General features: G+C 41.8%; 2 protein-coding genes across 2 annotated transcripts in view; one reads left to right on the forward strand and one right to left on the reverse strand.

The window, feature by feature from the left end:
• RFPL4A (ret finger protein like 4A) overlaps positions 1–2,157 on the reverse strand; it is a 6,851-nt gene extending 4,694 nt beyond the window's left edge. The window contains exon 1 of the mRNA XM_004283270.3: positions 1–2,157. This exon is cut by the window's left edge and continues 392 nt beyond it. The gene's annotated coding sequence lies outside the window, so the exon portion shown is untranslated.
• A 32,607-nt stretch (positions 2,158–34,764) lies between these two features.
• Positions 34,765–60,679, forward strand: NLRP9 (NLR family pyrin domain containing 9). The gene is made up of 9 exons (XM_004283331.3): positions 34,765–35,044; positions 37,598–39,161; positions 42,285–42,446; positions 51,833–52,000; positions 53,955–54,125; positions 56,468–56,638; positions 58,426–58,596; positions 59,004–59,174; positions 60,276–60,679. Exons 1-9 carry the CDS (start codon positions 34,765–34,767, stop codon positions 60,406–60,408), a joined length of 2,991 nt encoding a protein of 996 aa, XP_004283379.2. The 3' UTR covers positions 60,409–60,679.
• The last annotated feature ends 269 nt before the right edge of the window (positions 60,680–60,948 follow it).

Consider the following 60,948-nt stretch of genomic DNA (forward strand, 5'->3'; position numbering starts at 1 on the left):
TTATTACTATGTAATGAAGACATAAGACATAAATATAAATGACTCATAGCCCCAAAGTTCTGATTTTTGAAATGCTGTTTGGAATGAAGGACATGATTCATCCTTGGGGTATAATTTAGGTGGTGAGAGCGTTTATACTACACCTGAGCTGTCAGATATGGTGTCCACCAGCCATGTATGGCTACTGAGGTGGGCCTCATCCATATTGAAAGGTGTTATAAGTGTCAGATGCACACTCAGTTTGGAAGACATGATTAGAAAAAGACAACATAAACGATCTCCTTGAGAACTTTCAAAAGTTGATTGTAAGGAAGATAAAAATCACATGATCATCTCAATAGATGCAGAAAAAGCATTTCACAAAATTCAACATCCGTTCCTGATAAAAACCCTCATCAACAGGCTATAGAGGGAACATAACTCACATAATAAAGCTCATTTACAACCAATCTACAACCAACATAATACTCAGTGGTGAAAAGCTGAAAGCCTTTCCTCTAAATTCAGGAACAAGACAAGGATGCCCGCTCTTACCACTCTATTTATCATAGTATTGGTACTCATAGCCATAGCAACTAGACAGGAAAAAGAAATAAAAGGCATTCAAATTGGCAGGAATGTAGTTAAACTGTCACAATTTGCAGATGACATGATACTCTGTATAAAGAAACAAAGTCTCTACATCAAAACTAATATGAATTCAGCAAGGTTGTAGGATACAAGATTAATATACAGGAATCTGTTGTGTGTTTATACACTAATAATGAACTATCAGGAAGAGGAAGTAAAAAAACAATCTCATTTAAAATCCATCAAAAAAATACCTGGGGGAAAATAGTATTAATGAACTTATATACAAAATAGAAATAGACCCACAGACATAGAAAACAAACTTATGGTTATCAAAGGGGAAAGGGGGGGAGGGATAAAATAGGAATTTGGGATTAACATATACGCACTACTATATATAAAAGAGATAACCAACAAGGACCTACTGCATAGCACAGGGAACTATACTCAATATTCTGTAATAACCTATAAGGGAAAAGAATCTGAAAAAAATAGATATATATGTATGTATAACTGCATCACTTTGCCGCACACCTGAAACTAACACAACACTGTAAATCAACTATACTTCAATTTAAAAAAAAAAGAAAGAAAAAAAGAATTATTAACAGCAAAACAAAACACCTGGGAATAATCTTAACCAAGGAGGTGACAGACCTATACTCTGAAAACTATAAAACACTGATGAAGGAAATTGAAGGTGATTCAAAGGAATGGCAAGATATCCAAAGCTCTTGGACTGCAAGAATTAATATTATTAAAATGGCCATATTACTAAATGCAACCTACAGATTTAATGAAATCTTTATAAAATACCCTTGATACTTTTCACAGAACTAGAACATATAATTCTAAAATTTTATGGAACCATAAAAGACCTGAAATTGCAAAAGCAATCTTGAGAAAAAAGATAAAGCTGCGGACATAACCCTCCCAGACTTCAGACTATACTACAAAGCTACAGTAATAAAAACACCATGGTACTGGCACAAAAACAGATACAGAGATCAATGGAGCAAAATAGCCCAGAAAAAGACCTACACACCCCTGGCCAGTTAATCTACTACAAAGGAGGAAGGAATATACAATAGAGAAAAGACAGTCTCTTCAACAAGTGGTGCTGGGAAAACTAGACAGCTGCATGTAAAACAATGAGATTAGAACATTCCCTCACACCATACACAAAAATAAATTCAAAATGCTTTAAAGACTTGAATATAAGACCTGAAACCATAAAACTCCTAGAATTGAACACAGGCAGAACATTCTTTGACATAAATTGTAGCAACATTTTCTTGGATCAGTTTCCCAAGGCAAAAGAAATAAAAGCAAAAATAAAGAAATGGGACCTAATTAAACTTAAAAGCTTTTGTACAGCAAAGGAAACCATCAACAAAATGAAAAGACAACATAAGGAATGGGAGAAACTGTTTGTAACTGATGCAACTGACAAGGGGTTAATATCTAAAATATACAAGTTATATAACTCAATATCAAAAACCAAAAAAACCCAATCAAAAATGGGCAGATGATCTGAATAGATACTTTCCAAAGAAGACATACAGATGGCCATCCAGAACATGAAAAGATGCTTAACAGTGCTAATCAGAGAAATGAAAATCAAAACTGCAACAAGATATCACCTTAACACCAGTCAGAATGGCCATAACCAAAAAGTCTACAAATAACAAATGTTGGAGGGGATGTGGAGAAAAGACAATACTTGTACACTGTTAGTGGGAATGTAAATTGGTGCAGCCACTGTGGAGAACAGTATGGAGGTTCCTTAAAAAACTAAAAATAGAGCTACCGTATGATGCAGCGACCCCCCCCCCCCGGGCATATATCCAGAAAAAATGAAAACTCTAATTTGAAAAGATACATGCACACCAATGTTAATAGCAGCATTATTTAAAATAGCCAAGACATGGGTGCAACCTAAGTGCCCATCAACAGATGACTGGATTAAGAAGATGTGAATATATCTAATATAATGGAATCCACTCAACCATAAAAAAGAGTAAAATACTTCCATTTGCATTAATGTCAATGGACCTAGAGATTATTATGCATAGTGAAATACGTCAGACAGAGAAAGACATATACTGTATAGCACTTATATGTGGAATGTAAAAAATAATACAAATGAATGTTTATGCAAAATAGAAACAGGCTTGCAGATATAGAAAACAATTGTGTGGTAACCAAAGGGGAGAGGGCAGGGTGGAGGGCAGTGCTATGCGATTAACAGATAGAAATTACTATACGTAAAACTTATAAAACAACAAGGATATATTGTATACAGGGATATACACCCATTATCTTGTAATAACCTATAATGGAGGATAATCTGCAAAAATACTGAATCACTATGCTGTACCTCAAAGTAACACAATATTGAAAATCAACTATTCTTCAATAAAAAATAATTGTAATGAGGATGTTAGTGTCAATGCAAGTAAATAAAGATTAGTTTGTCTTTTAAAATAAGAAAGCTGATGTTGCAATGATTACATTTTGCCTTTTAAAATTGATTAGTTTGTTTCTCCTTTGTTTATGTGGATACTAGGAAATGAATTTATAATCACATCTGTGGGTCACCTTGTATTTCTCCTGGACAGCGCTGGTCTAGACCCACACACCCTCCAACTCCCCACCTGTCCAACCTGCATGTGGCAAAAACTCACAGCAGAACTTGAGAGGTGGAATAAGTCTGTGGCTGAAACTTCATTCATCTCTCACAGAGTCTGCCAAGCCCTGATTAGACTCAGGATAATGAAGATGTTATTATTTGTCCAACCCGAGTATTGAACATCTAAGTTCTGCCTATTCTCCCATCAGAGGTCCTTGTGCCTCCAGGTGCACATGCTGTGCTTGGGTTGAGTTGGCCTCAGATAACACTTGCTGAATTAATAAATCACTCCATTCCTGATACCTTGCTTTCTTTTTTTTTTTTTTTGTGGTACGCGGGCCTCTCACTGCTGTGGCCCCTCCCGTTGCGGAGCACAGGCTCCGGACGCGCAGGCCCAGCAGCCACGGCTCACGGGCCACGGGCCCAGCCGCTCAGCGGCATGCGGGATCCTCCCGGGCCGGGGCACGAACCCGCGTCCCCTGCATCGGCAGGCGGACTCCCAACCACTGCTCCACCAGGGAAGCCCACCTTGCTTTTTTATATTTGCCTTTTGTAGAAAATTGAGAAGTAAAAACAAAATCCCATAAGACAGGCTCACCTCTGCTCAACGAGGTCCAGCTGCTTCCCCTGACTGCTCAGTTCTGGAGTGAGATCCACCGAAAGGGGCTTTTTCTTAGAGGCGGCCCCTCCCATCTCACTCCCGTCCTGCCTCTCTTCATTACTCCAATCAGGTTGTGATTTAATTCTGGCATTAGTGAGATTTTTTTTCCCCTCCAGTCTTAAAGAGATTAACACACACACGAGATAATTGTATCTTGAAAGTGTTATTTTTAAACTAATATGAACCAAATTTTGCCATATTATCATTCTAGTTTAGATCTCGAGTATTCTGTCTGTTGATGATAAGAATTGGAATTAGGGTTGAAGTTAATAGAACATTGCCATCATGATTAATCCTAAAACAAATGGACTAGTTTTAATTTTTTTTTTTAATTTTTATTGGAGTATAGCTGCTTTACAATGGTGCGTTAGCTTCTGCTGTACTGCAAAGTGAATCAGCTTTACGTATACATATATCCCCTCCTTGATCTTTGGAGTAAAATCTCCCATTTTGATTAAGAGAATTAATTAAACTACTTAGGAATCGTCCCTAAAATCGAACTCCCTAGACCACAGTCATTTCTTCGAAAGAGTGTTTTCTGCATTAGTGTGAAGATGCTTGCTTAGAAGGTTGGTAAACAAGCCTCAAAACTGTTCCCTGACAATTAGAATAGAACCTTCATGGCTGACTATGTTAGTTACAAAAAAAAGGGATAGTTGCAAGTTACTATATAATATTACTATTTTTGTTACTTCACAATATATATGAACTGAGATACATTTCTTTTTAAAAATATTCAGGGGACTTCACCGGCGGTCCAGTGGTTAGGACTCTGTGCTTCCACTTCAGGGGGAACAGGTTCGATCCCTGGTCGGGGAACTAAGATCCTGCATGCTGCGTGGCTCGGCCAAAAAAAAAAAAAAAAATTCAGGGCTTCGCTGGTGGCGCAGTGGTTAAGAATCCGCCTGCCGATGCAGGGGACACGGGTTCGAGCCCTGGTCCGGGAAGATCCCACATGCCGCAGAGCAACAAAGCCTGTGCACCACAACTACTGAGCCCGCGTGCCACAACTACTGAAGCCCGCGCCCCTAGAGCCTGTGCTCCGCAATAAGAGAAGCCACTGCAATGAGAAGCCTGCGCACCGCAATGAAGAGTAGCCCCCGCTCGCCGCAACCAGAGAAAGCCTGTGCACAGCAACGAAGACCCAAAGCAGCCAAAAAACTAAATTAAATAAATAAATTTATTTTAAAAAATTCAAAAACTGTTCCCTGAGATTTTGTGTGACTCATTAGTGATGACGGTTTAAGCAGTAGAATGTAAAATTGGGAGACTGTGGGATGGGTATCAGGGTGGAAGGGTTTAGATTAGATTGAGGTGATTACGTTACCATGGCTTTCATTTCATTTCCACACTAGTCATTTGATGGCATTTTCCGGATCCTCTCATTATTTCACGTCCAAAGCAGCGGCACTCTCCCTAACCAGGGCTGTCCCATCCCCTCCGGGCTCTCACTTGCTGTTCCATCACCGTTCTCCCTTCCCCGTGCCCAAGCCTGAAGGTTCATTTTTGCAGACAGGAGGATGAACCTCTGTGTCTGTTCTTGATTTGCTTACAAGGTACCTAGCAATCTCCATTTTTTCTTAGATTCATAAATATAAAGCAAAAGTCCTTGTAATTCTAATTGATGGCTATGTGGTTGATTTGGGAAATGGTGATTGGGCAGTACAGAGGGGAAAAATAAGTTCAATATTTCAAAAATAATTCTGTCACATACTTTGTATTGCTCCCTGTCTTCTGTCAAAATGTTTCCTAATTAATTAGTTACTATGATGAAGCAGGATCTGTGTTCACGTGAGTCATTAATTTAATCCTAGTTGGGAAGTTTAGGAAGATTTGTGTGTGAAAGTTTTAATGTCTGCAGAAAGAGCAGTAATAAACCAACTAAAATGAAAAAGGGCTATTTGGGCCATGTGGTCTGTCCATTTGTGAAAGGACTTACTTTTTCTCCACCATGGATATGACCTTGGAGGTGGCATGGCCAATGCTCACCTCATCATTTCTGATGACCCGAGGAGCTTGTGATGTGAACATATCAAGCAGATTCAGAAAAAGCATGATGAGAGGTTCAGCTTTGAATGATGTGCCCTTGGCTTCCCTTCATTTACCTTTGGCCCCATCACAGGGAGTTGGATACGGAACCAGCCATGATTGGCTCTCAGTGGCAACGTGGACCCAGGACTTGAATGGGGGTAGTCCTCAAAGGAAAGGTGAAACTTGAATATGAAAGGTTTTCTGGATGCCACCACCTCCAGCTACTCTTGACTATCAGGTCAGGGGACGGTCTGCTTGTCCTAAAGTGACCTTGAAGCCAATAGGAGCCTCAGAAGGGAACCCTCTGATACAAGAACCAATGAATTCACCAAACCTCCCTCATGACTCAGCTCAGTGGAAGATGCTGGGTTGTGTCTGACAATCTAAGAAGGGTTGCCAATTACAAAAACATCTAGATCACATTTCACAAGCCCAAGTTGGCATGGAGGAAATTCTAATATCACAGGAGATATTGTGGATTGGATTATGTGCCATAACATGCATTGTAGTCATCCCAGCAGGGCCACCACTGACTCTATTACCTATTAGAAGAGGCACAGAGAAGAGAGAGTGCATCCAGGGAGCCTGGCCTGGGAATCTGGTGGGCTCTGGTCTGGAATCTTGATTTTAGTGCATTACACATGCAGCCATGCTCACGTAATGCACATTAACTGTGGACCTTTCTTAAAGGCCCATCACAAACTTAATATAGAGTTAACATGTGCTTTGAATTAGGAATTATTTCCTGTTGTAAAGGTCAGCCAGTGAGGGAAGCTTATGCTGCAGCGCTCAGGTCCGGAGTCTGTAACTGGACCTAAGCTCACAGCAATAGCCACCAATGCCCTTTGACCACCCTGTGCCTGGGGGCCTGGGCACTGGAGTAAATAATTCATGTAGTGGCTGCCCACACTCACTGTGGATTACAACCACCTGGATGCGATTGTGGAAGAGAACCAACAAAATTTAAGGAAGATAGTTGCTCCACGCTCTTCCTCACACCTGCTGGGATTTTATAACTGTATTCCACACAATGCGGTGGAAGCAGCAGGGTGCGTACCTCATCATAGATGAGCACAGAAATCAGGGCTGGTTCGTAGACCTTTTAAGAGAAGTCGTGAGACCTAGAGATTGTCATACAGAGTGAAGGAAGTCAGAGGGAGAAAGACAAATACTGTATAACATTGCTTACACGTGGAATCTAGAAAAATGGTACAAATGAACTTGTTTGCAAAGCAGAAACAGAGACACAGTTGTAGAAAACAAACTTATGGTTACCAAGGGGGGAAGGGGAGTTGGGATGAATTGGGAGGTGGGCACTGACATATATACACTACTATGTATAAAATAGATAACTAATGAGAACCTACTGTATAGCACAGGGAACTCTACTCAGTACTCTGTGGTGACCTAAATGGGAAGGGAATCTAAAAAAGATGGGATATATGTATATGTATATATAACTGACTTGCTTTGCTGTACAGCAGAAACTAACACAACACTGTAAAGCAACTATACTCCAATAAAAATTAATTTTAAAAATTGAATTTAAAAAAAAGAGAGAGAGAGGCTTCCCTGGTGGTGCAGTGGTTGAGAGTCCGCCTGCCGATGCAGGGATACAGGTTCGTGCCCCGGTCCGGGAAGATCCCACATGCTGCAGAGCGGCTGGGCCCGTGAGCCATGGCCACTGAGCCTGCGTGTCCGGAGCCTGTGCTCCGCAACGGGAGAGGCCACAACAGTGAGAGGCCCGCGTACTGCAAAAAAAAAAAAAGGAGGATGAGAAAGTCCTGCTAAGAGAGCTCATCATGTGCCTAGAGCAATGGACAAAGGGGCTGGAACAAGGCCCTGGATAGAGGGACACAGGGAAATTTGGGGAGGATGCAAGTCCTTTGCTTCCAGCGTAGAATCACTGAAACCCTCCTCTGATGGTGTCTTGGTCTTGGCCATCAGTACCACCTGGAGTTCCTTTCAGTATTGTCCTTAGCGCTCAGGCTGCTATAACAAAATATCACCCACTGGGAGGCTTATACACAACAGAAACTTATCGCTCACAGTTCTGGAGGTTGCAAGTCCAAGTTCAAGGCTGCAGCATGGTCCACTTTTGGTGAGAGCATTCTTCCTGTTTCGTGGCCAGCACCTAGTCCCTGCTGTTGGCAGAGGTCATGGAGAGTATGCGACCACTGGTTGACACAAGATCTTGACCTGGGCAATCAGAGGCTCCTCACGCAGTCCCCCGTCCTTGGAATATACATTCTACCCACATTTCCCATTGCTGGAGCTGTTTCCAAGGGCACAGCCTTGAGAGAGTAAGGTGTTGAAACCATCTTCACTGAATAGAAGACTGAACCCTCACCTCCTTTACCATCATCTTTAGGAGTTATGATTTCAATATATGAACGCCAGAGGGACACAGACCTTTAGGTCATAGCATGGAGTAAGGAACATTCCACTGTATTTCCAAGTATAAAATGCAAAAGTGTGTACCACAGAGAGTATTGTTTTAATTCCTAACTCCAATTTTAAAAAGTCATGCATTTTTAACTTTGTCAAGAGTAACAGGATTTCGCAGACCTGAAAAATTAACTGTGTTTCAACTTACTACACATTATTTTTTCTTCCCCCTGTTGACTAAGGTGAAGGAAGGACAGAGGGGCATTTTCCATAAAGAGATAAAAATAGTAGGAACACTTTCATATACAAACACAGCAAACACACAGAAGAATGACACAGAAGATCTGGACAGAAATTACAACTGAAATCTACTGAAGTAGATTATCAGAAAGTAAAAATGTATGTCATTATAGGGCAGTGTATTTCTCCGTGTGTATTTCTGTTTCTGTGTGTACGGTATATGTCTATCACTGGATCTTAACTCATGTTTCAGGACTTTTAAGTCCCAACCCAAACTCTGCACATCCATGTGTCCTTTTATATTCACACTAAAACTAATCTGTTAGGTCTGAGAAAATCAGTGGACCCTTTTATACATGGTTGAGGGTCTCAGTGGCTTTGAATGGCTTGGCACAAGTTCCAAAGTGACCCCATCCCTCTTTCCCTCATCATTAGAGGCTCCAGGGCACAAGGACTTTCAGGGAACTGCATGACTCTGGTACCACTCTGAAACATACACAATATATTTTCAACTTCTACCTGCCCAGCCAGGGCATGAATGGGGCACCCCAGGACAAGGCAGGGTGAGCACCTGTCCTGCCCAATTGTGCTAACAGCACAGCCCTGAGTTCCTCTCCTGTTGGAGAGCCCTTCTGTCCTGCTTTCTGCCCTGAGATTGAACACAAGGAAGCAGTCGCCTGCCTGGACTTGGCTCCAGCGCTCTGTGCAGGGAACTGTCAATCAGGATGGGCCATAGTTAGAGGGACAGGGTGCCTGGATCCGATCTCCCCACAGAGATGCCGTTATCATGTCATCTGTAGTAGAGGTGACACTGTCTGCGTGGGGAGTCTGGGGCACCTCCAGTGAGGAGAAAACCGTATCCTCAGTGCTCATCACCGTCACCCACGTCTGGGGATCAGTGACAACTCCTGGCAATTACTGAGAAGATCTACATGAGCAGCTGAGCAGAGGGCAAGGAAAATTTTCCACATTCCCTGTGGGAGAATCCAAGTTTAGAATGAAAGTCATAAATGCGGAGGAGAGGACACTCAAAATGCACCAGGGGCTCCCTTCGCTATGTTTCCCGTTGGGCATTTTCCTCCATGATCTCACTCTTCCAAACTGTTGCAAAGTTTGTTCACAGTGGTCATCAGCATATGATCTGGAGGCTGATCTTTTCCATGGGTTTAAGTTTCACAACTCTTGCTATTTATTGTCTCAGATCAGTTTAAAATGAAAAATATCCTATTTAAAAAGTGTTTCCAAAAATAAACTTAAAATGGATTAAAGACCTAAACGGAAGGCCAGACAGTATAAAACTCTTAGAGGAAAACATGGGCAGAACACTCTATGACATACATCACAGCAAGGTCCTTTTTGACCCACCTCCTAGAGAAATGGAAATAAAACCAAAAATAAACAAATGGGACCTAATGAAACTTCAAAGCTTTTGCACAGCAAAGGAAACTATAAACAAGACGAAAAGACAACCCTCAGAATGGGAGAAAATATTTGCAAATGAAGCAACCGACAAAGGATTAATCTCCAAAATTTACAAGCAGCTCATACAGCTCAATAACAAAAAAACAAACAACCCAATCCAAAAATGGGCAGAAGACCTAAATAGACCTTTCTCCAAAGAAGATATACAGATTGCCAACAAACACAGGAAAGGATGCTCAACATCACTAATCATCAGAGGAATGTAAATCAAAACTACAATGAGATATCACCTCACACCGGTCAGAATGGCCATCATCAAAAAAATCTACAAACAATAAATGCTGGAGAGGGTGTGGAGAAAAGGGAACACTCTTGCACTGTTGGTGGGAATGTAAACTGATACAGCCACTATGGAGAACAGTATGGAGGTTCCTTAAAAAACTAAAAATAGAACTACCATATGATCCAGCAAACCCACTACTGGGCATATACCCTGAGAAAACCATAATTCAAAAAGAGTCATGTACCACAATGGTCACTGCAGCACTATTTACAATAGCCAGGACATGGAAGCAACCTAAGTGTCCATCAACAGATGAATGGATAAAGAAGGTGTGGCACATATACACGATAGAATACTACTCAGCCATAAAAAGAAATGAAATTGAGTTATTTGTAGCAAGGTGGATGGATCTAGAGTCTGTCATACAGAGTGAAGTAAGTCAGAAAGAGAAAAACAAATACTATATGCTAACACATATATATGGAATGTAAAAAAAAAATGGTTCTGAAGAACTTAGGGGCAGGACAGGAATAAAGACGCAGACCTAGAGAATGGACTTGAGGACACGGGGAGGGGGAAGGGGAAGTTGGGACGAAGTGAGAGAGTGGCATGGACATAATATACACTACCAAACGTAAAATAGATAGCTAGTGGGAAGCAGCCACATAGCACAGGGAGATCAGCTCGATGCTCTGTGACCACCTAGAGGGGTGGAATAGGGAGGGTGGGACGGACACACAAGAGGGAGGGGATATGGGGATATATGTATACGTATAGCTGATTCACTTTGTTATAAAGTAGAAAGTAACACACCATTGTAAAGCAATTATACTCCAATAAAGATGTTAAAAAATTAAAATTAAATAAATAAAAATAAGAACAGTGTTTCCCTCCTCAGAATCTGCAGGTTTTCCTCATGTCCATGTCACGGCGCTAAGAGACTGTAATTTGCTCTAAGTCAGCCATGAAGTCCTCTTCTTCAGTATCTCACTGGACTACCAGCCTGTCCCTGTGTTTTTGGCAATTAGTGTTGGAAAGAAGCATCTCTGGACATATAGACATGAATTCGGAAAAAGCATTGATTAGTAAATATAGAGAGATAACACTGGAATTTTTGAATTTGAGCATTAGAATTATTAATTGACAGTTGGAAATTTCAAATGAATATTGGATCTTGGAAACCAGTTTCATCAGCTGGGAAATAGGCCTGATGTCATTTGAAAGACCATGGGGCAGAAAGGGACACAATAAACTATTCCCATTGGCTCCTTCTGCAGTGAATTGATGCACTGGGGGCAGCAGACGGGTCCACATTTCAAGTACCTGGGTTTTTCAAGATAAGCCAAACACATAGGATAGCTACTGCTTCTTTAAAGTATAAGACATAGCCCCTGACTGGGAAAAATGTGAGTGACAATGGTTTTATTGTGTTGAATGATTATTTGTCAGGGGGCTCTGTCCCCTCATGTTTAAACATAGGGATACGGTGGACCTACTGTGCGCCATCCCTAGCATTAAGTAATGAAGATACAAATGGAATTACTCACATCCCTGGTTCTGATGTTTGAAATGCTGGTTAGTTGAAAGACATGATTCATCAAGTCTTTTAGCTGAGCTGGTGAAAGGGTCCAGATCTTGACTGTCCAGTGTGGAAGCCTCCAGTCCCATGTGGCTACTGATCTCCTGCAATGGGCTCATCTGAACTGAGAGGTGCTGTGAGTGTAACATACACACTGGATTTCAAAGATGTATTAAGATGGAGAGAATATAAACTATCTTAAGATCTTTTCAGAACTGATTATGGCTTGAAATGACAATATTTAAGCTATTAAAATCATTTAGAGTTTCTTTTTACTTTCCTTAATGTGCAGCAAGAGACATGTAATTTAATGGGTCATGTTCTATCTCTCCAGGACATTGCTGGTCTACACTCAGAAATACATCAACCACCCCAGCTGGACCCACCTGTGGCAGAAACTTTGCAGAACCTGAGAGTTTGAATAAGTCAAAGGGGGGTATTCACCATCTCATGCAGACTGTCAAGCCATGATGACTAAAGAAAATGAAGACACTGTCATTTCTCTAGCCTGTGTATAAAAAAATCAAAGCCAGTCCATAGCTCCCAGGGCATAGTATACTAAGTGCACACACTTAGCTTGGCATTGAGTTGACCTCAGACAACACTTGCTGAATTAATAAAGGACTACGTTCTACAGACCTTCCTGTCTCAAATCTGCCTTTTGTAGCATTCTGAGATAGAAAAAAGAAATTCCGTAAACTGGACCCACCTCAAGTCCACTGGGCTCTCCTGTGGCCTCCATGAGCTACTGACGGCTCAGCTCTGGAGTGAGATTCCCCTGCAGGGGCGTTTACTGGAGATGGTCTCTCCTCCCTCCTTATTCACATTCCCACCTCTCCTCCTTAATTACATCAGATATTGATTTAATTTTTGAATGAGTGAAATTTTATTGAGGACATAGGGAGTTTACCACAAACAAAAGAGAACAATTTATCCTTCCTTTTATTTTTATTAGTATTGTTCATTTTCTAGGTCTAAGGTGAAGCGTCTCCTACCTAGAGTGCCACCTTGGCAAACTGAAATTTAAGTAACATTCACGTCCCTGTAAATACTCCAACTGACTATAACCGCAGTGTATCCGTCAACCAATTCCCCAGTGCCAAGCCAGCTCTGGACACTAATTTCCTGTTTCTTTTCACCCCAAACAAAGCTTAACTGTGTGGCCCCAGCCAGTCAGATATTTTCCTTTTTTTACTTCCTTGTTTTTTTACTCTTTCTTCTATAAAACCTCCCTCTCCTTCTGCCCTATTTTGCAGTTCTCTGACCGTTTCACTAAGTGTTAAAGTTTACCATCTAAAGTGCTTCCTTTAATTATTTTTAACAATATGGATGAAATATTGTGTATTATCATTCTATATTAGATATGGAATATTATGAATGTTGGTGAAGATTATAATTTTGGACAGAAAAAGATTTTTAACCTGAAATTTTTGCAATCAATATTAATCTTCATGAAACAGATGGAGCTAATTTCCAATACTTTCTGCTCACTTATGTAGAATCTCTTTATGTTGAGATCACGAAATTAATTAAACCTGCTCAGAAATATTTCCTAATATCATACTCAGTGGTTCACAATCACTTCTGGCTTTTTCTTTACGGCTGGCAAGACTTGTAACAGAGAATAACAACCCTGAATCCATAATGGATCTCTTCCTTTAGCTCTAACCCTCCTGCTCTGTGCCTGTGCTTAGTCCTGCGGGCTCTGCATCTTTGTAACAGAATGTTGCCTAGAGCCTGAAATATACATAAATGCCCTTTCTCACAGCTCTGCTTCCCAGGCTTGACCTTTAAAGGTATAACACTTCTCATTCATACAGAGATAAAAAGTTGCAGAACAGGGAGTAACATTTATCTTGCTGGAGGTTTACAGGAACGTATGACCTGACCTACATGGACAGCTGCAGAGCAAAGGATGGTAACATCCCCTCCCGGGTCTTAGCTGGCACCAGGAAGTTTGCACCAAGCAGCCACACCCCATCCCCTTTTATTATAAAAGAAGTCTGAATGCCTTTTTTTTTTTTAAGTTTCCAGTTCTTTTTAAAAAATATTTTATTTATTTATTTACTTGGCTGTGCCGGTCTTAATTGTGGCATGCAGGATCTTCGTTGCAGCATGTGGGATTTTTTTTTTTTTTTTTTAGTTATGGCAATCTGTAGATTGCCTTGGGTAGTATGGTCATGTGACAATACTGATTCTTCCAATCCAAGAACACGGTTTATCTTTCCACCTGTTTGTGTCATCTTCAGTTTCTTTCATGGTGTCTTAAAGTTTTCAGAATACAGGTCTTTTACCTTCTTAGGTAGGTTTCCCCTAGCTATTTTATTCTTTTTGATGGGATTCTTCCCTGAAGTTTCAATATGACTTCCACTCTTTTTGTTTCCTTAACTTGGTCCTGTTACTTATCTTAGCTTTTACTGAATGCGCGGAAGAAATAAATGTTGAAGAATCCACCTGATGGTGTGGTGGAGTAAATGATAGGAGTGCAGGACCACATAGCCCAGAGATGAACATGTTGGCTCTAATAAAAAGCCTAAACAACTGGGTCATTTGTTAAGACCACCATAATGAGAATAATTTTCCCCACAGTCCTGGTCCTGTGCTTATCTTGGTTAATAGTAATTATTTCAATTCTATAGATGTTGGAATTTTGCTACGGTAACAGTTGATGCTCTCAGGCCCTCAGCCTCCTTCTTTTCCTGCCTTCCACTCTGCTAGTCTCATCGCATTTTCTTCTTCCAAGTGGAACAGTTTAGGAGGTACTTTTCATTAGTTGCAGATATTCATTATCCCTTTTATTTCTATGTCCCTCAGATATGGTGATCTCTCTGTAAGCTTTCCTCTAAGGACTCATGGGTGCTTAAATTTTTAAGAACTCTCAAGATACAATACTGTGAGAATCTGGCGTCAACAAAGAGGAACTTCAGTGTTTCTGTTTCCAGTAAAATTGTGTGTGGAACGAAGAGAGACCCTGCCTGTCCCAGCCCCATGAAAATGCTGCAGAACTATGGCCTGTCCTTAGATGCATCAAAGGGGCACACTCTGTAGAGATGGGAAAGTGCAGGACACAGGAGTGAATGATGTCACAGCAGAAACTGTCACGGCCTTTGGATGGCCTGACGTCAGGACTGAAATGAAATGCCACCAAAAATAATTTTGGGGCTGAAGTAGAGTGGATCCTTTGGACTCAGTGACAAGAAAATGCTGCAGGATTTTTTTTTTAAATAAGAATTTTTTTTTTTTTTTTTTTTGCGGTATGCGGGCCTCTCACTGCTGTGGCTTCTCCCGTTGTGGAGCACAGGCTCTGGACGCGCAGGCTCAGCGGCCATGGCTCATGGGCCCAGCCGCTCCGTGGCATGTGGGATCTTCCCGGACTGGGGCACGAACCCATGTCCTCTGCATCAGCAGGCGGACTCTCAACCACTGCGCCACCAGGGAAGCCCAAGAATTTTTTAAAATTAATTTTATTGGAGTATAGTTGCTTTACATTGTTGTGTTAGTTTCTGCTGTACTGCAAAGTGAATCAGTAGTACATGTACATATATCCCCTCTTTTCTAGATTTCTTTCCCATTTAGGTCACCACAGAGCACTGGATAGTTGCCAGACAACGATGCTGTACTTCCATCCGTCATTTTCCATTTACTATTTCCTCTTAGATCTCTCTATTTTTGAATCCTTACTCTGCCACTCTAGCTGTCAGTCTTGAGGAAATGACAAGAATGAAACCGAGGGTTGGCCCGGAATTTTGCTCCACTGAGAACAATCTTCAGAATTTAGGGTGGCACCTCCTTCTCAGTATTTCTGTTTCTCCACTTCATTCCTTTCTGGTCATTTCCTTCCCCCTCTCAGGCCACAGTGGGGTTAGCATAGCTGCAGAAGCACATTTAGTGGGATGGGAGCCCCCACGAGTGCAGGCCCATGAGGGAGGAAGCCGGCAAAGCAGCAGTACTGTTGTGTGTTTCAGTCACCACCAATCCAGGGATGAAAGTGGTACCTAGGGAGGGTATCCTTGTGAAAGAACAAATAAGCATTACATGAAGGTACTGAGGGGATGTAGAATGGATGGAGATGAGACAGGCAGTGTGGTTATGAGACTGGGATCCTTAACCATGTGAGGAAAAGACTGAGCCAATAATATATATACATTGAGGCGGGTGCTGTCCAGGTTTTCCACTGTTGCAGGAATATTTGTAAGCATAGAAGAGGGAAAGGCTAGAACGAATCCTAGGGGTTGGTTTTGATTTAGAACATTTGTGAATAACTCATAGATCATTATAGAAGTATACATGTGTATATGTGTATGTGTATTTTCACGTGTGTTTGCCCATGTGTATGCAACCTAAATATTAAAACATCTTTTTGCTGAAAGGCCTCAGAATCAATGGTATATTGGTAGCAATCTGCAAAGATAATAGCAGATCTTGGTTTCTAAAAACTGATTTCCATTTGAAGGAATCAGTATTCTTTAGAGGAAACAAAACAACAGCATAAAGATTTACAAGATATGCGGAATTATACTATTGTAAGATTCTTACATATTTTGTGAAATGGTCAAAAGAAGTTCTAACTAGAATCTAATAATTTGGGAACCACAGCCAATGGAAAATAGTTATACCCTAATGGTATCAAAGTTTAATGGTGTATTAAAAATACCAGGGCTCCCCTGGTGGTGCAGTGGTTAAGAATCCGCCTGCCAATGCAGAGGACACAGGTTTGAGCCCTGGTCCGGGAAGATCCCACATGCCTACGAACAACTAAGGCCGTGCGCCGCCACAACTACTGAGCTTGTGCTCTAGAGCCCGCATGCCACAACTACTGAAGCCTGCGTGCCTAGAGCCTGTGCTCTGCAACTAGAGAAGCCACTGCAATGAGAAGCCTGCACACCACAACGAAGAGTAGCCCCCACTCGCCACAACTAGAGAAAGCAGTGCACAGCAACGAAGACCCAACACAGGCAAAAGTAAAAACAAATAAATAAATTTATTTTTAAAAATACCAAACTGTCCTAAAAGGAGGCAGAAGAAAAAAAAAAAACAAAGAGGAAAAAACAGGACAATGGAAATCTAAGACAAACATTTTTGTTTTTCGATGATGGAAAGTGAACATTTAAGTGACAAATATAAAGACGGCAGTTTCATACACACACTACTATATATGATAGATAACCAGCAAGGTCCTACTGTATAGCACAGGGAACTCTATTCTGTGATAACCTATATGAGAAAAGAATCTGAAGAAGAATGAATAGATGCATATGTAAAACGGAATCACTTTGCTGTACACCTGAAACTAACACAAGATTGTAAATCAGCTATACTCCAATATAATTCAAAAAATATCAAGAGGGGAGTTTCTCCTCCTGCTTTCATATTACTTCATGCTTCCAATCAACCAAAATCACCATCAACGTCAACCGCGTACAGAAAATCCAGGTTCAAAGGTGAAGCAACCCATCGAAGAACATTGATTTTCTGTGTTAGCTTATTGGAAAATAAAAGTGAAATAAAGATACAAAATCATATAAAAAGCACATTCTCCATTTTACAGTTTTTTCATCTGTAAAATAAAATCTACACACACCCTGGAGTAATATTTATCTGGACCAGTTTTGGTGTATGTGCCAATGTATTTCAGGTTTTAGCCACATAGAGATAAAATTTGCAGAAACTCTTCAAATATTCCTGAATAAAGGAGATTTCTTTCAGACACTGCAATGATCAAGAGGGAAACGGTTTTTTTCAGTAATTGGCTGTATCTTTTTCCAGGTGATAATTTGATGGCTTAACTTTCAGATATCCCAGTGTAGCACCGTTATTAGATTGACTAAGTTCATTGGATTTTATGTAAAAATTTGGTACTGAGGACAAACATCAAAATATTCCAACGTTCAGGGCTTCCCTGGTGGCACAGTGGTTGAGAGTCCGCCTGCCGATGCAAGGGACATGGGTTCGTGCCCCGGTCCGGGAAGATCCCACATGCCGCGGAGCGGCTGGGCCCATAAGCCATGGCCGCTGAGCCTGCGCGTCCAGAGCCTGTGCTCCGCAACAGGAGAAGCCACAGCAGTGAGAGGCCCAAGTACCACAAAAAACAAACAAACAAAAAAACAAAACAAAACAAAAAGAAATATAGAGATACTAGAATTCTTTAAATTTGACATTGAATCAATTTTTATTTAGAAATTTCAATTGATAATTTAATATTTGAAACAAACTCCATCAGTTGGCAAATGGGCCTGATGCAACTTTTCTCTTAAGACTATAGAGAAGAAAGGGCACATAAATCTTCCCTTCATGTTCCTTTTGCAGCAAATGGATGCACTGAGGGCACCAGACAAGTCCACATTTCAGGTACATGGGTTTTTCAAGATAAGGCAGGCAGCTAGGACAGCTACTGCTTATTTAAATTGTGCAACCACGGCCCCCGCTTGGGAAAAATGTGCATGATAATGAGTTTAATGTGTTGAATGATTATTAACCATGTAGATCTGTCCCCACACATTTAAACACAGAGAGAGACTGTGCACCTACTCTGTGCCATCCCTAGCACTAGGTAACAAAGGTCCAAACAGAAATACTCATGTCCTTGGTTCTGATATTGGAAATGCTGGTTCTATGAAGGACATGATTCATCATCAGACTTCTAGCTGAGCTGGTGAAAGGGTGTAGGTGCGGGCTGTCCACTGTGGAAGCCTCCAGTCCCTGGTGGCTATTGAGCTCCTGAAATGGGCTCATCTGAACTGAGAGATGTTGTGGGTGTAACATACATACTGGATTTCAAAAATGTAGTAAGACAGAGAGGATGTAATCTATCTTGTCAAGAGCTATTCAGAGTCGATTACAGCTTGAAATGACAATATTTAGGATATTAAAATAAGCTAGAGGTTTTTTTCCCCTTCATTTTCTTTACTGTGACTGCAGGAAGATTTATAATTATATCTGGGGGTCATGTTCTATTTCTGTTGGACATTGCAGGTCTAGACTCAGAAATTCTTCATCCCAGCTGGACTTGTAACAGGGAAGAAAAACTGACTACATATTGGATCTGTTTCTTTTACTTTAACCTTTGCTTCTCATTTGCTTTTGTTCACTGAAAGGATACTATCTATACATAATAGCCTGCCTCGGGGAACCCTGCCCTCTGCCTAAACAAAGTGCCTTTGTTCAAGGAAACATCCGGACCCTGTTCCACCTATGGATGGTTGCAAGAAAGAAGAAATTAAAAAAAAAAAAAGAAAAAAAAAGAAAGAAGAAATTAACACATCCTCTCCCGGAGGCTGGCCATTCCAGGAGATATTTGCAAACCTTATGGTCTTTTTACTTTACTTCCTCATCTCCTCCCCCTCTCTGTACTATGAAAGAAACTGGCACCCAAACCCCTGTAAGATGGTTATTTTGAGACACTGGTCCGCCATCTTCTCGGTCTGCCAGCTTTCCAAATAAAGTCGTATTCCCCGCCTCAACACCTCGTCTCGTATTTATTGGCCTGTCCTGCGGTTAGCAGAGCGAGCTTGGACTCGGTAACAGACCCACCTGTGGTAAAAGCTTGGCAGAACCTGAGAGGTTCAACAAGTCCATGGGGGAGAACTCACCATTCATGCAGCCTGTGAAGCTGTAATGAATACAGAAAATGAAAACACTGTCATTGCTCCAGCCGCGTCCTATAGATCCAAGTCAGCCTACTGCTCTCAGGGCAGATACTCAGTGCAGGGTCCCTAAGTGCACGCACTATGCCTGGCATTGAGTCGGCCTCAGACTACACTTGCTGAATTAACAAATTACTTCATCATGGGACCTTGCTCTCTCAAAAAGTAAACTCACTTAGAAAACAAAGGACTCGTTTTCTCTGACAATGAAGTTGCAGACTGGAATAACCTCCGAAGCACACTCATCACACCCCATTCACACCCGAGGCATCCACCACTGATTACACGGCCCATCAGAGGAGTTCCCAGGAAGAGAGGCATACGGAGCAAGCACTGGTCACCCTCCAGTGAGCTTGGGAGGTCTGGCCTGACGTCCAGACTTCAGCACATTAGACATGTAGCTGAGCTCTGAGGGTTAGGGTCTGCATCAGGCATTAGTTCCCTGAGTTCAGGTCAGGGAGGGAGGTACGTGCGGTAGCCCTCAGGCTCAGAGTCTCCACAGGACTTAAATCTACACACACTGGCCTTCGTTCATGGCAGCACTATTTACAATACCCAGGACATTGAAGCAACCTAAATGTCCATAAACAGATGAATGGGTAAGAGATGTGGTACATGTATACAATGGAATATGACTCAGCCATAAAAAAAGAACAAAGTAATGCCATTTGCAGCAACATGGATGGACCTAGAGAGTATAATATTAAGTGAAGTAAGTCAGACAGAGAAAGACAAATATCGTATGATATCATTTATATGCTTATCCCTTATATATCTAAAAAAATGGTACAAATGAACTTATTTACAAAACAGAAATAGACTCACAGATGTAGCAATCAAACTTACGGTTACCAAAGGGGAAAGGTAGGGGGAGAGATAAATTGGGAGATTGGGATTGACATATACACACTACTATATATAAAACAGATAATTAATAAGGAGCTACTGTATAACACAGGGAACTCTACTCAATACTCTGTAATGACCTATATGGGAAAAGAATCTAAGAAAGAGTGGATTTATGTATATGTATAACTGATTCACTTTGCTGTACAGCAGAAACTAACACAACATTGTACATCAACCATACTCCAATAAAAATTAATTAAATAAAATCTACACACAACCACATGCACCTTTACCACCCTTTACCTGGGGGGCTCGAGCTCTGGGAAATATTCCTTGTCCACATTCACAGAAATAGAGTCACCTGGGGGGCTCTTGAATACTGCAGATTTCTGGGATTTTTCTGACTTGGACATTGGAAACCTTTCCTTTATTGACATTATCACTGGATTCCATATCTTCACATTTACCCACATTCTGAGTTCTAAGCCACTGTGCCTGTCTTTGTTTCTTCAAATCAACTCATGGTAATGAACTCTCCCTAAATGTGTCTTCTCTGAGAACTGAGGTACTCCAATTTCTCTAAAATCTCCTGGAGACCAAAAATAACTTTTGTCCTCCAAAAATGAATATAGGGGACTTCCCTGGTGGTGCAGTGGTTAAGACGTCACCTTCCAATGCAGGGGGTGTGGGTTCAATCCCTGGTTGGGGACCTAAGATCTCACATGCCTCTTGGCCAAAAAAACAAAACATAAAACAGAAGCAGTATTGTAACGCATTCAATAAAGACTTTAAAAATGGTCCACCTTAAAAATCTTAAACAAACAAAAAAACCCAGAAAAGCACATAGGAGTCAATTATGGGTCCTTGGGGCTAGTGAGATTTGTTTTGTGTTCACACATTTTAAAACGTTCGAATGGAAAAATATGGATCCTCTTAAAATGTCAATAGATAACCAACAAGGACCTACTGTATAGCACAGGGAACTCCGATCAATATTCTAAATGGGAAAATAATTTGAAAAAGAATAGATACATGTATATGTATAACTGAATCACACTGCTGCACACCTGAAACTAACACACATTGTAAATCAACTATAGTCCAATATAAAATAGAAATTAAGAAAAGAAAAATATGGATCCGCTTAGAGACCATAAATCAGAATTTTAATAATCCAAAACTAATTTTTAATGTGTTAATTGATGAGCATTAAATATTGGAATTGACCTCTTCTTTTAGATGTTGGTTAACTTTCATAACCTAGATCTTGTTCCTAAACTTGCAAGTGACCTCCAATATTTTTGTTTAATTTTCTTCTAATCATTATCTTACCTGTTACTGAACTCAGGAAAGAAAGAAACATGGTGAAAGGATCCAACTGATTGTTTGGTTGCGTTAATATTAGGAACACAAGATCTCAGGTAGCTCAGTGTACACTTGTATGCTTTAATGACAATGATAAACAAATGGGTAATTTTTTAACTTGGAGGAACGTATTATGGTCACTTGAACAAGGACATAGCAGTTGTGTTATATCTACATTAGTTTACTAAATCGAAGTGCAGCGTGTTTGTTATATAGGAGAGTGTCTTCATTGCAGAGAAGATCACACTAGAGAATTTAGGGATAGTATGAAGCTCGTCAGGCAATTGCTCTCAGGTGGTTCAGAAAAAAATCTAGTGATAATGAGATAAAATATAGAGAAATTGGTTGACAGATCACATGCAGTAAAGTGTTAACGGTTGGGGTAAGTGATAAAAGTATTAGTATTTGTAATTAATTCAAAACAATAATTTAAAAAATATCTTTCTTTCAGAGCAATCCCTATCAAAAGTCCAATGGCATTTTTCACAGAAGTAGAACAAATAAACCTAAAATTTGTAAGGAACCAGAAAAGACCTCAAATAGCCAAAGCAATCTTGAGAAATAAGAGTTAGCTGGAGGCATTGCCCTCCCTGATTTCAAACTATCTTAGAAAGCTATAGTAATTAAAACGGTATCATGTCAACAAAAAGACAGAAACATAGATCAGTGGAATAGAGGAGACAGCCCAGAAGTAAACCCACACAAATATGTCAATAAATGTATGGTACATGAGCCAAGAATGTATAACAGGAAAAGGACAGTACCTTCAATAAATCGTGCTGGATAAACTGGACGGCCACATGCAAAAGAATGAGACTCCACCTCTATTACACAACACACAAAAACTAATTTAAAATGGATTAAAGACTTGATTGTAAGACTTGAAACTAAAACTCCTAGAAGAAAACATAGGTGGCAATCTCCTTGACATGATTCAAAAATCATTGCCAAGACCTGACACCAAAAGCAAAAGCAACAAAAGCAAAATTCAACAGGTGGGACCACATCAAACTAAAAACTTCTGCAAAGTGAAGGAAATCCACAACAAAATTAAAAGGCATCCTAATGAATGGGAGAAAATAGTTGCTAATCATGTATCTGATAATGGGCTAATAGCCAAAACATACAGAGAACTCATACAACTCCATAGCAACAACAATAACAACAACAAACAATCCAATATAAAAATGGGAGGAGAAACAGAATAGACCTTTTTACAAAGAAGACTACCAACTGGCCAACAGGCACATAAATATCAACTCACACTTCTTAGAATGGTTATCATCAAGAAGAAAAAAATAATAAGTGTTGGTGAGGATGTGAAGAAAATGGAACCCTGACACACTGTTGGTGTGAATGTAAATGAGTGCAGCCACTATGGAAAACAATATGGCGTTTCTTCACAAAATTAAAAATAGAACTGCCATATGATACAGCAATTTCTGCATCTGGTTATATATGTAAAGGAAACGAAACCAGGAGCTTGAAGGGCTATCTGCACTCCCATGTTTATTGCAGCATTATTAATGATAGTCAAAGTATGGAAACAACCTAAGTGTGTGTCAACAGACAAATGGATACAGAAGTTGTGGGATACACGATGGAATATTATTCAGCCATGAGACTGAAGGGAATCCTGCCATTTGGGACAAAATAGACAAACCTGGAGAACATTCAGCTAAGTGAAATGAATCAGATGAATCAAGACAAGTACAGTATAATATCACTCATCTGTGGAATATAAAAAAGCCAAAGTCATAAAAACAGCGAGTAAAATGGTGGTTACCAGAGGCTGGTAGGTAGGAAACTGGAGATATGTTTTTTAAGGGTATAAACTGGGAAGGAGTAGATAAATCGGTCCTGGAGAGCTAATGAACAGCATAGTGATTATATTCAACAATACTGTATTATAAATTTCAAATTTTCTAAAGAGTTGACCTTAATTCTTCCCACTGTACATAAAAAGATACATATGTGGTGTGATAAAGATGTTAGCTAATGCTACAGCGATAAACATACTGTGTGATATATAAATGTAGCAAATCAACACACTGTACACCTGAAACCTGCACATTATGTTTCAATTAGAAATGTAAAAACAGAGATCATTGTTTCACGTGAAAAGTTGGTATTCAGTGAATGTCTACTGAACAGTGTAATCATGACGATTGTTGAAGCTGATAGTATATATTTTTTTAGATCCTCAACAATCATTGTCAACAATCATCTTCACTACCATCACCATCATCATCACCATCTCCATTTTACGGAGGAGGGAAATAACAGAGAAGTTAAGATAGTTGCCAATAGCCACACAGAGAGCCTGGATGAATGAGCGTTGAAACTCAAGTACTTAACAAATTTTAACCTTCAGCTATCAGGAAATCCCCCCAAAAGGAAATCAAGACACAGTTCTCTAATGTGTGAGCTGTGGTCCAGCCAAGGATGGTTTAGACAGTCAGCATGAAGATGTCAGGTCAGAATTTTGGTGGAGGGCGTCTGGGTTAACGAATAATGAAGACCTTGGAGAGAAAAGAACCAATTAGTCTCTCAGCTCAGTCTCATTAAGCAACACTAAGCCACACCTGCCCACTGATCCAGCCTAGCCCTCGCCAAATCCCACTGCCACTGCTGCTGCCTAGGAGGCAGTTCAGCAGAAGGGTTAAAATTTGGGCTAAGTAGGGATGTTCTCAACTCTGGCCTCCACCATCTTTGAAAAGGGGTGGGGTGATAATACCACCTACTTCAGAGGGCTGAAGACAATCAGATATTGCATGAAATGCCCTTACCTGGAGGGCTCTTACATCATTAGCATCCAATGAATGTTTGGGGTGGTGGAGACAATTAGGAGAGTCAATGGTGGGTGATGGTGATTAGAGTGAAGATGGGGCAGAGTCCACACGAGTTTCAATGATGACAGTAATGGGGTATTAAGAGACACCTGCCGTGGAACATTACTCAGCCTTTGAAGAAAATCCTGCCATATGCGACAGCACGGATGGACCTGGAAGATAGTATCCTCAGTGAAATAAACCAGCCACAGAAGGACAAATACTGCATGACTCCACTCATATGAAGTATCTAAAATAGCCAAATTCATAGAACCAGAATAGAATGGTGGTTTCCAATGGCTGGAGGGAGGGGGAAGACAGGGGTTATCGTTCAATGGGTATAAACTTTTGATTATGCAAGGTGATTAAGTTCTAGAGTTCTGCTGCACAATCATGACTATAGTGAATACTACTGTATTGAACACAAACATGTAAGAGTATAGGTCTCATGTTAAGTGTTCTTATCACAATAAAAAAAGGCATTTTCAAATTCTAACTTCTGCCCTTTCCATCCAGAGCTAGTTATTGGGGAATATTCATTGATTTCCTGATCTATGAATGCTTCATTTTAGGTGCTGCTATGAAAGGTGAGAAGATGCATAAGATAGTCTCCCTCGGGAAGCGAACAGTATCGGAGAAGTCAGATATTCAGATGACAAGCAGAAGGTTCCCGTTACCAGTCTCCAAATTATCCCTCAACGGTAGTGGGAGAACATTGTTCATAGAAGCCCAGTGATGATATTATATAGGGAGAGCTATGAATAGCATTGTGGCTACCCAGGAGTCAGCACCTCCTGAAGGAATTATTCACTGATGCATGAAGGAAGATCATTCCCACCTGAGGTGGAAAACAAGCCCAAACAGGTTCACATCACCTTCGGAGACTAGTCAATCAAGAGTTACGCCAGCCAATGGGAAGGGAGAGATTCTATGGCCAATCAAGGGGCAGGCACAGCCTTTAAGTCTCAGTTTCTACAGCTGTTCTTTGATGGGGACCAACCAGGAGGACCAGGGACCAGACTGGGTGAGGAAGTCTTATCACTGATCTTTCTTTTTCTTCATTTCCCCCTCTCAGAGCTTACTACAGGTCTGGGGTGCTTAAAGAACAAGAGAGCGGGGTATGAGAAATGGTCAAGTCTTCCCCTTTGTTTTGGCAAGGAGGTACTACAGTGAAAAGCATTTAAATTCACAGAGAGGTTGTGTATCCAGCACCTTCCCTCATTAAATCTCCATGGTTCTCAACTTTTAGGAGAACGGGACTCTTCCAGGCTGAACTGGGGCTCCCTATTTTTCTAAAATTGAATCGGAGGGGACTTCCCTGGTGGTCCAGTGGTAAAGACTTTGCCTTCCAATGCAGGGGGTGAGAGTTCAATCCCTGGTCGGGGAGCTAAGATCCCACATGCCTTGCAGCCAAAAAACCAAAACAAAAAACAGAAGCAATATTGTAACAAATTCAATAAAGACTTTAAAAATGGTCCACCTCAAAAAAAAAAAAAAAAAAGAGGGCTTCCCTGGTGGCGCAGTGGTTGAGAGTCCGCCTGCCGATGCAGGGGACGCGGGTTTGTGCCCCGTCCGGGAGGATCCCGCTTGCCGCGGAGCGGCTGGGCCCGTGAGCCAAGGCCGCTGAGCCTGCGCGTCCGGAGCCTGTGCTCCACAACGGGAGAGGCCACAGCAGCGAGAGGCCCCAGCAGCGAGAGGCCCGCGTACCGCAAAAAAAAAAAAAAAAAAGGAAATTGAATCAGAGACATAGAAAATTCGAGGGCCTTGGATATTGGAGAACTAAAGAGAAATAATGAAAAAACCAAAAGTCGAAGAGCTGTTTTTGACTTGGCTGGTCTATTGGTTATGATTGTGAGATTCATGTAACCTGGGGAGACAAATGAAAAACAAGTTTTGGAGCCGGGGCCGAGGGGCCGGAAAGCCGGAGCCCGTGCCTCCGAAGAATAGTGGCCGCCACGGTGAGGCGTGAGGAGGGGAGGGGAAGGGAGGCAGTTTCGGGGCCGGGGCTGGGAGCTCCGGCTGGACTGCGGGCGCCGCGCGCCACCTGCGTTCCCGGCGGGGGGCGGGGACTGGGGTGTCTCAGCCGGGGGTTACTGAGGCGGGCGCTGGCGACCTCGGGGCCAGGGAGAGCCTTCTGGCTGGAAGGCAGGGCGGGTCTGGCGTGCCGGGAAATACCGAGCAGATGCAATCGCCGTGTGCGCCAGCCACGTGCCGGCAGCCCAAGGTGGAGGTAAGTCCGGCCCGCGAGCCCCTGCTCGGTCCCCGAGCTAGTTGATGGTGTCGCCCTATTATCGTCCCCATTTGAAAGCTGGTGAAACGGGCTCCGGGACTTTCACGAGGAAGTGGCAGAACTGGGACTTGAACAAGACCCTGCAACACCGAAAACTGAGCGTTTCTGCGGTACCATTGGCCCCCAGAGCCAGCCCACAGATCTGGGCCACACTGGCTGCGTCAGGTCACCTGGGGACCTTTACAAGTACAGGGTCCTGAGCTCTATCCCCGGATAGAGGATTGTTGAGTGATTGAGGCAGTGGGTTTGGGGAGCCACTTATTAACTGATAGTGTTAAGGATAAGGTAAGAGCTTACAAGTGCCAGGCCCTGAGCTGAGGCTTACGTAGATTCCCATTTAATTCTAAAGAAGTCGGTGCTCTCATTGTCCCCATTTTACAGATAAACAATCTGAAACTCAGGGCATCTGACTTTTCCAGGGTCACTCATCCCGGTGTTGAGCCCAGGTGCTCTGTGTCCTGAGACTACACACAGAGCCACGTTGTTCCTGCCTTGTAATAGTCGCTGCCATTTTCTGAGGACCCCGCCCCCCCCCCCCAGCCGGGTCCTTCACACACATTCCTGCATGTGGCTCTGGAGGAGTTGGTACCTTAAAGGAGAAAGCAGGCGAGTCCGTAAAATAGGACAATATTAATAGGAAAATGACATGAGCTAAGTCTTTATATATATATATATATATAAATTTTATTTATTTATTTTTGGCTGCGTTGGGTCTTCGTTGCTCGGGGCTTTCTCTAGTTGCAGGGAGCAGGGGCTACTCTTCGCTGCGGTGTGCGGACTTCTCACTGCAGTGGCTTCCCTTGTTGTGGAGCACGGGCTGTAGGTGCGCGGGCTTCAGTAGTTTTAGCACACAGGCTCAGTAGTTGTGGCTCACGGACTCTAGAGCGCAGGCTCAGCGGTTGTGGTGCACGGGCTTGGCTGCTCCGCGGCATGTGGGATATGTGGGATCTTCCCGGACCAGGGCTTGAGCGCGTGTCCCCTGCATTGGCGGGTGGATTCTTAACCACTGCGCCACTAGAGAAGCCTGACGTGAGCTAAGTCTTGAAGGATGTTGGGGTTAGACAGTATTGGAGTAGGAGAGAGGATGTTCAGTGGGTTAATGGGTATGGAGTTCTGGGGGGAGGGATAATGAAAATGTTATACAGCTCTATGAATATCCTAAAAAGTGCTGACTGTGCACTTGAAAAGAGTGACCTGTGTGGTGTATGAATTCAGAGTAAAGAAGGAGGGGAGGGCTTCCCTGGTGGCGCAGTGGTTGAGGGTCCGCCTGCCGATGCGGGGGATGCGGGTTCGTGCCCCGGTTCGAGAAGATCCCACATGCCGCGGAGCGGCTGGGCCCGTGGGCCATGGCCGCTGAGCCTGCGCGTCTGGAGCCTGTGCTCCGCAGCGGGGGAGGCCACGGCAGTGAGAGGCCCGCGTACCGCAAAAAAATAAAATTAAAAAAAAAAAAAAAAAAAAAGAAGGAGGGGAGCCGATCCAGGAGTAGATGGTGTGGCTGCAGTATGTGATGTGGAGAGCAATGAGGGGAGAGAAAACTAGAGAAGTCATTTGTAGCCAGAGCTGGGGATGCCAAGCTGGGGGTAGACTGAATTGGCTGGCAGTGGCAGCAGAGGTGGGGTATTGTGTGCGTGTTTTGGGAGGATGGCCAGAACCCTCCTTTAGCAGAGGGAGTGGGAGGCATTTGGAAGCCCTGTCAAGTGTCACATTCATTCAGATGTGTATCGGGCACCTGCTGTGCTAGCCACAGCCCAGGCCCTGGACATATCATGGCAGATGTGACAGTTGTGGTCCTGACCTCCCTCCTGCCTAGTTGTGATGCCAGCAGCTGTTTGCAGGGGCCCTGGGTGAAGAGAGCCCCCTTTCTATCTCCATGTGTCCTTGAGAAGAGGGTGAGTCAGTGGCTGTCTCTACCCACCAGCCCGAGGAACTGTGCCTTGAAGGGAACTTTGCACATCCATCTGTCCAAAGCCAGGTTGCCTTCTTGATGCACTTCACACAGGACAAACCACATTCCTTAGGGCTTCCCAACCCCCCCCCCACTGCCTGTGGTCCTTTGTCCCAGCTGCAGGGCTTTGGTCCCGCATCGTGCCATGTGGCTCTCCAGGCAGGAAAGCATATGTACCATCTGCGGTGTCCCAGGCGTGGAGTCTCATGGCTCTGACCTCTGCTCCTTGACCAACAGCTTGGCCTGAGTTGGATGCTGTGTTGGCCAGTTGCTCTTGCCCAGGGTCTTCAGGCCCGAGCATCAGTCAGTGGATTATGGGGTGTTTTAGGGCTTTCTGGGAGAGGCCTCAGCCAGTAACTGTCTTCATCCCCTGTGGTAGCTGCAGCTGGCACAGCTGTGCTCCCCATGAATCCCCAGCTCTGAGCACAGCTGACCCACCTGGCACTTGGTAGGTGTCTGGGTATTGAGTAGGTAGCTGAGAAGGTTGGCTGCACCTTTGATCTCTAGATCATTCAGCACCAAGCGGGATCTGGTCTGGAAGCAGAGGCAGCTGTTGAGCTACTCTGGACCTGCCACTGTCAGGTGTCCACTTTTTACATGCCTTGCCTACCAACCCCACAGCTGGGTCCTGTAGCAGGAGGGAAGGGATGATTAAGCAGCCAACATTTCAAAAGGCTTCAGGGATCACCGTCTTCAGGTGAAGCTTTCAGCTAGAGAGGGAATGAGGAAACAATGTTTAGAGAAAATGTTTAGAACACATGAGAGGTTTTCTTTCATTATAAAATATCCATAAAACAAAATTTACTTTTTTTTTTTTTTTTGGCCACACCGTGCAGCATGCAGGATGTTGGTTCCCTGACCGGGGATCGAACCCGTGCCCCCTGCGGTGGAAGTGCGGAGTCCTAACCACTGGACCGCCAGGGAATTCCAAAATTTACTCTTTTAACCATTTTTTACACATTTGAAAGTAGTTTATTTTAATGATCAGATTTACAGGCAAGAATAGAGGACTGTTTTCTATAATTTGCCTGATTGTTTTTTAAATAAAAAGTGCAGCTTTTTTCAGTTATACATATGTTTATTCTTTTTCAGATTCTTTTTTTTAAATTTATTTATTTTATTTATTTTATTTTTGGCTGTGTTGGGTCTTTGTTGCTGCGTGCAGGCTTTCTCTAGTTGCGGTGGGCGGGGGCTACTCTTTGCTGTGGTGCACAGGCTTCTCATTATGGTGGCTTCTCTTCTTGCAGAGCACGGGTTCTAGGCACCTGGGCTTCAGTAGTTGTGGCACACGGGCTCAGTAGTTGTGGCTCACGGACTCTAGAGCACAGGCTCAGTAGTTGTGATGCACGGGCTTCGTTGCTCCTCGGCATGTGGCATCTTCCCAGACCAGGGCTCAAACCCATGTCCCCTGCATTGGCAGGCGGATTCTTAACCACTGCGCCACCAGGGAAGCCCCTTTTTCAGATTCTTTTCTCTTATAGGTTATTACAGAATATTGAGTAGAGTTCCCTGTGTTATACAGTAGGTCCTTGTTGGTTATCTATTTATACATAGTTGTGTGTGTATCTTAATCCCAAGTGCCTAATACACTCCTCCCACCCCCTGCACCACGTTCCCCCTTTGGTAGCCATAAGTTTGTTTTCGAAATCTGTGAGTCTGTTTCTGTTTTGTAAATAAGTTTATATCATTTAAAAAATTAGATTCTACCTATGAGTGATATCATATATTTGTCTTTCTCTTTTTGTCTTACTTCACTTAGCATGATAATCTCTGGGTCCATCCATGTTGCTGCAAATGGCATTATTTCATTCCTTTTGTGTTTTTTTTTTGAATTTAATTTTATTTATTTGTTTTTTATACAGCAGGTTCTTATTAGTTATCTATTTTATACATATTAGTGTGTATTTGTCAATCCCAATCTCCCAACTCACCCCCCCCCAACTTTCTCCCCTTGGTGTCCATACGTTTGTTCTCTACATCTGTGTCTCTATTTCTGCCTTGCAAACCGGTTCATCTGTACCATTTTTCTAGATTCCACATATATGTGTTAATATACAATATTTGTTTTTCTCTTTCTGACTTACTTCACTCTGTAGGACAGTCTCTAGGTCCATCCACATCTCTACAAATGACCCAATTTCATTACTTTTTATGGCTGAGGAATATTCCATTGTATGTATGTACCGCATCTTCTTTATCCATTCCTCTGTCGATGGACACTTAGGTTGCTTCCATGCCAGTTTCATGGCATTAAGTATTCACACTGTTGTGCAACCATCACCACTATCCATCTCCAGAACTTTTTCATCCCCCAAATGAAACTGTATATGCGCTAAACAACTCCTGTCCTCCCTGCCCCAGCATCTCTATTCCCTAGTCTACTTTCTCTCTCTATGAATTTGACCATTTTAGGTATCTCACATAAGTGGACTCATACAGTGTTTGTCTTTTTGTGTCTTCTTTCACTTAGCATACTATTTTCAAAGCTCATTCTTCTTGTAGCATGTGTCAGAATTTCATTCCTTTTATGGGTGAATAATAATCCACTGCATGTCCATACTACATGTTGTTTATCCATTCATCCATTGAACATTATGTAGTAAACATGATGATCCATACGTTATGACCTGTAGTTACAAAACTAGAGAAATACACGCTTGATTACACAAAACTACACGTGAACGCTTGTTCAAAATGATAAAACCTAGAGAGATGTGTGCTTATTGTCACTAGGGTGCATGTGAAAGTTCGTTCATAGAAGCATCACTTAGGTTATAAAACAGGTCCCCGACCAAGGATCGAACCCATGGCCCCCGTGGTGGAAGCATGGAGTCCTAACCACTGGACTGCCGGGGAATTCCAACTGTAGCATTATTAAGCTGTGGGAATATCATCAGTGTAATACGATACACCAATATAAATGAACCACTTAGAGCTACATGTAACAACGTAGGAGAATGTTACAAATAAAATGCCAACCAAAAGAGGCCAGATAGAAACTACTTTAGCATTCCATTTACCGAGAATAAGCATATGCTATCAAGCTATATTGATAAAAATGCATATCTAAGTTTTAAAATCATAGAGCAAAACTTACAAATTAATGTGAGAATAGTTGTACTCTTTCAGGAGGAGGGTACAGATAATTGGCGAGGAGAACATGGGACATGATTTCCTACTTGACCTGGTTGTGGTTACATTGGATTTGCTTTAAGTTTAATAAACTATAAGTTTGTTTTATACAATTTTTTTACTTATGGTGTTTTACAACTTACAAAGTTAAACAGAAGCTACTCTATTATTTTTGTTCCTTTGTTCTCCACTATTTGTTGTATTCCATATGAACCTTCTTTTAAAAAATCATTTTATTGTATCTGAATTTTAAGTCATAATTTGGAAATTCTTCCTACATCTGGTTACAAGAGAATTCACACGTGATTCTCTTAATACCTGCAATTTTTCAATTTTTACGTTTAGATCCTGGATCCTTTTGCGCTGTGTTCTTGCATAGTAGATGAGGTTTACATTTAAGTTGAGGTCTTTCTAACTGGCGAATAAGTTCCTGAGCTATTTATCAAAAAGTCCATCTTTGCATTCGTGGTTTGAAATACCTGCTTTATCAGTTACTAATGTCCATATGTGACTTGGTTTATTTCTTTGTATTCTTTTCCACTGGTCTATTCATTTGTGAGGACCACTATGCTTTAAGTATAGATACATTAAGAGTACGTTTTAATAGCTGGCAGGGTAACCCCTTTCTACTTCGCAGTTTTTCAGTTTTCCTCGTTGTTATGAGTGTTTTAAAGTTTTTCTCATATGGATTTGTACATTTCCTGTTGAATTTACTCATAGGCATTTTCTTTGTTGATACTATAAAGGGTTTTTCCTTTAACATTAAATCCTCTAAGTGGGTATTGTTTGTCTATATTAAGACTAATAATTTTTGTATTTAATTTCATGTCCTGATACCTTAGTGAATTAAAAACATTTTTACTGAGATATAATTGGCAATATAACATTGTATTAGTTTTAGGTTATACAACCTAATAATTATATATATACATACTATGAAAACTGATCTTAGCAGGTATGTCCCTAGTGTGTTACCACCTTTTTGATTAATTTTTTATTTTCTCTGACTATATCCTCTGCTGAGTCAGAAGATTTTTGCATGGTAAACTGTGAATATCTTCATGTCTGAAATGGTTTACTTTTCTCTTGCATTTGAATGGAAGATATCACCCAGCAGAGATGTCGAGGTCAGCAACTCTCCACTCTAAATTGTTTGCAGATTCTTTCTTTGTGCTGCTAACTTCTATTCAGGGTTGTCAGAAAGGATTCTCACAAAAGGATTCTTATCCTCTTGTAGACAAAAAACAATATTCAGTGCATTTTTGGGAACGTGAGTGATTATTCAATATTAAATCATTACATAATTTGAATATCACTCCTTCTTGTTGGTAAACTGCTTACATTTCTAGGAGTCTAGACCTACACTGTCTAAAATAGTAGCCACTAGTCACATGTGGTAACTGAGTACTGCAATGTGTCCAGTGAGACTGAGGAACTGAATTTTTAATTTTCATTAATGCAAAATTTGACTTTAAAACTGATACTCAATTCAGTTTTTAGAAGGTTTATGTATGTATTAAATAACGAGTATGAGAGTTTACTTTTTCCAATGCGTATTTTATAAAATCTAAATGGAGATCAAGTATTTCCAACGACAATTTACCTTCTGAAATAAGATATTCTGTAAGTATAAAATACACAGTGGATTTTGAAGACAATATTAAAAAAAGTGAAATATTTCATTGATTTTTTAAAAAAATGTTTACATGTTGAATTGGTGTTTTAGATAGACTAAGTTAAATAATATAATATTAAAATGAATTTCCCCTGTTTGCTTAAATTCTTTAATGTGGTTACTCAAAAATTTAAAATTACCAACATGGCTCACATTATATTGGACAGTACTCCTCTAGACTCAGGACTTTCCTTATTTTTGAAATTATGAAAGTTAAATATCATGTGATCTTTTATCTTTCATTTTCCTTAACACTCGGCAAGGTCTTTTATTCTGAAGATGCAAGTCTTCAAATCTGGAAAGCTTTCTTCCATGAATTATTCCTTCCCTCTATTCCCTCTGGGTTTTTTTTTGTTTGTTTGTTTGTTTGGAACGTCAATGAGATGGATGTTGGAATTTCTGGAACTATGAACATTTTTCATCACTTCTCTTTGCACTGAGGCTGAGTTGGCCAATGCTCTTTGAAACGTACTTCCGTGACCCATTGTTGAGATGGCTGTTCAGAGTTCTTTCTGTCTAGGACCACAGTGTGTAAGCTGGTGTGCCCTTGGATTTGTCTTTTCCTGCCCTCATTTTGAAATTTTGAATTTATTTTTCCAGGCACAGCTCTCTGCTTTCCATCTTTCAGGGATTCATCAAAACTTTCATGTACCAAAGACGTATCTTTAGGCTTTTGATTTCTTTTTTTTTTAAAGTCTTCAAAAGTTAGTCAGGCTAGACCAGAAACTGTTTTCCTTCAAGGAATGTTCAGTATAACATGGGCTTTTGAACTTTAGATAGACTGCCCCATGAGAACACAAGGTCAATAGTCAATGCTTCTCAGAAGTACCCGCAATACACAGTAGGGACACAAGGTCAGAAATACCCTAATTTTTCCTTGCCTGGCCACACTGATAAACCTCAAAGCTTTAGTATGATTTTAGGTAGTTAGAATGCTCCCTGACATTTGATTTAGTATAAACCACATTTTTAGTTGCTAGCACTGAATTCACATACATGATTTCGGAATGTTGAAAAAGGATGGGGTACCTTCCCCAAGTGAAGCTGGGAAGATAGGTTTTAAACAAGAAATGCATGATATCCATCATTTTAAGCCCCTTTACACTGCTGAGATTTAACTCCATAACGACATCATTCTTCCCCAGGTATCACTTAGTCCTTGTTTTTGAGGATCCTCCCCCCACTGCACCCCACTGGAGAAGTCCAAGCTCCACAATCTTGTGACGAGATGGCTGAATCTTTTTTTTCTGACTTTGGTTTGCTGTGGTACCTGGAGGAGCTCAAAAAGGAAGAGTTCTGGAAATTTAAGGAGCTGCTCAAGCAAGAATCTCTGAAATTCAAACTCAAGCCAATCCCGTGGACCGAGCTAAAGAAGGCTTCACGAGAAAATCTGTCACAGCTGTTGAGCAAGCATTACCCAGGAAAACTGGCATGGGATGTGACCCTGAGTCTCTTTCTACTGATCAACCGGGGAGATCTCTGGACGAAGGCTCGGGACGAGATCAGACGTAAGTGTCATGAAGGGGATGCAGCGCAGGGACCCTTGGGGGAAGGTTGGTTTACTGGGAGCTCCTAATAATGAAGGTCACATTGTTATTGTGTTAGTGACCATGCCTCCATCAGTTGAGAATGTGTGTAGGTCAGTAGGACACTTGGAAATAGTAGAAGAATTGCAAGCCAACTCTGGTCATTCATGGGCCAGTGATGGACTGTGGATGAGTAGTGTTCTGAGACAAATCGTTCATCCCCATTTTTCTGTTCCAAGGTGAGTCAATGCTATTCCAGGAGATGACCTGGGACTTAGTGTCTGCACAACCAGGACTGCTGAGATGGAATTCCATGATGGTTATTGTCCATCCTTTTTTTAAAAATTTATGCAAACATTTTTTTATTGGAGTATAGTTGATTTACAATGTTGTGTTAGTTTCTCCTGTACAGCAAAGTGAATCAGTAATATATACACATATCCCCTCTTTTTTAGATTGCTTCCCCATGTAGGTCACATCCTTCTGACCAGACCTGCACAAGAGACTGGGCAGAGTCCTAAGATGAGGAAATCATTATAGAGAACATATGCCCCTGGTGCTATAGGAAGAACTTTTTATGCATAATGTCTTTTCATTCTTACCACGACTCTGAGGTTTACAAGTGAAAAAGATGCAGGTCAAACGGTGTCTCCTCATGTTAGATGACTTTTCCAAAAGGGACAGAGCTGACCCAAACCAGTTATTTTTGGCTCACTGATTGCTTGATATCCTCCTCTGGGTGGATACACCGTTTTGTCTCCCCTCAGAAAATAAGATGAGTTGAGTTGTAAATCCTGGCAAATAAAAGTGACAAAATAGGAGACAAATCACCCATTAAAGTTTTTCTCTCTTTAAATATGTTCTTAGTCATTTTTGAGTGTTTCACCTCAAACTGGAGTTCATGACCATAGAAGCTCTCCTGGCATTTCTCTATATTTTATATTTCTGCTCTCCAGATTCTCTCTCTCATGTGTTTTCATGGCTTTATTATGATTTTTTAAAATTGAAGTATAGTTGATTTATAATGTTGTGTTAGTTTCAGGTGTACAGCAAAGTGATTCAGTCATTCATATATATATATATATATATATATATATACGTACATACACATATATATATATTCTTTTTCGTATTCTTTTCTCTTATAGGTTATTACAAAATATTGAGTATAGTTTCCAGTACTATACAGTAGGTCCTTGCTGGGTATTTATTTTATACATAGCAGTGTGTATATGTTAACCCCAAACTCCTAATTTATCCCTCCCCCTCCCTGAAATCACCGACTTTTATAAACAAATCTTCCTCTGTCCCAGAGAGAGAAAGGCTCCCTAATTTCCAAGACTCTTTTCCTAGTCACACATACTTAAACAAAACTAGCAATGCCCTTTGCTCAGAAGACATGCAGAAAGGCCTCACCTACCGTAGTTCATATTTCTTCAATGCAGGGTATGGTCCTTGTCTATGTTTGTAATTTGTTTATCTCCCCTAGTGCATAGCCTTGAACATGGAAGGTACATAATAAGGGCAGGTTGAAAGAATGACAGTTCAAGGGTGCATTTCTGAAATTAAATTGCAATCAGCATGGTCTTAACAGAAATAGTCTAGACTTCATGATTTCAAGTCAGACAACTGAGACAAACACCTGACCCAAATATCTGTTCATTAACCAAATTAGCCAAGTAACATAAACTCTCAACACTTTTCTGTAAAGTAGGCATAGAATGAATCTTAATGGGTTGTTGAAGAGATGGAAGATGAAGTACCAGTGACAACTTTCTCAGCCCCGATTCCTGGGTGGCCCTCAGTAAATAAATAGTAGTGCTTATGAATTCTTGACTGGGGGGGCTAACACCCCTCTTCTAGTTTGAAACGTAATCCCCAAGTATTCACACTTTCTGTAGCCTGTAGCTCTGAGATGGGCTTCCAATCTTGATCAGGTGTTTCCACGGACATGAATTCAGATAGATTTTGGTCTTAAAAAAACTGAGTTCAGGAGCCTGGTCCCATGTGGGCATATACATCAGTCTTTGCATGTGTGTCTGAGTAAATCTGTAGAGGTCAATCTGAGTCCCAAGGATGGAGTGTATTTTTTTTTTAATAAGGGCTTTGAGTTACTGTTTATTTTCATGGCCAAGCATGTGCATACATGCATATGTTTATTTTATTTTATTTTTAAAATTTATTTACATGTATTTAATTTTTGGCTGCGTTGGGTCTCCGTTGCTGCGTGCGGGCTTTTCTCTAGTCGCGGCGAGCGAGGGCTACTCTTCATCGCGGTGCACGGGCTTCTCATTGTGGTGGCTTCTCTTGTTGTGGAGCACGGGTTCTAGGCACGTGGGCTTCAGTAGTTGTGGCACGCGGGCTCAGTAGTTGTGGCGCATGGGCTTAGTTGCTGTGTGGCATGTGGGATCTTCCCGGACCAGGGATTGAACCCGTGTCCCCTGCAATGGCAGGTGGATTCTTAACCACTGTGCCACCAGGGAAGCCCTGGAGTGCATTTTTTAATTGTCTTCTATTCTGTCCCCGTTAACTCAGATAAGCTAAACCCATATAGAAACCACATGAAGAAAAAATTCCGAGACATATGGGAAAAGGAGACCTGCCTTGAAGTTCCTGAGGATTTCTACAAAGAAACCACAAAGGATGAATATGAACAACTGAATGCTGTCTACCTTACTGCAGACAAGCCTGGAAATCCCTCACCCACTGTGATCTTGCAAGGTCCTGAAGGAGTTGGAAAAACAACGCTTTTGAGAAAAGTGATGCTGGAATGGGCGGAGGGAAACCTGTGGAGGGACAGGTTCTCATTTGTCTTCTTCCTCAAAGGCAGTGAAATGAACAGTATTACAGACACGAGCCTAGTGGAGCTCATCTCCAGGGACTGGCCTGAGTCTTCAGAGCCCATCGAAGACATTTTTTCCCAGCCAGAGAGAATCCTGTTCATCCTGGATGGCTTGGAGGAACTGAAATTTGACCTGACGCTTGACGCTGACCTGTGCGGCGACTGGGAGAAGCAACGGCCAACGCAGATTGTCCTGAGCAGTTTGCTGCACAAACAGATGCTCCCAGAATCCTCTCTGCTTATTGCCCTAGGAAAGATGGGTATGAAAAAAAATTATTTCTTGTTGTGTCAGACAAAATGCATATGTCTCCCAGGATTCTCTGAACGCCAAAGGAAGCTGTATTTCTCCCATTACTTCCGTGAGAAGAATAAATCCTCCAGAGCCTTCAGTTTTGTGAGAGAGAAGAGACCGCTGTTTGTCTTGTGCAAAAGCCCGTTTGTTTGCTGGTTGGTTTGCACTTGCTTGAAGTGGCAGCTGGAGAAAGGCGAAGACCTGGAGATTGCCTCTGAAAGCATCACTTGTTTGTATGTGTCTTTCTTGACAAATGTATTCAAAGCAGCAAGTGGGAACTGTCCACCTAAGCAGAACAGAACCCGACTACAAAGCCTGTGTACCTTGGCTGCAGAGGGAATGTGGACTCGCACGTTTCTGTTTTGCCCTGGGGATCTCAGGAGGAATGGGGTGTCTGAATCCGACACCTCGATGTGGGTGGACGTGAGACTTCTTCAGAGGAGCGGCAACTGCTTGACCTTCATCCACACGTGTGTCCAAGAATTTTGTGCCGCCCTGTTCTATCTGTTCAAACGACCCAAGGACCGGCCTCACCCAGTCATTGGAAAGGTGACCCAGTTTGTCACAGCGGCCATGAGCGAAGCCTGCTCCCATTTGTCCTGGATGGGGCTGTTCCTGTTTGCATTTTCAACTGAAAAAATAACAAACATGCTGGAGACATCTTTTGGTTTTCCACTGTCCACAGACATAAAGCAGGAAGTAACTCAAAGCCTTGAAACTTTAAGTCACTGTGACCCCGGTAAGATGGTGGTGAGTTTCCAGGAATTGTTCAATTGTTTGTTTGAGACCCAGGACCAAGAATTTGTAATCCAAGTGATGAATTTCTTCAAAGAAATTGACATTTATATTGGTACCATTGAAGAACTGACAGTATCTGCGTTCTGTCTGAAACATTGCCAGAGTTTGCAGAAATTTCACCTGTGTATAGAAAATGTCTTTACAGATGAATCTGGATCCATCTCCAAGTGAGTCCATCTATTGATTCTCTCCCTCTAACCTACACACACACCATATTTATATTTAGCTTGCTCCAACCCCCAAGGGGTATTTCATAAATCACTGTATTTTTGTACTTAAAAACATGGCTTTTGTAGTCAGAAAGACGTTGATTTGAGTTCTCGTACTGCCATTTGCTAGCCGTGTGGCCATGAACTGTGTTTCTTAAGTATTTCTGTCTGTATAATCAGGGGTAAATGTCTTCATAGGGCCAATGTCAAGTTGAAAGGTAAGCAGTTTTTATTGTTGCCAGGACTATGCTGCTTCTTTCCCCTTCCCGTAGCATTTTAGCATATCCTGGTGAATCCACTGGGAAGGGATGCTCGGAAGCTTATGCCTAGTTTCCTCTGGATTTTGCCCATGTGTCTTTTCTCTTTGCTGATTTTAGCTTGTATTCTTTCATCAGGCTCAGGCTACCAGCTCACACTTCAGCTCTCAAATACATACCCCCTTTCATGGTCTTTTTTTTTTTTAATTAAAGTATAATTCCCTGGCGGTCCAGTGGTTAAGACTCCGCACTTCCACTGCAGGGGCATGGGTTGGATCCCTGGTTGGCGAACTAAGATCCCACATGCTGCATGGCCTGGCCAAAGAGACAAAAAGTATAATTAACATACAACATTATTAGTTTCAGGTGTACTACATAATTTTCAATATTTGTATATACTGTGGAATGATCACCATAGTAACTCTAGTTAACATCTGTCACCATACATAGTTACAGAATTTTTTTTCCAGTGATGAAGACTTTTATATACACCCCAATGTTCCTAGCAGCCTTGTTTATAATAGCCAAGTTATGGAAGAAACCTAAGTGTCCATCAACAGATGAATGGATAACAAGATGTGATATTTATAGATATTGTCAGATATTTGGAATATTACTCAGCCATAAAAAAGAATGAAATCTTGTCATTTGTGACAACATGGATGGATCTGGAGGGTATTAAGCTTAGTGAAATAAATCAGAGAAAGACAAATGCTGCACCTTTTCACTTACATGTGGAATCGATTCAAGACAAAACAAATGAGCAAACATAAGAAAGCAGAAACAGTATAGATACAGAGAACAAACAGTTCCCACAGGGGAGAGGAGGATGGAGAGGGGGAGGGACAAAATAGGTAAAAGGGACAAAGAGGTATGAATTAGCCATTATGAAATAAAGAAGTCACACGGATGTAATCTACAATGCAGGGAAGAAGTCGATATTTCATCCTAACATAGTATAGTGTGTAACCTATAAAAATAGCAAAGCACTATGTTGTACACCTGACGTCCGTATCATATTGTAAATCGATTGTTGTTCAACAAACTGAAAAGAGTCATGCAGAACAGCAAGACAGAGAGATCTACTCTCTCAGAAGCTTTCAAATATGCAGTTTGGTATTATTAACTGTGGTCTTTACATCCCTGCGACTTATTTATTTTACATCTACCTGTACAGTCATGTTTTTGGACACAGTTCCTCGTTTGCTGATGGGTCACCAAATATCAACCTTTGTCCACATAACAGTTGAGTGTTGTCACCCCAAAGAGGAGGAAACAGAGGCAGAATAATGTTGAATGCTTGCCCAGTGTCACATAACCCACAAGTGTTTCAGATGGGGCTTGATCCTGGTCGCCCTGGCCTCACGGCTCACTTCTTTGACCGCCATGCATGTTGACTCAGTGCATCTGACTGCTTCTCTCCCTGTTCAGGTTTGACTGTGACTGTCAGCTTTGAGAGCCTCTGGGAATGGTGTTCTCCTGTGTTGAAAATGTATTTTTTCTGGTTTTTTACCTGCATTCTTTTTAAAATTTATTTTATTTTATTTTTATTTATTTAATTTTATTTTTTTGCCGTACGCGGGCCTCCCACTGCTGTGGCCTCTCCCGTTGCGGAGCACAGGCTCCGGACGTGCAGGCTCAGCGGCCATGGCTCATGGGCCCAGCCGCTCCGCGGCATGTGGGATCCTCCCGGACCGGGGCACGAATCCATGTCCCCTGCATCAGCAGGCGGACTCTCAACCACTGTGCCACCAGGGAAGCCCTGCATTCTTTTTTTTAAAAAAAATTTATTTTGTATTGGAGTATAGTTGATTAACAATGGTGTGTTAGTTTCAGGTGTACAGCAAAGCGATTCAATTATACATATACATGTATCTATTCTTTTTCAAATTCTTTTCCCATTTAGGTTATTACAGAATATTGAGCAGAGTTCCCTGTGCTATGCAGTAGGTTCTTATTTGTTGTCTATTTTATATACAGTAGTGTGTGTATGTCAGTCCCAAACTCCTACTTTATCCCCTCCCCACCTTTCCCCTTTGGTGACCATCAGTTTGTTTTATAAGCCTGTTGAGTCTGTTTCTGTTTGTTTTTCTGTTTCTGTTTTGTAATAAGTTCATATGTATCATTTTTTAAAGATTCTGCATATAGATGATATCATATGATATTTATCTTTCTTTGACTTACTTCACTTAGTATGATTATCTCTAGGTCCGTCCATGTGGCTGCAAATGGTATTATTTCATTCTTTTTTATGGCTGAGTAATATTCCATTGTATATATGGACCATATCTTTTTTTTTTAATATGAACAGCTTTTTAAAAAATATTTATTTATTTATTTAGGCTGTGCCAGGTCTTAGTTGTGGCACGTGGGATCTTCATTGTGGCATGTTTAGTTGTGGCATGCAGGATCTTTAGTTGCGGCCTGTGGGCTTCTTAGTTGCAGCATGTGGAGTCTTAGTTGCAGCATCAAACTCTTAGTTGTGGCATGCATGTGGGATCTAGTTCCTCGACCAGGGATCAAACCTGAGCGCCCTGCATTGGAGGTGCAGATTCTTACCCACTGGGCCACCAGGGAAGTCCCTGGACCACATCTTCTTTATCCGTTCATCTGTCAGTGGACATCTAGGTTGCTTCCACATCCTGGCTATTGTAAACATTGCTGCAATGAACACTGGGGTGCCTGTGTCCTTTTGAACCATGGTTTTCTCCAGATACATGCCCAGCAGTGGGATTGCTGGATCCCATGCTAGCTCTGTTCTTAGTTTTTTAAGGAACTAGTTGAATTGAGCTGCTGGAGAATCACGGTGTTTGTCTTCCTGTAGTACCATCGAGAAGCTCTCCCTCTGGCGGGATCTCTGCTCCGCATTTACTGCCAGCGAGAGCTTCCAGATGTTAGATTTGGACAACTGTCAGTTCGACGAGGCCTCCCTGGCGATTCTCTGCAGGACGCTGGCTCAGCCTGTCTGTAAACTCCAGAAGTTCGTGTAAGTCGGATCTTCACCTATTCTTTAAGTCAATAACAGGGCGTCATTCTTTCTACTCTGTCTTCTTTTGAAAACCCAAGCTACAATCCAGTGTTTCAAAAGAAAATGCTGAGTGCTTTCCTTGATTCAAATGTTTTACTCAGTGAGACACAAACTGTGGACAAACAGGGAGACTTTAAAACTGAATGTGGTCAAGAAGCTCAGTTCCCAGTCGCTACAGCTCAGGTTACAAAGCCTGGATGAGAAAGGACATTTTTTTTTCTGCTGTGAGTGGTCCCTAGAACTATACCTTCCTTCCCATGGCATCAGCTCACTTGTGCACAGCCAGTTAGCTGGGGAGTTGCAAGTTCATGCTGACTTGGAGAAATCTTAAGTTTGTTTAAGAAGCAGAATCGACATTTTGAGGAAATCGGTTTTACCATTGTGTTACAAGACTGCGTGTGTTTTGGTGTAGGGATGTGTTTGAACTGTGGCCTCCGTTTCCATTTCTCTGTAACAAATGTTTTAACTATAGTGACGTGTACAATAAAACTTGCTTGGGGAACCTAAGAGGGAACAGTCCTGGTGGGTGGTGATGTTTGCTGGGATGATGATGGACTCAGAATAGATGTTTCCCAGGTAACACAGGAGGAGGGTGCTGAGGACAGGTGGGAAAAGAGCCTGAGGTTCATAAAAGAGAAGAATAAGAAGAATAGCACAGAGAATAGGTAACGTGTATAGAACACTTCTTTGGCACAGAGATGGTTGCTTAATATTAACTTTCTCCTTTGTCTTTGAACCCTCATAACAATCTTGTCATCACCCTTTTACAAAACATGTACCAGAAGCACAGAGAAGCTCACAGTCCTTCTCTGATGTCCTGGTCCAAAGCGGGTTGGAAAAGAATGTCCAGACACAAGGCAGAATGTAAAGAAGACAGAATTTATTAGAGGGAAGTGTCACTACCAGAACAGCGGGCGGACTTCCCAGTAGTCTGGGAGAGTCGGGCCCGTACGTGTGCTATTGATCAGTTTTTATAGCCAGAAAACAAAGGAATGGTTGGAAGTGAAAATTTCGTTTACTGACTGGTCGAGGCACATATAGCTTCCTTCTATAGGGTGGGAGTGGGGCAGGCCAGATGCCTTTCCTTATTTGGGACAGGTCCTGTTGCCCAGGTGGGCGTCACCCAGGTGGGCTCAGGAATTTCATAACCATGGCAACAGGGTGGGGAGGGCGATTAAGAGTCCAGTAGGGGGTGTAACGCTGGAACTTTTTCAGACAGCGTCATGCTTTGTCCTTGAAGCACCATTGTCCTTGGAGCACCACATCTGATACTTTTTTTTTTTTTAGGGTAAAAAGAATGCTTTTTATTAAAGGTAGGTAGTCACGGAAAGGAGGCGTTTCTCTAGTGGAGAGACTGCATTTATGTACAGAAATACTTTTTTTTCTATGTAAATTTTTTAAATTTAATTTTTTATTTTATATTTGAGTATAGTTGATTCACAGTGTTTTGTTAGTTTCAGGTGTACAGCAAAGTCATTCAGTTATACATACATTCTTTTTCAGATTCTTTTCCCACATAGATTATTACAGAATACTGAGTAGATTTCCCTGTGCTATACAGTAGGTCCTTGTTGGTTATCTATTTTATATATAGTAGTGTGCATATGTTAATCCCAAACTCCTAATTTATCCCTCCCTCCACCCCCTTTCCCCTTTGGTAGTAACCATAAGTTTGTTTTCGAAATCTGTGGGTCTGTTTCTGTTTTGTAAATAAGTTCATTTGTATCATTTTTTAAAGATTCCACATATATTTGTCTTTCTCTGTCTGACTTACTCAGTATGACTATCTCTAGGTCCATCCATGTTGCTGCAAAAGGCATTATTTTGTTCTTTTTTATTGCTGAGTAATATTCCATTGTATATATGTAACATCTTCTTCATCCATTCCTCTTTCAATTGACATTTTGGTTGCTTCCATGACCTGGCTATTGTAAATAGTGCTGCAATGAACATTGGGGTGCATGTATCTTTTTGAATTATGGTTTTCTCTGGGTGTATGCCCAGTAGTGGGATTGCTGGGTCATATGGTAGTTCTATTTTTAGTTTTTTAAGGAACCTCCATACTGTTCTCCATAATGGCTGCACCAATTTACATTCCCACCAACAGTGCAGGAGGGTTCCTTTTTCTCCACACCCTCTCCAGCATTTATTGTTTGTAGATTTTTTGATGATGGCCATTCTGACTGGTGTAAGGTGATACCTCATTGTAGTTTTTTTTTTTATAAATTTATTTATTTATGTATTTACCTTTGGCTGTGTTGGGTCTTCGTTTCCGTGTGAGGGCCCTCCCCAGCTGTGGCGAGCGGGGGCCACTCTTCATCGCGGTGCGCTGGCCTCTCACCATCGCGGCCTCTCTCGTTGTGGAGCACAGGCTCCAGACGCGCAGGCTCAGCGGTTGTGGCTCACAGGCCCAGTTGCTCCACGGCATGCGGGATCCTCCCAGACAAGGGCTCGAACCCGCGTCCCCTGCACCGGCAGGCAGACTCTCAAACCACTGCTCCACCAGGGAAGCCTCCTCATTGTAGTTTTGATTTGCATTTCTCTAATACTTAGTGATGTTGAGCATCTTTTCATGTGTTTCTTGGCCATCTGTATGCCTTCTTTGGAGAAATGTCTATTTAGATCTTCCGCCCATTTTTTGATTGGGTGGTTTGTTTTTCTGATATTGAGCTGTACAGCTATTTGTATATTTTGCAGATTAATCCTTTGTTGGTTGCTTCGTTTACAAATATTTTCTCCCATTCTGAGGGTTGTCTTTTTGTTTATGGTTTCCTTTTCTGGGCAAAAGCTTTCAAGTTTAATTAGATCCCATTTGTTTATTTTTGTTTTCATTACTCTAGGAGGTGGAGAGATTTTTTTAAAATAATAAATTATGCCTTGAAGTCTTTTTCATGATTTCCCATCATTCGGAAAATATTCAGAATCTGAGCTTTTCCCTTCCTTCTCTCTGGTTTATCCTTCACCTGCTTCCCCATCGTATGCTGTGGTCCACGGAACTTAACTTTCTTTCAAACCCCTGACCGAGCTCATTCCTGACTCAGAATGTTTGTTCCAGCTGCTCTCCTTTCCGGTCAGTCTTTCCCTAGACTTTCACCAGGCAAGCTCTTCCAGATGCCTTCTCTGACCACCCTTCCCCCCAGTTAAGCAGCCTGGACCCCCAGCCCAGCCACTCTAGAACCTCATCCTATGTTTGATTTCAGTATCAGTTATGAAATTGCCACTCTTTTGTTGTAATTGCCTCCAAGCAGAAGGTAAGCTCTGGGTTCTGGGTCCTGGACTGTCATATTCGTGTCTATATACACCCAGCACCCTGGTATCTAGTTGGAACTTAAGTATTTGTCCAGTGAAGAGAATGAACAGGTAGTTTGGTGTGATTGCAGAGATTAAGGATTGCTCTTTGAAGTGAGAAGGTCTTGAGTTAGTAAGTAGCTCTTTCACCTGGAGCACCCTTGAAATGCCTTGCCTTTCTTTTGCTACCTACTTCCCACCTTGTACCATCTATCTCCTGTGTAGATACCATGTGGTATCAGGTTGTTACTGACAAGTGTGTGCCTCTTTTAGACACATTTGCCAATTTCTTAGCTTATTCTTGCTTCTGTGACTCATTGTTTCCAGCTGAATTCATTGTTCATCCTATGTCACTATACCAAGAGCTTTTCCAAGAGTCTCTACCGGAAGCAAATTTGAGTCAAAAGTTTGAGTAAACTTGAGTCTAAAACCATCTCCCTTGCAAGTGTATCCTTTAATGATGAGAATACATGTTGAATATTAAACCTTTTTCCCCTTGTTTCTTTGAATTCTATTGATTTTTTCTTAAATTCAGCCTTTTTTTGAACATCTTTATTGGAGTATAATTGCTTTACAATGTTGTGTTAGTTTCCGCTCTATAACAAAGTGCATCAGCTATATGTATACATATATCCCCATATCGCTCCCTCTTGCATCTCCCTCCCACCCTCTCTATCCTACCCCTCTAGGTGGTCACAAAGCACCAAGCTGATCTCCCTGTGCAGTGCAGCCGCTTCCCACTATCAGCTCTTTTAAAAAAAGATTTTTTTTGGGGGTGGGGGCACACCATGTGGCTTGTGGGATTTTAGTTCCCCAACCAGGGATAGAACCCAGGCCCTACCTCAGTGAAAGCACAGAGTCCTAACCACTGGACCGCCAGGGAATTTCCTTAAATTCAGCTTTGCAGATGTAGATTTTTTCCCAGTTTTTATCAAGGTGTAATTGACATAGAACATTGTATTCATTTTAGGGGTAATTGACATAGAACATTGTATTCATAGTAGGTGTAATTGACATAGAACATTGTATTCATTTTAGGTGTAATTGACATAGAACATTGTATACATTTTAGGGGTAATTGACATAGAACATTGTATTCATTTTAGGGGTAATTGACATAGAACGTTGTATTCATTTTAGGGGTACAATGTGATGATTTGATACATGAACATATTGCAGTGATCACCACAACAAGTTTATTTAGTTAACATGTATTGCCCTACATGTGTAGTTACAATTTTTTTTTCTTGGGATGAGAACTTTTTTTTTTTTTTTTTTTTTGCTGTGCGCGGGCCTCTCAATGTTGTGGCCTCTCCCGTTGCGTAGCACAGGCTCCGGACGCACAAGCTCAGCGGCCATGGCTCACGGGCCCAGCCGCTCCGCGGCATGTAAGATCTTCCCGGACTGGGGCACAGAACCCGTGTCCCCTGCATCGGCAGGCGGACTCTCAACCACTGCGCCACCAGGGAAGCCCGGGATGAGAACTTTTAAGATCTACTCTCTTAGGAACTTTCAAATATATAATACAGTGTTGTTAACAATAGTCACCATTAGACCCCCAGGACTTATTTATCTTATAACTGGAAGTTTATAACTTTTGACCACTTTCTACCATTTCATCCTCCCAACCCACAATCTCTGGCAACCACCCAATATTTATGTTTAGTGTCTTTCTAAGATCCCATATAGAAGTGAGATCATATAGTGTCTTTCTCTGAATTATTTCACTCGCAGATGTAGAGATTGATCATTTCCATTGTTCAGTTATAGATCATCTTCTAAAAAAAATCCTCGGTTTGGTAGTGCTTAGGTTTCTTGTTTATCCCTAATAGTCTCCAAATTTCAATATTATGGATCCCTGTGGGAATTCTGTTTAACCTAATTTCTGGCTCTCACTGGGGCCCTTTCAATCTTAGAACTGACAAATGATTAATAAAGAAAATAATTTGGGGGAAGGCTTGTGCTTAAGTTTAGGAAAACGATCAGGATTGCTTATCTCTGCTACAGTAGGGAGGTAAAACTTGAAACCATTCCTTTTAACATCAACAAGATAAACTTCAGATTTTTATAGAGTTAGGACACAAAATGTGAAGAAAAGATTAGCAAGCTTATAAAATATTTTTATATCAATGATTATTCATTGTGTCAGGTTTTTACACTAACCATTGTTTGATTCACTTACTCCATCAAGATAAGAGCTCTTTAAATCTCATGCAAAGAGATTAAATGTCACTTAGCTCTCACGATAGCACTCACCATGTCCGGCAACTATTACAGGTATTTCACAGTATTAACTCATTATATGCCTTTAATTACTTAATGAGGTGGTCAGTCTCAGTACCTCCTGGTACACACTAGAAAACCACAACCTGGGAGGATTCAGAAACATGCCCAAGGTCACACAGATGGCAAGAGGTGGAGCCAGGAGTTGAACCCATCAGCCTGGCTCCAAGGATGCATGGTTCTCAGTTCACCAACATTATAAGTTGCTGATGGTTGAGATTCTGCTCTTCTTGCTTTTTTTTTTTTTTAATTTTTATTGGCATATAGTTGATTTACAGTGTTGTATTAGTTTCAGGTGTACAGCAAAGTTAATCAGTTATGTATATACATATATCCACTTTTTTTAAAGATTCTTTTCCCATATAGGCCATTGCAGAGCATTGAGTAGAGTTCCCTGGGCCAGACAGTAGGTCCTTATTAGTTATCTGTTTTATATACAGTAGTGTGTGTGTGTGTCAGTCCCAATCTTCCCATTTATCCCTCCCCTTCTTACCCCCCTTTTTGCGCTGTTAACTTTTTCCTTAACTCTAAGGAAAGCAAAAAAACCCCAACAAACTGCGTTACTGTCAACACTTCCATTTTAGTCTGTCTCCTTTCCAAGAGGTTGCTGATCTGCACGGATGATGTAGATGGTGACAGTTATTGATTAGATGTTCACCCTTGTGATTGTTTTCCCACCGTCTGTCTGCTGACTCAACGCTTACTGCCGGCCTGGTGTCGGAGTCCACTGCAGCTGCCCGGCCTGTGAATCACGGTGTGTTCAGTGGCAAGGTGGCTCAGAGGACCTGCTGACGCCCCCATTTCTCACAGGTGTCACCGGCACATCAAGGGCCTTCCCTGTCTTTCCATGGTAGCACTTCTCCTTGTTCACTGGGCCAGCCTGTCTTATCCTGACAGTACTAACCCCCTCCCTCAAATCCCTACAAGTCCCACCCTGCTGTCCTGGGCTGCATCCATCTCTGGGCAGGAAGTGCCTTGGGTATTGTTCATACGTTTAGGGCATCACTCTGCCAGGAATTCCCTCAAGTCTTCCAGGCTGTTGTGTCCCTCACACCTATCTTTTATTTCTGGCCAATGCATAATTCACATTTTAGTGCTTGAACATGGCAGAATATTTACTTTGTTATTTCTCAAAGTCGATTAGGAGGGGAGAAGTCAGGGTACAGTTAAGTCATGACACTGAGAGCCATGCTGTGTGGCATGTATTTATAAATCATATATAAATTTTTAAAAAGTATATATATATTATACATTTAATATATGTCATTAAAAAATCAAAACCTAGGACTTCCCTGGCAGTCCAGGGGTTAAGACTTCTTCCAGTGCAGGGGGTGCGGGTGCAGGGTCCATCTCTGGTCAGGGAGCTAAGATCCCACATGCCTCATGGCCAAAAAAACAAAACATAAAAAAGAAGGAATACTGTAACAAATGTGGGATAGGGAGGGTGGGAGGGAGGGAGATGCAAGAGGGAAGAGATATGGGAACATATGTTTATATATAACTGATTCACTTTGTTATAAAGCAGAAACTAACACACAATTGTAAAGCAATTATACTTCAATAAAGATGTTAAAATAATAATAATAAACAACCTACTAAACAAATGGGTGAAAAAATATATAAGTAAATCAATAAAGTAAGTGCAAATAAAAGATAATGAAAAAAAAATGATCCACATCCAAAAAAAATCTTAAAAACAAAACCTAAAAAATCAAAGCCTGGTCATGTTCCAGGAACTATAATAAATCATGATTTCTTAACCATCATGACCCTCTCTACTTGTTTCATGAAGAATCTCCACCATTAAGTTAATTTGCCCAACCTTGCAAAATATCCAGGGGAAAAGCAAATATTCTAATGTGGTTTTCTCTATCTCAGGAGCCTGAGTCTTGAACCATGACCTATTGGGTTGGTTACAAATTTCGTTTGGGTGTTCCCGTAACATCTTACAGAAAACCTGAACGAACTTTTTGGCTGACCCAATATATTGTCTCCTTTGTATTTATTTTATTTTTTATTTTAACTTTTAAAAATTGTCTCCTTTAAAAAGAAATCCGTTTTTTTTAAACTCAGAAATTTTATTTCAGTACGAATTTCAATAGTAGATCATATGTTCAATATAAATTCAACCCAAGTTGTTACTTTCTATTTTTAGCTACTAGTAATTCTATTTATTTATTTTTTAAAATTTGTATTGGAGTATATTTGCTTTACAATGTTGTGTTAGTTTGTACCACACAGTAAAGTGAATCAGCTATATGTATACATATATCCCCTCTTTTTTGGATTTCCTTCCCATTTAGATCACCACAGAGCACTGGGTAGAGTTCCCTGTGCTATACAGCAGGTTTTTATTAGTTATCTATTTTATACATATTAGTGTATATATGTCAATCCCAATCTCCCAGTTCATCCCACCCCCACTTCCCCCCTTAGTAACCATGTTTGTTCTCTACATATCTGTCTCTATTTCTGCTTTGCAAATAGGTTAATCTGTACCATTTTTCTAGATTCCACATATAAGCGATATCATACAATATTTGTTTTTCTCTCTCTGACTGACTTCACTCTGTATGACAGTCTCTAGGTCTGTCCACATCTCTGCAACTGGCACTATTTTGTTCCTTTTCTTTTAAAAAATTTATTTATTTATTTATGGCTGCGTTGGGTCTCCGTTGTTGCGCATGGGCTGTCTCTAGTTGTGGCGAGCGGGGGCTACTCTTCTTTGCGGTGCGTGGGCTTCTCATTGTGGTGGCTTCTCTTGTTGTGGAGCACAGGCTCTAGGCAAGTGGGCTTCAGTAGTTGTGGTGCACAGGCTCAGTAGTTGTGTTGCCCTGGCTTAGTTGCTCCACGGCATGTGGGATCTTCCCGGACCAGGGCTCGAACTCATGTCTCCTGCATTGGCAGGTGGATTCTTAACCACTGCGCCACCAGGGAAGTCCCCTATTTTGTTCCTTTTCCTTTTTTTTTTTTTTTTTTGCGTTATGCGGGCCTCTCACTGTTGTGGCCTCTCCCGTTGTGGAGCACAGGCTCCGGACGCGCAGGCTCAGCAGCCATGGCTCATGGGCCCAGCCGCTCTGTGGCATGTGGGATCTTTCTGGACCGGGGCACGAACCCGTGTTCCCCTGCATCGGCAGGCGGACTCTCAACCACTGCACCACCAGGGAAGCCCTTTTGTTCCTTTTTATGGCTGAGGAATATCCCATTGTATATATGTGCCACATCTTCTTTATCCATTCCTCTGTTGATGGACATCTTATAGAAAACCCAAGCAAACTTTGTGGCCGACCCAATATATTGCCTCCTTTTTATTTATTTTAGCTTTTAAAAATTGTCTCCTTTTAAAAACAACCTCAGTTTCTAAACAGGAGTGGAGCCTTTCCTTGGGGAAGAGTCTGGCTTGGCACACAGTAATTTGAATATGTGTGTCTCTGTTGGATGGGAAGCACCGAGCCAGGCCTGGGATGCAAGGAGGTCCACACATGGTATTTCTCCCCTCATGGTGCTTAGAGGTTAATATGGGGTAAGTTTGATTCTCTTCCCTTATAGCATCTGTGGTAGTATTCAGAAGTGGAAGGACTTCGCAGAAACAGGCACCATCTCATCTGGCGTCTGAAGATCCCGGAGAGAATTTATAGGCAGCAGTAACCAGATATCCAAAAAAAAAATTTTGGGAGCCTAAGCATGGAAAGTAGGAAGAACTGTGCAACAGGTATTTTGCTCTGTGCTTGGACTTCATTGCATGAGTTACCGTATTTCCTCATCTTTTGCAGGTATAACTTTGCTTCGAACCTTGCAAATAGCCTATACTTCTTTAAGGCCATTCTTCATAACCCTCATTTGAAATACCTGAACCTCTATGGCACTGGCCTCTCCTATATGGACGTCAGGCAGCTGTGTGAGACGCTGAAACACCCAGTGTGTAACATAGAAGCACTGCTGTAAGTCTCGGGGTTGTCCACGATGTATTTTTTTCCGGTGTGAGCTTTGCAGTTCGAATATGCCCATTTTCTTCCGTGTCTTCGTCTCTTACTTATTTCTCCACTTCCACCTCAATATCGGTAGACCTCCTAGTAAGATGAGGATGGATGGATTCTAAAGGACAAGGCTTCCTCTCAGGTCTGTCCCGTCTTTCCTTTCTCTGGTACTCACTTGAATGACTCCTCATGGACACCTTATCTGATTCTCCTTGGCTCTGCTCTCAACCGACCATACCAAAACCGTAACTCCAATTTCTTTTTCCTGAAGATAGTCAGAGAAGCTTAAAATGAGAAAGTTTACGGATGATCACAAGTGTGATCTTGTAACTGCCAGATGAGAACGTTGAGGCTGGATGGAAAGTGATTTGCCCAAAGTCATTTCTTCATCTTGAAAATGATCTGGGATGCCCTTAGCGTCACTGGGTGATTTCTTAAACAGGCTCAATCCGTTTTTCAGCAGGAAGAACAAAAGGGAGTAACAGAAGTAGCAATAAACAAAAACAACTCATTAAACCGACCAAGAGAATACACTGTTCTCTCCACCAGTAATATGATAATCACATACACTTGGTTAATTTCACCTGTCAAGATTCATCAGGAGAGACAGGGTCCATGAATAAGAGTTGTTTGAACATACAGGCTTGCTATTGACCCTATCTAGCATTCTAGCTGTTTCCGTATCATAACAATTCTTTTCTTCTACACTAGCTCTCTCTACTCAGGGGGCACTTACAAAATTCCTTAGTATTGGCCCTGTTTCACATTATGCCATTGGCATAGAGTGTTTCATTTTACATGGTTAGCATAAGACTTGGGTAACAGATCTAGGAAACCAGGAGTCAGTTGTACACAGCTTATAGGTAGAATCTTTGCTTCTTTGGGGCAGACCAACTGTGCTCTTGCCTTCAGTTTGGTATTTTGGGAGTGGGAAGTCCTCAAAATCAGGTTCTCTCCAGCCCAATAATTCTCAACAGAGGATAGTTTCATCCTCTGTTAGGAGGTGTCCATATCTAGAGACTTTTTTTTTTTCATAGCAAGGAAGATTTCATTTAAGATGATCGCGGGACTTCCCTGGTGGTCCAGTGGTTGAGACTTCACCTTCCAATGCGGGGGGTGTGGGTTCGATCCCTAGTTGGGGAACTAAGATCCCACATGCCTTGCTCCAAAAAGCCAAAAAACATAAAAAATAGGGGCAATATTGTAACAGAGTCAATAAAGACTTTAAAGATGGTTCACATCAAAAAAAATTTTTTTAATTAAAAAAAAGATTTTGCTGTAGGAAGGAGTTAAGACTATTGCAATAGGAAAGAAAGTTGAACTCACTCTGCTCACACAGAAGAGGGGTGAGCTAATGGAAAAAGCACTTTAGGGAGGAGGTTGTTCTAAATGATTAAGTCACTAGTGTTTGTGAATTGTGGAGACAGTTTTGATGGTCATGATTACATGGGAAGGATGCTCTAGACATCTGGTGGGTAGGGGTCAGGGATGCTGTTCAACATCCTACAACATACAGGAAGCCCCCACAATAAGGAATGATCTAGCCCGCAGTGTCAACAGTGCTGAGGTTGAGAAACCTGCTCTAGCCCATGAGATGTTCTTTTAAGCTGCATTAAGGCTCAGACCAGGGTTTCTCAACCTTATCACTACTGATGATAAATAATCAGGTAATCAGACTTATTGAGGTCCAGATCATTCCTTGCTGTGCGGCTGTCCACAACACTGTTGAGAAGCACGGGCTCAGACGTTTTCCTAACTTACTGCTTTCCTAAAGCAATAAGGGATCCGTGAGGAAAGTCATATAATTACATCCGTGCTTTCACAAAGTCTGGAGCTGGCGGGTGCGGGATTAGGAGCCAGGATGTGGTCCAGGGTCGGTTGTGCATACGCCATTCCACCACATGTGTCTCTCGTGTAGGTTGGGAAAATGTGACATCACGGACGAAGCCTGTGAAGACATCGCCTCTGTTCTCGTCCATAACAAGAAGCTGAAGCTTCTCTCCTTGGTAGATAATCCCCTGAAGGACGAAGGAGTGAGGGTGTTGTGTGACGCCCTGAAGGATCCAGCCTGTGCCCTGGAGGCACTGCTGTGAGTCAGCGTGGGGGAGGGGAGGCCTGGGGGAGGGGGCAGACGGCAGAGCATGCCCATGGACCCTGAACGGTCCAGCAAAATGGAGCAGATACAAATATTTGCCCCCCAGAGGAGCCACGAGGTTGAATTCAAGAGATGTAAGACTAGCCCTTAGACGCCTGGCATCTAATTTGGAGCCCAGTAAATCTTGGTGATCATGAAGAAGGATGATGTCTCTGTAGGTGTACTGGGGGCTGGGGAGAGGGATAGTATAAATAATGAAGAAAAAGGAATTCATTTGATTACTTGCCGGTGTGGGGTTGCATAGGTTCTAGGTTATCGCTGGGAACAACGTCTCCACTTCTTTCTTGTTGCTAAGATATAAAACAAACTGCTTCCTTGTTAGGGGCAAGAGAAAGGCTTTTCTATTTACCCAGTGAGGCCACAGGAGAAACTCAGTGCTAAATAAAAAAATGCCTTAAAGTAGGGTACAGGTGCAAGAACACCCAAGTCTATGGAAGCGAATAAGTCGTCTAGAAACAAAACTTTTCTTTGTGTGTATGTGCATGCACAGGTGTGTATGTGTATATAGACCTGTGTATTACATACCCACCCAAAGTGGTATTTACCGTAGAAGGTGAAAATATTATTACTCAGATGACTTTTTAGACTGTAAGGGAAAATCCAAACTAAAATAAGGTCCAGGAACATTAACCATTAAAACCAAACTATTAAAAAAATAAGGAACAAACTCTGCACTATAAAGATTAGACCAAAAAATCTTTAGCAGTACAAAAGAAATGACATATTGGAAGAGGAAAGGATTTGGCTATTAAATCCTGTGTGATATTATACAATAAGTAGAATTAAAGTGTATTCAACAACTGGTCACTTAACGGGGCTGTGTTTATCTAAGAGTTCTTCAAAATACATCATTTAAATTTTTTGTTGTTTTTAAACTTGAATCTTTATTCCTTAAAAATGAAAGACTACTAAAGATGCAAGAAAGTCACTAGTAATTTTAAAAGAAAAAAATGTTCGACCCATTTTTTTAAACTTTATTTTGAACTAGTTTCAAAATAAAAACTAGACTTGCAGAAAAGTTGGAAAAATAGCACAAAAATTCTCTTATAGCCCTTACCCCAATCCACTAATGTTCAACCTATTTTTAGTAGTTAATATTTTTAATATTTAAATGTTTAATACCCTTTTAAACAAAAGCACAAATTTAAAAAATATATCCCACTTGGCCAGAATTCTGCAAAATGGGCAAATTTATAGTATGATCGAAAGCACTAAGTTTTTTTTGCAAAGTAGGTTGCCTAATAAGTCAAGAAACAAATGAAAAGTCTATTTAATAATAAACCTCAGAACTTCCAAAAATTTTTGATGCAAGGTGTTAATTCCGTGTAACTTAAAATGGCAGAAAGTATAAAAATACAAATGCAGAGATTCAGGAAATGTATAATTGTAGGGTCATGGAACCATCAGAGATTATATTATGTAACCATTAAAGTCTTAATTTTTTTAAATGTTAGAGAAAGCATATTTCATCAAAAAAAGTAGGAATCAGTTGCTTATTGTCTGATTTCAAAAATTCAAAAACTGAAAGGGAAAACCCACCATGAGTGAGTAGTGTTTGCTAATCAAAGAATTGAGTATACTTCCTGCCAAAGGTGACATTCTGAGATGCCCCTGAAGGGGCCAGGGAGGTAACGGGAGTCGGTGGGTGGATGGGGGAGCTGGTGGAGTGAGGTGAACTGGACCGTGCCTGCCCCACCCAAGGTGGGTTCCTGATCCTTTCCACCTGTTATTTGCCACGTAACCATCTGCTGTGGAGTCCCAGGTATCTGGCTTGTGTGTGATAGTTAGAAGTGTAGAATTCCGCATGAAATGTCAGCTAAACCAACTCTATTCAGAGGTCATATTCAGTCTTGATCTGCCCGGTTGCAACTTGTATCATATGCCTCCCTCTATTTTCTAAATTCCCAATAGTGAGTAGACAAGAACTCATAACCACAAATTTTTTTAAATAACATTTTTAAAGAAGAATGTGAAATAGGATGTTGTCCAGCTATTATAAATAATAAGCACACTGTGTCACAGAGAAGGGATGATTTTGTCCAAGTTCATCCAGCTGGTGGTGATCTGACTTGGAACTGGGATCCGAGATTCCGTTCCCCAGTTTGGGACCCTGTAGTCCACATCCTTCTGTATTTCCACACCTGCTGCACATTTTAATCCTCCTGTTTTTTCTAAGTGACCACGAAGTACAAGAAAGTTTTTACATGGAGTTTCATGAAAATATGACTCTATAGAGCTTAAGTAGGTTGACGGATGAAGTATGTGTGTCTTTGCAGATTGACGTACTGTTGCCTCACCTCTGTAGCCTGCGACTACATCTCCCAAGTCCTTCTGTGCAACAAATCCCTGTCTTTTCTCGATCTGGGGTTGAATTTCCTGGAAGATGATGGAGTGATAATGCTATGTGAATCACTGAAACACCCGAACTGCAACCTAGAGGAGTTGTGGTAGGTCTGGCTGTGATTTGCTTGAATGTCAGCATTTCCTTTTCGGCTGTTGGCATCCTGGGAAGGAAACAGGAAGGGGGGAAAAGCATGGAGTCTGCTGAAGGAAAAAAAAACAAAACTAGGCTACATGTTTACCCCACGTGATATCTCTGGGGCTCGCTGATGGGTGTGTGTCTTGACTCTAGGGCTTGTCAGGACTCGGTAGGGTCTGCTCCTCTGGAGTTGGGTCTCTGTCCTTGGAAGGACCGGAAATGGAGTCCCAAGTGCCCTAAACTAGCTGTGTGAACTTGTGAGGGTTCCTCACCTCTCCCCAAGTGTAACATGAGGATAATTATATTTCCCACCTCAAAAGATGGAGGTGGGGTGGTGGGATGAACTGGGAGATCGGCATTGACATATATACACTCCTATGTAGAAAATAGATAACTGATGAGAACCTGCTGTATAGCACAGGGAACTCCACTTCTCTGTACAGTAAAAACTAACACTGTAAAACAACTATACCTCAATTAAAAAACAAAGATGGAGGCGACCACTGGGAATAATGCACGTAAAGTACTATCATCGCTGGCTGGCCCATCGGAGCACACAGTGAACGGCACAGCCTGAGGATCAGTCGTTCCTTTTACCGGGCAGATGAGGTAAATCGGTAAACGAAACCCTTTGTCGTCCCTGTTTCCACGGAGTGGCGTGCACACACATAGATACACATACACCCACGTGCAGGCACACACCTGTGAGTGTGAAGTTGCCAGTATGTGTGCATATCTGCATCTATCGTGGTTTCTCAATCAGCACTATTGACTATTTTAAATTAATTTTTATTGGAGGAGAGTTGATGTACAATGTGGTGCTGGTTTCTGCTGTGCAGCAAAGTGGATCAGTGACACATATATCCGCTCTTTTTTATATTCTGTTCCCACAGAGGTCATTACAGAGTATTGAGTAGAAGTCCTGTGCTAGACAGTAGGTCCTTATTAGTTATCTAGTTTATATATAGTAGTGTGTACAGGTCAATCCCAATCTCCCAATTTATCCCTCACCCCTCTTTTCCCCCTGGTAACCATAAATTTGTTTTCTGCAACTGTAACCCTATTTCTGTTTTGTAGATAAGTTCATTTATACCCTTTTTTTAGATTCCACATATAAGCGATATCATATGCTATTTGTCTTTCTCTGACTTACTTCACTCAGTAGGACAATCTCTAGGTCCATCCATGTTGCTGCAATGAACATAGGGTTGCACGCATCTTTTTGAGCTATGGTTTTCGCCAGATATAAGCCCAGGAGTGAGACTGCTGGGTCATATGGAAGCTCTATGTCACGAGCTTGGGGGCAGGAGATACATAGGAGATATAATATGAAATACTCAGTGAAGTCCTCAGCGTGGTGACATTTGTACAGAGACTTGGAGGGAGTAAGGGGGCAGCCCTGCTGGTATTTGGACCAAGAGTATGACAGGCAGCAAGAACAGAGGCCCCAGGGGGAGAGACCAGGCAGCACAGGAGAGACAGGAGAACTGCAGGGAGCCTGGGCAGAGTGAAGAAAGTGGAGAAGTGGAGACGTTGTTTCATCTCTACCATCATCATCATCTTAGGAGTACATGAGTATTTCTACCTTTACAGGAATAAGTGAACATAAGTGAAGCCATTCCAGATTGGACCTCATGATCGTGTATATTTGTGTGTATATGGACCTCATGATCGTATATATCTGTGTGTATATGGACCTCATGATCGTATATATTTGTGTGTATAGGAGAATTTTGTGTATTTTTTTTTCTCCAGGTTGGTGGGCTGTTGCTTCACTTCTGTTTGCTGTGTGGACCTCGCTGCTGTTCTTATTCACAGTGAGAAACTAAAAACCCTGAAACTAGGGAACAATAAGATATATGATGCTGGTGTCAAACAGTTATGTGAAGCTTTGAAGCATCCTAAGTGTAAATTAGAGACTCTTGGGTGAGTGTCCAGTGATGTTGGGAAAGCTTACCTACTTCAAGAAGAGGAAAAGCTAGAGGATTAAAGGGATGAAGGGGAAGCATGTTTGAAAACAAGTGTGTCTGGAACAATCTGATAAGTAAAATGCCAGCCGTGAAACCAGGGTTTGCTCACGCCTGGCACGGCTGATATCTGGGGCTGGGTGGTTCTTTGCTGTGTGGGGAAGCGGGCTGTTCTGTGCATTGTGGGATGTTTAGCTGCATCTCTGGCCTCTCTCCACCCATGAGATGCTAGTAGCACTCCTCGTGTGTGTCAGATGTCTCCAGACACTGCCACATGTGCCCCCGTGGAGGAGGACGTGTCTAGATGGCAAAGTCTCCTCTCAGAGGCGTGGAATCCGCATTTCGAGGTGGTGTTTCCCCGTGCAGGTTGGAGATGTGTGAACTCACCTCTGCCTGTTGTGAGGACCTGGCCTTGGCTTTCACTCTCTGCAAATCACTGAGGTGCATGAACTTGGAATGGCTTAGCATGGACCGTGATGGGGCGGTGGTGCTGTGTGAAGCCTTGATCAGGCTGGAATGTGGCCTGCAGACGCTTGGGTGAGTGGACGCTGTTTCCCCCGGTGGTGAGTGACCTCAGAGGGAGGTTAGACTGCCGTGGGTTTGCCCCGCATGGGCATGGTTCACATTTGGGCTGGAGATTTCTTTGCTATGCGGAGCTGTCCTGTGCATCACAGGAGGTTGGGTAGCATCTCTGGTCGCTGCCCACACGTTCCATTCCCCGGGACACCTCCCTCCAGTCATGATGAGCAAAAATGGAAACTTCAGGGACTTCCCTGGTGGTCTAGTGGTTAGGACTCTGCATTTTCGCCGCTGTGGCCCTGCTTCAATCCCTGGTTGGGGAACCGAGATCCTGCAAGCCACGTGGCCAATAAAAACAAAACAAAACCAAAAACTTCAAAATTGCGGAGAGACAAGATTTTAATTGTTCAATCAAAAGAGAGAGATTGTGCAGTATGATAGAGGTGTTAGTTAACGCTGTGGTGATAATCATTTTGCAATAGGTAGACGTATCAAACCAATGCATTGCACACCTTAACCTAACACAATGTTGTATGTCAATTATATCTCAATGAAATTTTAATTAACTAACTTTTAAAAAGAATGCCTATCACATCTATTCCCTGAAAATTTTTTAAAGGTTCCTGGCATTGTCAAATGTCCCCCGAGAGGCAAAATCACCCCCAGGCAAGAATGATGGCTTTCCTGTAAACACCATCTCCTATTTACCTTGCCCACAAAGACGTAACCCCAACTCAGAGCTGGAAGGGGTTCCGTAAAGGACCGAGCGGAGTCTTGACCCAGAAGTACATTTCCTCAAGAGTAGCAGTTAATATTGTTTGGAACATTATGTTTGCATTTAGAGCGTGTGTAGTTGATGTCTGTAGAATGAATATGTGAATGCCTTCCATTTGCCCCAACCCCGATGACCTGCAGAGGATAAACAAAACGGTTCACATTCCTCTTCCTCACTTTCCTAGTCTCTAGGAAAGTTTCGTGCATTCTTTGCACAGTCAGTACAACTCTCCCAGCCGTTTCTAGGAAAGAGTGGAGAGGAAGTAGCCACTGGGGTGTAGAGAGGCCAACCATCATGGGTCAAGTCAAGAAAACTCTTTTTTTTTTTTTTTTGTATTTTCCCAGCCTGAATAAATCTTCCTATGATGAGGAAATTCAGATGCTGCTGACAGAGGTAGAAGAGACGAACCCCCAGCTGACCATTTCACACAGTCTCTGGACTGATTACGAGCACAGGATCAGGGGTGTGATTGGCTGACAGGGAAGGTCCTGAAGTAATCGTCTCACAAAGGCTTCCCCTTGGTCGCAATGGGCGTTTCTCCTCCTGACACACCCTGTCCTGTAAATTGTTCGCCAGGGCAGTGGGGACTGTAATTTCAGAGCTCTTCCTTCACAGTATTCTAGCAATATGATTGTGGGATGTGCTGTCTGTGCCTAAGTCCTCTATGCCCCATCTTGAAAGTTCCCATCCTGCCTCACAATGTTTAGAAGAACAAATACATTAAATGGGTAAACACTTGGGAAAGCATGACTTTATTTTCTTACCGGACGTCTTGGGATGTAGGAACTTGGATTTGAAGGAAGCACAATCCTCTGACACTTCGGACGTAGAACTGCTGCTAGAATGTATCTATAGATTTTAGAATTTATTCACTACATGTAACATCCCAACAGGACCTTTCATTTTTAGTTTGTTCAAATTTACTTTTCATCAGTTTTCTGGTTTAGTAAAAAAGTATATTTTCAGATCGCTACTTATCCTTTAGCATATGCTACTCCATTTTTAAAAAAATTCGGT

The sequence above is a fragment of the Orcinus orca genome, chromosome 20 (assembly GCF_937001465.1).
Source record: "Orcinus orca chromosome 20, mOrcOrc1.1, whole genome shotgun sequence".
NCBI lineage: Eukaryota > Metazoa > Chordata > Mammalia > Artiodactyla > Delphinidae > Orcinus > Orcinus orca.

Coding starts and splice junctions, on each gene's coding strand:
- NLRP9 (XM_004283331.3), top strand. CDS start 34,765: ATGGCTGAATCTTTTTTTTCTGACTTTGGTTTGCTGTGGTACCTGGAG. Junction 35,045..37,597: donor GGCTCGGGACGAGATCAGAC/GTAAGTGTCATG, acceptor CCGTTAACTCAG/ATAAGCTAAACCCATATAGA. Junction 56,639..58,425: donor TGCAACCTAGAGGAGTTGTG/GTAGGTCTGGCT, acceptor TTTTTTCTCCAG/GTTGGTGGGCTGTTGCTTCA.